This window comes from Thunnus maccoyii, chromosome 14, assembly GCF_910596095.1.
Source record: "Thunnus maccoyii chromosome 14, fThuMac1.1, whole genome shotgun sequence".
NCBI classification, from domain to species: Eukaryota; Metazoa; Chordata; class Actinopteri; order Scombriformes; family Scombridae; genus Thunnus; species Thunnus maccoyii.
Window position 1 is genome coordinate 23,230,069 of NC_056546.1, and position 57,261 is coordinate 23,287,329.

Consider the following 57,261-nt stretch of genomic DNA (forward strand, 5'->3'; position numbering starts at 1 on the left):
TTACAATGGATATGCACATTATCAAAAAATCCCTTGCTCCCTTCTGTGCACTCCAAATGAGTCTGAGGTGTCATTGTGACAAACTCGATAAATCCCAAACATCTTATTTAAAGCACGACTTTGCTGACTCAGTCCATTTGTAAATGAAACGCTCTCCAGAAAAACACATTTTTGTCAGTATAGATTGGCCATTTCAGGAATAAAACACATAAACACACAGAAAAGGTGAGCTATTTGTAGTGTGAGCTGTTCCATTAGCGTTGTGTCAGCATCGAGAATATAAAATCAAAAGCTTTTAAGCAAAACTTAAAAGGGCACTCCATCAATTTTAGACATCGAGATCGCTTACTCGTCATGGGGAGTACCGCTCAGGCTGCTTGTATTCTTGTACCTTCTATGAAGATCTGAAGCTGTGTCTGAAACACCCTGAAATCTCCCTCATTCACCAGACACTCAGTAATTTATATAGCAAGCAGTAAACTGAGATTTTGGACACTGGTGAATCATCATTTTGAATGATCACTGAAGAGGTCAAGGTGTAGAGTTAGGACTGAATATTTGCATCTATAAAGTGTCAGGCATTGCATTGTTGGATTTTTTAATAACATCTCACCCAGTAGGATGGAGCTTATAAAAATCTAATTCTTAAGATGCAGCATGTTTGAAAGATATATAGACTTGCAGTCAGAGAGGATCTAATGAAAGTCACTATCAAAGTGAAAGGAAGTGTAGCATCCAGCGTTTTTATAAGGTGACCCATACTAAGGGCCAAACCTCAGAATAGAACTATATGGATATTGACCTTTTTTCTGTCTCTTGTGAGTCCTTCAACTTAATGGACATGCAACACTAAATTGCTTTATTTACTGTAGTTGTGACTTTCCAACATAACAAACATGTATTGGTCTGTATTTATGACTTCCTCATTTGGCACAATTCCTTTGGTTCAGTGTAATTCTTACAAATATGTTTGAGGATAGAAAATATGTTTTATGTGCACAGATTAGTCACCAAAGATGTAAAACTTAAGCTTTCCTGACCTGAGTACAGTAGATCACCTGATGAACCCAGTTGTGTCCTTTGCTTCTTATTAAAAGTTTGTTCCAGTCCCAGCTGGTTAAGTATCATTTTCATGTGACATTTTGTGTGGACATATTTTTTCTGTCTGCAATTTCAGGTAGTACGGATTAAATGGATTTGTTTTCCCACCATTTCTGGACTTGTGGGCCATGAAATTGGTTAAATGCCTGAGTGTCAGGAATCTTATTTAAATGTTCTATATGTAAGAATTATGAAGCAATTTACATGTATGAATCATTTTTTATTGCCAATGAGTGAATGGGTTGTAACATAACTTAAAAAATGAGAGGTTCCCCGACTTCCTTGGTTGCCTGTAACTGCCTGTGGACTGATTTCTATGTGAAGGACTCGGGCCAATTTTTCTGTGAAAATTCAAAGGATGTGATGTTTTTGAGCACTCTCAAGTGCCTTGCCTCTTTCCCGCTAACGTCAACAAACGACCAGCACCCACCATAACAAAAACTATGCTAACTTTCATTTTTGTCATTTTTATTAACATTATCACTGAATAATATACTATAGTCTTTGTTACTAGCATATCCTATTGTAAGACATACAAAGACAGAATGTGCGATCTGAAACTGGTTTTATGTTTTTCTTTATGATCAGATAAAATCTCAACCAGTCAAACTTTTCAGTTTGTGGTCATTAGATGTGAACTAATATACACAGTTTCATGAATTCTCCATTTAAATGCTCCTTTGAACACATAGAGTATGATGGAGTGTTATGTGCAGCATCTTGAAGGGTATTGCAATGTTAAGTGATATTAGATGCCAGCTGACTCTTGATGCATTAGATCCAGGTTGATTTGGCTGCCATAATGGCACTGCTCATCCAGAGGCAGGGAGCTGCCCTTGACAGGAAAACAATATGGATGTTTTGAAGGACGGCTCACTTGGCTTTGATTGAGCACTCTAATCACTGACATACTGAAAGGAAACCATCTCTTCTATTTCCAAGACAAACAAATGTGTAACTGACTGGCAGCTCTTTGCTGCTATATCAAATGTTATTCATCTGTACGGCTAAACAAGATTGTATTTTGTGCATAATTTACCTCAATAACACATAATCACACAGCACATAGTCTTTGTAAGGATTCAGTGTGAGTTGTTCAGGAGCAACAATGTATGTGGGTGTTTTATTGTGTGAGTGCTCGATGTGCCTTGAAACGACAGTATCTAAGGTACCTAGCAGGAGCAACTCTCATTACATATTATGCCATTTTAACAATTCACTATCAACTCTAAACATAGAAGAAAATTGGTGTTTGCCATATGCAGGAAGACTTTGAGCCAATTATTTGGAAACAGTGAGCAAATTAAGAGACTTTAATTCTAAAAATATTATTATTATATTGTAATTTATTTCTTAGCTCATTCCTTGTATCACCTAATCAGATATTTGGAGCCTTGTAGACACATGTGTGAGGTGAAGCCAGGATCTTTCACATAAGGATCTCTCAGCATACTAACTTTCTCCACTTGTTACAGAACTGGCTGCTGCAGCACTCCTGGGTCTGATTGGATGGATTGTTACCAGACATCACTCAAAAGTTTTCTACTAGCCAAGTGTACATATGAAATAGGGTTTTTCTCCTTCTCTCTTTTCTCTTTTAACCCTGCTACCTTCAGGCCTTGTGCTCTTTACAAATTTTTATCACACCTTAATAAGCTTTGAAAACAATACAATCACGACAGCTTGTCAGCACAGTGAAGAGGGCAGATGTCTGGGATCAACAACAGCCTTATTGATCTGTGGCGTCTTTGTCTTGTTATTCATGGAGCAATACTTTTCATGACTAACAAGGTCATGAGGGTTAAAAGCTTCTATGAAATCATTCAGGGATTTAATTTTTATCCCTTCAGGATAACCAAATTCATTTTAATCTTTATTGCAGTCTTGACAGTAAGTATCAGGGGTGCTTGCTAACATGCTGGTGTGTATCGGGTATAGACACAATGTTTACCATGCTCACCATCTTAGTTAAGTGACTGATGGGAATGTCATTCATTTTGTAGTATTTGAAAATATTAAATTTTGACCTGCTGTTGGCAGAAATTTCACTAAAAAAACAAAAACGTTAACCTCATGGTGGCGCTAGAGGAAAAGTCAGGGGATCAGTCACCAGACTCCATCCTCTGAGGACCATGAATATCCAAATTACATGAACCAAAGTGATATAACCATCATAAAGACCAACATTGCCATGAATCTTTTTTTTTTTTTTTTTTTTTGCTTTAAAAAGAAGTGGTAACATTATAGGTACAATCAGTTTAAAAAGAAACTTTGTCTGGTTAAAGCTTAGGCAGTGGTGGACTAAAGGTTAGAGAAGCGAGCTTGTGACTGGAAGGTCGTCGGTTCAATCCCTGGACCGGCAGGATAAATCCGGCTGGGAAAAGGAAAAGCAGTGTCACCCCTCCCTCATTACCACCATTTAGGTACCCTTGAACAAGCCCATTAACTAGAGCTGTTCAGTGGCCAACAGGTCAAGCTGTTGTTGTACTGGGCAGCTTCCAGGTATGAATGTGATCAGGGCATTTCTGCAAAAGAGAGGCTTCCTCTCAGTGAAACTTCCCTGAATAAATAAAGGTTGAAAAAGTCTTACTGATATGAAAAGTAAGAGACAGTTTTAAGCATACACACCTTTATTGGAAACTCCCTAAACAAGAGTGCAACACAACTGATGCAGAGAAGCACAACACACACTTAGAACAGAGTTCACACTGTCTCAGTAACACTGTGCAATCTGACAGCAGGTCTGTCGAAGCGTAAATTAATTTAACTAAACTTGGGGTTTAGCTCATTCAAATGCCTGCTGCTGCATAATGTGGGATTGCTCATTTGCATATAATAGGGAATAATACATATGTTCTGATTATTGTTTTGATTTTAATATAAACATCCTTAAACCGTGATTACTCTCCAAAGTTGAATTCAAGTGGAGTGGCCCAGAGCTCCAACAATCCCACTATGACAAGACACGTTACTGTAGGCTCCTTTGTTTTCTTCGTGGACAAATTTCACACAGCGGCAGTCTTTCATTGTACATAAAATAGCCTATATAAACAGCAAAACACAGCTCAAAGAGTTCTCACAGCCAGACATGCTTATTCATAGAAAACAGTCTTTTCTCACAAATGGAACTGGCATGCCATGAACAAAGATTCTTAAGTCTTACACTCTTTTTTTTTTCTTCAGACATCTATTCATTATAATCGATAATAATTTCATTATTCTTTAATATTTTTAGTTACTTTTATCCCTTCAGTCCCTGGGATGGTGAAATGACTGAAAAAAAGTATCACAGAGTAACAAGCATATGTTGCCCTTTACAATCTGCTTTGAAAAAAGAAACATGTATTATAATCATTTTTTCTTTCTCTGTAGAAAATTATTGAAGTTTCATCTCAAAGTGACACATCCACTGTTTGAAAAAAGTAACACCTACTGCTACAAAAGTATCTATAGCACCAAATCAAAACAAATCATGGAATGACTTAAAGGTGGAGAACTTAAATCTTAAATGTTGATGACAGAAAAATACTCCCACAGACGTGACTTCTGAACTTTTTTTTTTTTCCAATATACACTGTACCATTGAATAGGAGAAAACTAAATGACAAAGTTCAAACATCAGGCTGTCAAGTCAGGCAAATGCAGGTCTATATAACATAACGCATCTGTGTCACAATCAATTCATCCCAAATCTGCCTCAAGATGTCAAAATCTTCACATTCACAGATCTCCAGGCCTGTGCTGAAAGTCTCAAGCAGGTTACAAGTTTCTCCGTCGACTCTCAGAGTCTCGTCAAGTCCCGTCACAGAGTCTGATGTGCAGAGCCGAGCACCGATTCCTTCTGGTGAAGACGCCAGGAAAGTTTAATTTTGTATTGCATCGGCGTGGGATAGGCCCTGTCAAAACCTGCACACAGACACACACATAGTTTTAAGAAGCTGCCGATGGGCTGCATTAGTGATAGAGGCTTAATTGAAGCTGATTTGAGTGAATGATGTTTAAAAGAATTTTGAACAGAGTGAAGCTTCCCCTGTCTATTACTGTGCCGCGAGCCAAATTGTGCCCAGAATTATGCAAACAGCAGCTGAAGTTACGGCTGTCTCAACTGAGGCTGTCTACAAAAACATGTCGGGTCTGTTGACAGTGGAGACAGACAAATGTAAAAAAATAGGCTTGAATAACATCCTGGTAAGATAATAAAATTACAAAATAACCTTTCTACATTAGGCTTTCTACTCATTTGAAATCAAGTTGTTTTTATGTGAGTCTCCTGTTTTTCGCCCTCGCTTTTCAGTGCAAATGTATATTCTTTGCCCTCCTAGTAGCATGGTGGGTTCGGAGGTAAACTGAGATTCTACCTTCCCATTAATGTCACAGCAATGGCAAAAAAGACACAGTAACCAAGGCAACAAAATGATCCATCATTTTCTAACGAAACTTGTAAGAGGTTACAAATTGCTTTGTCGATGAAAGGGAACCAGTCATCTGGCTATGTGTCATCTCCGTTAATAAAGCATAACAGGGCACATACAACCCAAGCAGAAAAAGCTACAAATCTTTGGTGTCTGCTTCATTTCAACACGCTTTCCCTAAATTAAGGCGCAAAATATTAATAAATAATGGAACATTAATGTATGAATAATACATTAAAACTGTCTCGGGTTCAGGTCTGTCGTCTCCTGAATGCTAGATTGTCTATTTGTGTGGCTACAGTCTACAGACTGAAAGCCATTTGCAATGCTTGGGCAGTCCTTGGGGCACCTCATATAGTCCTAATGTCCTCATGTGCAGCTGTGGCTGACCTCACTTAATGAGGATTAATGCAGGATCAGATTGGAGTTTGTGCCTTCCCAGACACACTTCCACCACGGTATTTCCACCTGCCTGTTATTGATTGCACTCATTGAGCTACAATTTGGCTCTATGTCCCTGTGCAACCTCTGGGAACATGTGTTAAATGGTGGGCTTCTGAAAAATAAAGTTAGATGGTGAAGGGGGGAGGAAGAGGAACAGGGGAGGGGCGATATGTAGGATTGCACTGGAAAACTAAATAAGCCCAAGAGAATGGGAAGGAATGGAATAATAAAAAATGGGGGAATTGAGGAGAGTAAGAGTCAGGTTGGCTTGACATGGACCAGCGCCTCTCTCCAAGTGGGTATTGGTTCTATATTTATCATTATGTTGCCATGGACAACCAAAAATTATTAAAAGCAGAGGATATGTGAATCCAGAGTAGTCCTTGAGTTTAAGACCAAAACGTTGGTGTCCTCAGCCTAAATGTCTAAATTTAAAAAGCAGAATATCACGGTTCTGGCACTGGCTGCTACTGAATCCATTATTTATCTGTGACATATATCATTAATAGCTTAATCGGTATGATTTTACGATTTGATTGCTGTGACATTTCAAGGGATTTCTCTGGGTTTCTGTCAACTTTCTGTCCAAATCATTTAACAACCAAACATTAAAAACACTCCAGCATCAAGCAATCTGCCAACCACATTCCCCATTAAGAAAAAACTGGCAATATTTGAATTTTCCTCCACAGCCATTAGTAAGACCTGTTTCCTCAGGTTTTCAGCATGTTTTTGCCTCTTCCCCTCTCAGTGGTGATGTCCCATATTCATAGGTTCCTCTCATACATCACATCTAAATATAGACTTTCACGGCTGCTGAGCAAGAACCAGATATAAAAACAAAATGAACAAACAAGAAAATGTAGGCGTCACCGAGACAAAATGGAGATGGGTAAGGTGTATTACTGTCCATTGGAATGTATACAAGAGCCAGTCAGTCACTGGGAATGGGGAGGTGAGCTTGGTGGCTTGGTGAGGGTGTTGGGGGGAGTCTCGGTGGTGGCCACTAGTCATACTGGCCCTTCAGTCAAGCCTTCCAGGGGAAGGGTGGTGGCATTGTCAGTGGGCTGCGGGTCGTCCTGGGGATGTGAGGGCGCGTGGGCGGCAGCAGCCAGGCTGGCATAAGGCAGGTGGCAGTCCGTATGCAGAAAGGGTGGGTAGTGCTGGCGGTAGCAGATATACGCAAACAGTAACCCAATCACTCCTCCAACAAAGGCGTCTGTAAAGTCACAAAAACACATATATTTTAGGGTATGCATCTATAGTTAATTTTAGCCTATGTGGAGGAAGCAAATTAACACCTGTTCTTCAGAATGAGTACAAGTAATTAGACATTACTGTTTGTGCTATAGTGTCGCAGTGAGCATTCTTCATCTTCATTCTTCATCTAATTGAGAGGATGATGAAAATAAACATGAAAGGCAAAGCGATGACTCTGTTCTACTGAGCACTGGGCTCACATGTCTTTGGACAGACTGTCTTTGTCACTTTGTCATCTATGTTGAATAGCTTCAGATTATACCTGCCCCCTTTAAACTATAATACATCATATACTATCACACTGCCATAGTGAATATTAAGCCTGTATCGCTGGGTATAGATCAAAATGACATCGCCAGCTGGTATCTGGAGCAATTGAAGTAGACGCTTCCATGATATCAAAAATATATATTTCCATAGATCTCAACACACTCTTTATTTTCTCCTTCTGGATAAAATGAAATATAATATAACATCAATTTCCACCATTCAGAAACTATAAAAGGCATGAGCTTGCTCTGTGAATGTTTCATCGACTCCTGTCAACTGAATTTAATAGACTGTGACTTGATGCAATGTTGGCCTCATTGAGACAGTGATTGGAAGCCCTGCCTTTTCCCCCCCGAGGACAAAGTGCACCTACAAAGTGCAAAGGGATGGTGAGAATATTAGCATCCATCAAACATGGCTCAGCAGCCAGGCTAATGGGGGCTCCCAGCTTGTGTTTACACTGAGTGCAGAGTGGGGCGCCTCAAGTTAAATGGGCTGCACCGTTGCTGCTTACTTACAAAATTTTCTGGGTAGAGGAAGTAGGAAGACTATAACTGAGAAGTACTGATGGGACTCAGAAAGTGGTCAGCTGGCCTATGACTATTGTATGTGTTGTGCTTTTGATATAAATAAATTCTGGTTGTTAAAAGAGTTGTCTGTGATGTAGCTGCCCTGCTCCCCGGGAACATATGGCTCTCTAAAACTAATTAACACCATATGACAGTGCTGTCATCATATTACCATATATTCTCTCCCACACACCACCCACATAGTATGTATTCCCCTCCCTGTATCCCTCAAAGTCTCCCTCCAGTCCTCTTAGAACAGATATGAAAAACAGAAGGTTATAATTGTAATTTTCCTTCCAGGCTGCTGAATTAAAAGCCACTTCACTGTCATTTGAGGCAGTTTTCAGAGAAATCAAAACCAGTCATTATGTTATAGCAGCCTTATAAGACACAATTACTCTGTTGTGCAAGCAAGCAAGCAAGCTCATCCTGATTTACTGTACACTCTTGAGTATTCCTTGATTTGTCAGCCATGCTGATTAAGTTAAAAATGTGTGAGATTACCAGAGTACATCTGTTTGAAATGAGCATCACTCAGGGTTTGCCTTAAATTATCTGTATAATAATTATAAAAGTGTCTTAAGCCGGCAGCAATGCTTCTCAGGCTGACACAAGCAGATTTAACAGTGTGTAAGTTAAGAGGAAACAGCATTTGACAGTAATTTTAATTAATGCAGGAAAATGATATTCAGGCTTGTGTCTGTGCTGTTAGCCTAACCTTGCCAGTGGTGTTTGTAGTCGCAGGTACGGGACAGTGCAATCATCATAGCACTGTAGAGGGGCAGCACCATGGCACAGAGACGCCAGCTACGCCCCCGACCCTGATCCGTAAAACACTGCAGCTTCCCCGCCAGGTAAAAGGAGGTAAAACCAAGACCAGAGAAAGCGACTAGCAGGGAGAGAAGTGGGCAGACAAAGAGAAAAAAAAAGAGACAGGAGGTCAAGCAGCATTCAAATTCAGATTATTAACTCTCATCCTCTCCGTAGCAACCTCTTGTATATCAGCAGTGAAAACTGTGACCAGTGCATTAAATTTGACTGTGCCTCAAGGGACTGCCTTGTAAAAGTCAAGCCTCTTGATTATACTGATGGTGAGGCAATAATATCTCAGTCTGATGGTCAAGTTTGCAACAGGTGTCAATGCAAAAGAATAAAATCAGCAATGACAGGGACAACATTGGTGTGATAACAAATTGTTTAAGACAGAAAAACATAATGAAGAAGGCAGATTTGCAGTTTGTCCACTGCCACCTATTCACAGGTAAGCTCACTGAGGGATGAAATTTCAGTCTGTTAGGCAAATACATCCGTACTAAGTCACTGTGTGCGACAGGTGTCTGAGAGCAGGGTAAGACAAACCACATCTACACAGCTAAACACAGCACACCCCGCACACTGAAGGAGACCTATTTAGAGATGTGCAAAGCGGAGTGTGTATGTGACATTAGTGTGTATCCCTAAGCCAATTTACAGCACAAAATTAGGTTCCTAATGAGTGGCCTCTATGCAAACGCTGTCTAAGTAAGATAACAAAAGAGACTATGTGAGTCCCAAATTACACCTCACTCCAGGATTTGAGAAGTATAAAGTAGATATATGAATAAAAAGCCAATCCATAACATTCAGTTAATCTTGCAGCTCTCCTTTGGAAAAGTCTACCAACACCTGAACGCCTGAGGTCACAGTGAAAACTAAAATAAATGTGACTGAGCTACTGGTCATGCTGTGCTGAAGGGGGTCTGTGTCTTACTTGCTAGGTTAGTGTAAGAGAAACAGTGGCTTCATCAAACAGTCTAATTGTATGAATTAAAGGTAACATGATGGAGCCGTAAAAGGTGGTGCTGAGACAGGGTCATTAGTTTACTGCCGCAGCGGGCCAAACAGCACCCATCAGCACCCATCAGCAGCCCATTTGTCACTCAACCCCGAAACGGACCAAGAATACTAAGGATGTCGAAACACGTGTTTAGCCTGTAGAGAGAGGGGGAGAGAGGAGGGATGGTGGGAAGAGAGGGCAGAGGCAGAAAGTCCAGCTGTCGTCTTGGCTGTTCTGCTGTCGTGGAGCAGGAGTTCGCTCCATTAAGAAGTCTACATTTTCTATTAGACAATTCAGATGAATATATTGGATGGCTGGTATAGGCTGATATTGGGTTATTTATTAAAAACGGTTATACAGTGTCACCCACCTTGGAAATGATGGATATTATGTAGTTTGCTTGATTGCATAATTACTTTAAAATTGATTTCTATAATGAACCCTTTAGCAGGACTGAATCTAATGTGGGATTTTTTGTTATGTATGGTGAACTGCATGTTTTCTTGTTGTTGCTCCCCAGTCAACATGTCCATGTAAGGTCATAAATATGGGCAACATGGCCAACACATAGTCCCATGAATGTGGGAATTATGCTTCTGCAAGGACACATCTGAACATTTCTGGCGCCCATACAGGTTATAGAGGCTCACAGAGGAACCGAAGTGCAAACCTTCTGCCACGGTGTACATTTGCTTACATGCAGACATAGAATGTATGTTCCAGCTAACATGTTCTTAAAACTGGCACATTTGACTTATATAACATAGGTCCCGCCTGGCAAGCTCATGTTGCTGCCTGGGCCCCTTATGGTGGGTGACCTATACAATCTCAGCCACAGAAACCATATGGTGGTTTATGTGGTGTGATGTGATTTTAATAGCTTAAGCTTTAAAGTGGACCAGTAGTTGAATTTATTAATCAAGTTAATAAATTCATCCCATTAAATCATTCCATATGGAGAGCAGGAAAAATATTAAACATGCTAAAATTAATTACCACCCTGTGATATGTAATAGCCTCTCCATAGTCATCACCACCCACAAAGCGTCAATGAACAGACAAATTACTTTTGTGTTTTTCTGCCTCTGTTTCCCACCCAGGCCTTCTGTTCTGGGATCATGAACTAGCTAGCCAAGATCCTCCGCCTCAGCATTCCTCTATGGCCATCCATCTCACTTCTGGGTAACCTCTCTACATTTCAGTCACACAGCAGCTCACACCATTCATTTTAATAGCTGTAACTATAGGTAAGATGATTACATTACTCATTTGGAATGACATAACTAACTTATCCATAAACTACTGGCTCAGTTTGCTGACTGAGCACCCCAAACTAGTTTTACATGAGAAAATCACACATTTCCAAAGTTATTTCCCCGGTTTTGAGGGGGAGATGATCCCTTATCATTGACACATAGAGATAAAAACATTTAATTCATTGTCACAATGTACAATTTCATCTATATTATTTCAATATTAATACATAGTTTATTGTGTTTTACTTTGTTTCTTCTATAGTTCTGTATGGTTTATGAAAACCACCACCAACATTGTATACCCCTGTAAAGACAGCACACAAAACAAAGTTTAGGATCTAGCAGGTACAAGATTTACAGATACTATCTGTTATCATTATTCACTCAGAGTGATAGGGGCTGCAGCTTATCATAGCATGCTCTGAGTGGGGGGCAGGGAAACACCACTGAAAGGGTGAGCATGTATTCACCAGTGGGTGGGCAGTTATGTGTCTTTAGACTAGAACAAACCACAAAACACAATAAAGACTGTAAAGCATTTCAGTGGGCTTATGTAAAGTATATCTCCCAAATACCAGCTAATGTATGTACGTTTCAAATGGAATGCACTTATATATCGCCTTTCTAGTCCTCTGAACACTCAAAACGCTTTACACTACATGCTAACAGTCACCAATTCACATACACACTCATACACTGATGGCAGAGGCTACCATGCAAGGTGCTCATCAGGAAGAGTTTCTCATCATTCACACACACTCACACACCGATGGCACAGTCTTCAGAAGCAATTTAGTGTTCAGCATCTTACCCAAGGATACTTTGACATGCAGACTGGAGGAGCTGGAGACTGAACCGCCGATCTTCTGATTAGTGGATGACTCGCTCTACCTCACCAATTAAAAAATAACGATTAAACGTTGTCAGTTTCAGATTCTAAAAACCTGCTAATTTTCTATTTAAACTATTTATGGCAATGTACTGTAGGTGCTAATCAAGACAGACAAACAGAAGAACTGTAAATGGAGACTGCATACAATATTCTGTTGGCTTTGATGTTGGCCTGGTCACCTGACATAGAATTGTAACACACAGCTGTGTAAAGATGTGCCAGTTAAACAAAGCAAAGCTGCCAACAAACATATCATAAGGCAAAGTGGCACATGATTTATGAAATCCTTTTAGTATATCTGTATATACTGCATACAACCAATATATTTGCAGACACAGAGAGTCAACATCTTGCGGATTACACTAATAGAGATACTTCGGTGAAATGCATAATACATGACACTGGCTGGCTGTGTCTTCACACACAGAGAGACACAAAAACACATTTCTACATGTAAAATTACCATCATCGGCTAAGCCAATATATTTGCAGCAGCAAGGTTAACCGATGAATACTAGATGTACCTAAAAATCACTGAGGGATGCTACTCAAGAGGCAGCAGAAGTCCCCGAAAGGCCAGAGGACAGAGAGCAGGGCAACAAGGGGAAAAACATTATAGTAATGAATCCACTTCATGCATTTTAAAAGACTCAAAGAGTAATTCCCCCGAGACAAAACAAAGATGCCTAATGAGAATGATGAGCACAGTGCGATATCTTTTTTCATCTTCAAACAAGCACAAGGTTTGTTCAGAAGTTCCAAGTGAAGATGAACCCAGCACTGTGAGTCTGATTGCATTTCTCAACAGCAAATGGGGGTGGTGATTTGTGTAAACATGGCAGAAATCAGACGCACTAGAGACAAAAATTTGAAAAGGCAGTGAGAAATAACGAAAGACGGATGTAAATTTTTGTATCAGAACAATGAGTAATAAATATGACACAGTAATTCCACTGTAGGTGTATTTGAAGGCATATCAAATATCATACTGGGTGATTTTGGAGAAAATAACATTATCTATCATCTGTGTAACTTTGTTAACTCTGTATCTGAAATAAGCTGTCATACTGAGTGACAATATAACTAGCTTTGAGTTAGATACTCCGCTCCCTCCAGCTCCAAAACCCTGTATTTTGGAAAATGGTTTAGATTATACTGCTGGAAGAGGTTCATTGCATGAGGGACCGATGTTGTACAGGTGTGGTGACATTTCCAAATATGTTGTTGATATGTTTTGTTTCTTCTTTTAAGTTATTATTACATTAGAATGAAACTGGTTTATAAAAAGCAGTTTTAGGGTTGTATCTGTAGGCATTTGTCATAAATCCCATCAGGAAGTGAAGGCTAATAGAGTAACAGCAGCTTATATTAATACTCATCTGGCAAAAAATGACTCATGAACATGAACATATCCTGGGTGTTACAGTATGAGAAGAGAAATGTAATTGACAACTTATCCACACACAATAAAAAGTGAGTTGCTTCATGACTTCACAATACTGTTACTGACACAAATCTGTTCTGCTCGGATGGACCAAATGATGTTTTTACCTGTTATTCATCTCATAAGTTTATAAGATGTTACAAGGTCATATTTATTGGGATTTACATGTGCCCAGTGTTTATCTACTGTAGATTTATTAAGAGTGATGTAAAAATTTGATGTCACCTATAAGAGGAAAAACTTCAGCTTATGGAGCCAAATATTTTTATTGGTGGGCCAGAATTGGCCCACGGGCCATTATTTGCCTAACACTGGGTTAGACGTTTCAATGAATATATTGATATTTCTTCTCCTCTGTGGAAATGTGTTACCAATTTGTGTCATCACTTACTTGTTTCATCCCATTTTTACCACATTTTAAATATAGTTGGATAAATCTAAAAAAAATTATTCATTTGTTTGTTTTCCTAAAATGATGGAGATGTGGCAGCTACAGGTGGTGGTAGAGGTGGTAGATGATAAATTAAAATGGACATAACTTAGTTGTCACAAGTTAGTCGTTGTCATATTTTTTTAAAACATTTTTTGCAGTTGTTATTCTTCTAATAACAACTACAATTTTCAGCACAGGATTAGGGTTTCTATGAAATGTACTTTGAAGAAAAGTTTGTATTATAAATTTTGATGCAGATAAAGACATTAATTCCTACATATTTTACAAATGTTCTGTAATTAAAATCACATTAAGAGGATTGTTCAGCCTTGGAGGGGATACATTCTCCGAGCGCTTTCTTTTTCTTAGTTGAAATGAAAAAAAAAAGATATATATATGCAGCCGTCGGTAATGTTTTCGTTATCATTATGTGTTACCTTGTGGGACAACAGCATTTTGTTGTTGTTTTGATAAATGTACATACCTGAAAAAGAACCCATTGTACAATTTAATTTTGTGTATGTATGCATAGGGTTGTGGCAAAGCTATCACAAAGGCAGCTCTGAACGAGATGAGTAAAGAAGCATAAAGGGATTGCTGGTAACAGAGTGAAGTACAGCACACTGTATGTCTAAAAAGGAAGCCATGTTTAGTTTATAAAGAGCTGTCTTGTTGAACCTGGTTTTTGACAAGTGAAGCAGTGGAGGAACACTCAAAGAGTGGAGTCATACTCTGGTCAAAGGTTCTGCAGACTAATAATTTGGATAAAAGCAGCCTCTTTTCTTTTCTATCCTGTTGAAATAGCTATCATTGAACTACCTGACCACACACGGACGCAAACTGTCTAACCACACACACTGACAGTAGCGGTTATACCTTCCCCCTCTCTGTCCCTTCTGATTTGACCTCTGACCCTTTATCATCCATTAACATGCAACGGCATCAACAGGAACTCATTATCAGTGCTGTATAATTGCGGCTGCACTCCTGGACAATCTGTTCCTCTACCTCTTCGGACGCTCCAAACTGAAGTGTGCCTGAGTGAGTAACAGTAAACATATGAGAGCACACTTTGCGGAAGGGTAATGTGCTCCAGACACTGAACTAATATGATGTACAATCCAAGCTGTGGTTAATTTAATATAGATGGTTATGTATAAGTGAAAGAAGCAGTGTGGAGATTCAAAAATGTGATTAGGTCTGTCTCACAGGAATCATTTAGGCATAGAGGAGAACGTAGATGGTAGGATGGCAGATGGTTTTTAAAAGTGCATATTAATTGATCATATCTAATGGTTTAATATGCACAGAGGAGGATGGTGAGATGAATATGAATAAGAAGGAGATCATTTGCTTCTACTGCTTTAGGGCTTGCTTGCTTTACCACTGTGTATATTGGTGCAGTGGGTCCGCAGGAGTTTGTATTTATCTCTTTGTTTTTCTTTTCCTGGGACCTGTCTTCTCCAATTTATGTTACTTTGTCACTTTGCTATGAGGTGAGGAAAAGAAATCTAATCACAGAAAACCTGAGCGGCTTTAAAAACTTTGAAATGCAATAATAGTTTGTGTGCTTTTAAAAAAAAAATAGCTGTCATCAAACACTGAAGCCTGCTCTATATTTTTATGTTTGCCCTGGCTGATTCTGATGGATTATTTTGGGTGTTATTCTATAATGTAGACCATGCAGCATCATCAAGGGAAGTTAAGCAGCCTCCAAATGCAAAACAGTTTCTTTTACCTACAGTCAGTGTTTCAGGTTTCAAAGCAGCCTGAAGTGATGTTGTGTTACAGCCAGATGCCACTTTGAATCAGATTGTATTCATTATTGTCATTTGTTTGGCCCTATTCCCTGCCTATGGCCATATTCGTCTGCGTAAAAGCTCTGTTACTTATGCAAGGTCCAACGAGCGTTGTCTCAGTGAAAAGGGACACAGACAGGAAATTGGATTTCTTCTGCTCTCCAGACGGGCTGGCATATGGGTGCTCCCTGTGTCCCCATCACACGGTTCTCTCAATCACTTTCTCACTCACAGCTCAACAACATAAGGCTATTAGAGCTGCCACACAGATGAATGTAATCCATACACAGCGCTGCAGTGAATTACAGAGCAGTGTCCCTCTCTGCCATTTCTTATGGGACACAGCCAGCACTTCAAAGCATTTCTTTCTTAAAGCAGGTGCCTGAGAAGCTGCTTTAATGTTATACTAAAACATCTATTTGAAATCAGTCTGGACCATGAAATTACAGCGTTTTTTAAAGTCAGTGAAACATTTCCAGCACCTACGCCATTTCTCACTCTACATGGCTCACGGAGGCACACAGTCATCCATTACGGTATTTTCCCATGTTACTGTTATGCACAAAGACCATTTAATCCCATGTTTGATTTGTAGCCTTTTATAGAGGTTCAAGACAGTCACACTCACAGTAGCATGGCAATTAAACACATTCACAAAACCATTTGACAAGCACCGTGTTTCTTGCACACAAACAACACCACTCCACCTCTCAACAACTCCTGAACTCGAATATTACCACTTTAATTAGAGTATAATATAAAAAAAATATGAGTTCAAGATGTTCATGGCTCCTAGGATTTTCACTTCTCTACCATGGTTGACAATTAAACGCTTCAGCTAAATGCAACCATTTGCTTATTTACACATTCATGCAATACTTACGAACCCTGCATAATTACTTGTTGAGTGTGAATGTGAATCTAGAGTGGGGATGTAATGAGAATTTTGAACAAAAGCAAACAATATAAATATCAAGCATGCCACGGTTGGGGCACAGCTCACTGGAGGATATAAAATATATTTTTGATTTTGCAGAATAGATAGTAGGAGATTAAGTTAGCATGTTATCATTGGTGGACTTTTCTGAGGCACACAGACGCTAGAGCAAGAGAGAAAAGAAACTTCAAAGCCATGCAGTCACAAGTATGTTTTGTTGCAATGTTTAACAGCAGAAAGGCCACAAAGAAAGAGAAACGACATTGTTCTCACACCTAATACCCCTATATATTCACACCTGTACTTATGTGTATGTATTTGTGTATGTATTTTTATTTTACTTTCGTATCTTTTTTTCTATTCTTTTTTCTTTTTTAAATTTTGTAAAAAGCCTCCTGTGTACAGGTGTTGTAAATTAGAGTTTTGCTATAAACACTAAATACAGTGCATCTGGTGCTTGTGCATAATTGTATGTTGCAGTTCAAATGCTGTTGTGATGTCCATGTCAAATAAAATAAACTGAACTTAAAGTGATGGTTTTGAAAGATATCTCTTTTGAAATACAGTCCTTACATGCCTGCTGCACCGTATAATGTGGAGAATTTATTCAACATTGCTAACATCTGTGTGGCCCACAGCAAACACTCCATGCATACTACTTAGTATTCATATGCTGGACAACAGAAAAACACCTGAATTATTTAACGTGCTGCTGAAGTGAAAACAGCTTGGAAAGCAATATGACTGAAAAGATATCCAGTGTCCCACATTGGTCTGCACAGCTGAACACAGCATGAAGTCAGATGAAGCTGAAACAGTGGGTGTACATACATAAACCAAATGATCATGACTGAATATGCTTGACTCAATCAACCAAACTCATGAGCTACCCGACGAGTCACCACAGGACGTGTAAATTGAATGATAACTCAAAACTACTGTTGATGTCATCGATGATGTAATTACCTTTGAAGAGAGACGGCAACAAGATTATCACTTTGAAATGTGAATTAAACACCTTTTGTAGTCAGCACACACATGGATATTTTTTACTTGGTGAAATGTTGCTCAGAGCATCAAGATCAAACTGAGTGAAGAGTTACAGTTGTGTGCTGTTTTAATGAGTACGTTGTAATATATCTCTTGGCACTGTGTTGCAAGTGCTGGCAATGATCTGCTTGGACTGGTACTCACAGGAGGAATGGCTGCTGGGGAAGCTCTTGCGTCCCTCGGAGACCAGATCTGGCTCTCCAGTGCACAGCATCTTCGCATTCACTTGTCCATCTGGAAAACAACGCTGGAAATAATCGGGCCTGGGTCTGGGAAATCAAACCAACCCAAAAGACGGTTACTGCACTGCTGGTAGAGAGAATTCCATTTACTTTTTCCTGAATATATTCATGATAGTGATCTCAAGTGCATTCTGCAGAGTTTACATCTTAAAGGGGTCCTATTAGGCTAATTTCCAGCTCTATGTTTTTATTGTGGGACTCCACTAGAGTAGTTTTGCATGATTCACAGTTCAAAAAACTCATTTATCTTATACTGGCCCTTTATGCAGCCCCTCAGTTTGGCCTCTGTCTCTTAACAGGCAGTCTTAGCGCCTGTCTCTTTAAGGCCCCACTCCTGATGAGCCCACTCTGTTCTGATTTGCCAGCTTTCCAAAAGCTGCTGAGGGGCAGCACATATCAGAATCATGTTAAGTTGCAGCCGACGAAAACCTAACAATTCCTGCTTTACTGCTTCAAATTAAAAGCTTTTAAATAACTAAATAACAGGAGACTTTTATACAGGAAGTGAAACATGCTCCTCAGTGAATTAGCAGAGCTTCGTTAGCGGCGCTAAAAACCAGTTGAAATAACAAGATATGGAGATATTTGGAGCTCTTCGTTCAGCGGAGCAGTTAGAAATAATGCAGGGAGGAATAGTACAAGCAGAAACAGCCACAGTGATGATGATGTTTGATGAAGAGCTGCAGACAACCAGCACACCTCCAGCAGGTGAACAACTTATTTTACTTTGCAGTGCTGTATAATGGATAGAGATGTTCCAATACCATTTTTTCCTTCCCAATACGTGAACTTGCGTATCAGCCGATACTGAATACTGATCCGATACCATTGGCTTTAAAAAAGAGTTTAACAACTGTATACTACTAACCCTGCATAGATGTGATATGATTGCTATCTTTCACGAGGTGCATCTTCAAATGCTTTTTAAGATTGCTGGTGTTGAAACTGGCAACATTAGTGCCACCCCTTGAAACTAAAGCCTTGCATACTGTACACAATGCCTTTTTATAGGTGGGACTTTCCAGTGTAAAAATGGAAAGTTGCCATATTGCTGATGTTTTGCTAAAGGCTAATGTTACACTATGTACCAGAGATCAGTTCTTTTTCACTGGTCTATACAATAGTTGCCATTGGCTGTACAATGCAGCTTGCTGTGTAGGCTGCTGTTTTGGAGTGGTGAAGAAGAATTGATTTCCGGGAAAACTGCTGTTTTATCTGGGTGTGAAACTACTTTAAAGTTTATCAATAAATTATGTGTTATCGGATGAATGCATAGACTTGTGTACTTGCCGAAACCTGATCCAGCATTTTAGGCGGTATCGGAGGCATTTCCAATACTGGTATTGGTATTGGAACAACTCTAGTAACGGAGTCACGGCTCGGCGTGACAACACCCAAAACAATGGAAAAATGTCATAATGATAGTGGAGGAGAGCAGTGAACTCGCACACTAGCAGTGGATGACCATATAAAGAAATCCAAGTCGACGTCGGCTCGGGCTGAAAGTAGAAAAACTAGTAGTTGGAAATCGAGCGTTCAGAGTAGTCTGAAGCCAGTGCTTTTTGCTAACAGGGATTACTTCACTGAAAGAGCCTGTTTAATGCCTGTGTTTTTTTAGCCTACCTGCCAACAATCAACTTGATAGTATTTGTGAAGACTCCATTCAAGGCGAGAGCCAGGGATACCGCTGCAGAAGGAAGATTGAAACACACAGTCAAATAAGTATCTCACAGAAGTTTATTGTTGAACCGAGGTCGACACAAGATTTGATACATTCTGTTCATAAGTTTCATAGAAACAATGATGCCTGTAGTAAAAGAACTAACTTTACTATCAGTGCAGTCCAGGTGCAGTCTGGAAGGTTGCTTACTTACTCTGACATATTGTACAAATAAAACAGCCAATTAGTTGCATGGAAATTTCCCTTGCAGCTGGGCAGATGGTTGTCTCGTCAGGATTTACAGTATGTGTGAAACAGCCTCTTACAAATTCTAAGCAGCTACAGTAGTAAGCAGGTTTCAAACATATGTACAAGCATCACACACACACACACACACACACAGAAAGACATTCACGCACAGGTTTTCATGCACAAGTTTTTCAGAAAATATTCTTTCAATCACTGTATAGCTGGAACATGTCCTTTATAAAACCTAATGAAAAGGTCGGATTTTTCATTCCATTCAACTCTATTCTTTCCCTGTCATACTCTAAATCCAACTGAATGTACAGATAATAATAATCTTAAAAAAAGTTTGTCACCAAAATGAGAAAAAACCTGTGCTAACTTTATAGTTTAAAACATCTATCAGATATGTAATAGGGAGGGGAAAGTGCAGAAAGTCTCCTTTCAGAAGTGGTGACAAAAATATTGCACCTGCTTATAGCCTAATCTGACTGTGAAGCAATTACTGTTTCAGCTCAACTTTGGTAATGGGAAGCAGGCGGACTGTAGTTGGTTGACAGGTACGCACTGTAACTGTACATGCACTTAATTAGCTATGAAGCAAACCACTGGGGCTAATCATTAGCCAGAGTGCCTGCCCTCGTAGGTTAATCCTGGTAGTCTGCAGGCCAATTGAATTCACCCTACGTTGCCAGCACCCAAATGAATTAGGTTCACGGGCTGCTGAGAGTAGCACAGTGTCAATATTATTTAACAGCTTGTTACTATGGGCAAACTCTGTAAATCAGATGAAAGCCCAAAATGAGACATGTTCCGCTTGACCAGTTCAAATATGGGACATTAAATTGCAATGTGTTCCCTTTGTCAGATCCCTCTCGGTATGATGAGGCCTGGCACTTTCAAGTATTGCTCGAGCTGCTTTCTTTCATATGTAGTCCAGTTTACTGATGGTCATTAAAGTATTAATAAATCTTGTGCTAGCCCAAAGCCAACAGTAGCAATGACACAGTTTTGACAGTCGATTATTTTACACTTACGCCTGGCACCAAACAAGCCAGTTTGGGTCAAAGTAGCTGGAGTTGTTTAGCTGGTCAAATAAATAAAAGGCATGTCATTTTCCCTTGAAGCATATTTGAGATGCTTTATATGAGTATATGGGATACTGTGTATTTGTGCTGACACATTGCGCCACCACTTTAGCCTGGACTCACTCTCTATCTGCTACTTTTACAGGGGGTGGCAGGTGATGTAATTGGCAATTAAGCTCACCACAACTGCACCTGCTGACACTGCATTCTTCCTCCTAATAGTAGTGTGTTCAACCTGCTTCAGTCTCTTTGCCGTGCTGCTAGGATTGAGCTTGTGCCTCTGGCCACCAAAATTGCTCACACCCATGTGCACTTGCAACTCAGAGTTTGCACCAGTGATTGCACTAGTGCAGTTTCAGAAAATTGCAGACCAAATGAGGAAAAACATCACTACTGCCATTTATTTAACAAAATGGATTGATTTTAACAAAATCTCTTAATAGAAAAATAATCTCTCCTGATATAACAAGTTAACGGTGACAGTCCAAATATTTTCATCAGTTTCCCTATTTTTGATATTCAATAACTAAACAGGAGAGCAGTGTGTAGTGTACATTCCTGGAGAGTTAAAGCTTTAACAAACGAAATTGCAAAAACCACACAGACACTTATTATTGATAACTCTCTCATTGTCTCACTTACTGGAAGATTACTCCCTCTTCACACACCAAACAATAACGTCTGTGTGAGCCTCAAACTCTCACATTCAGATGATGAATAATATTCTTCTTGCTTTGCAACCAAAATTAAAAATTATCACTGCGGAATCATCTCTGTGTCGTAAAATATAATCAAACTTCCAAAATGGCCTCATTATATCCTGACTAATAGATAGTCGCGCAATTAAGCTGCAGGAGTTTGGGAATGATAAAAGATTATTAGACAGCTCTACAAAGGGAACATTGTGTTTTCCTCCAAAGAAAAATGGAAGAAAATCAAACAATAAATGCAATATATTAGCAAAACTAAGTCCCATTGGTATTATAAGGGTGAAAATCAAACTCAAAAACCTTAATTTATGCTAGCTCAATTATATCTGTTTGAGAGTTTGTTTCATGCGTTCAGAATTGTAAGACCCTTAGGGACAACTTTGAACTTAATAAATTAGCGGAAATACAGGGAAAGCCACATTTCTGTGATGTGATTTTTAGCTTGGGAAGAAAAAATAAATAGGTCTATAGGTAGTTAAAAATATAACTTTTTTTTTTAAACTGCACGCCCAGTCCAAAAACTGCTTTCATGATCTTTTTCTTTTCATTAAGTAGCTTTGGAGCCATGTTCAAAACGACAGTATGATCATGTACAAACTTGTCAGTATAACAGGCTTCCTTATGTTCTTTGTTCTTCTGAGTGATGTTGTTTTCCTGTTCGCCAATAAAGCTTTGTAGAAGTGCTGCTCTGCAGGCAGTAATGGGCCTGTTAAGTTCTACAGAGCACTGTAATCTTTACACAGATGCACTGAGCTACCCTCTCTCCACCTGATTCATCTCCTTGTGTCTCTTTAATTGGATTTGTGTTAAACTTTCTTAATGCTCTATGATGTGCCAACGCCTCAACAGGCTTCTCGACTCAGGGAAAATGACGAAGGGGAAAAGTGCTGCTGTGTGAGAGAAATGCCTAGATGCTGTTTGAGAGTTGAACAGATAGCATGCATTTTTAAATGTGTGTAAGTACTCACAGCTCCTGTGATTAAGATGAACTTAAATATGCTACCATATTGACTGTAACTGTAGGTCACAGAGTTGAAAAGCACAATAAAGTACTTTTTGGTGGCCAATGTTAGCCCATGCAAAGATATTTAATAGCATGAAAACGAGAGAGAAAAGTCTGGTTGTCATAAAAAAGCTTCAGTAACTTCAGTTTGTGCTGCAACCATGGTGAAAATGCTGCTTTTTGGTCTTTCGAAAGCAAGAGCAATAAATTTGTGACATAACATTTCAAGTAATTGGTTCCACGTACCTAAACATGCCTCTTTGATCTCTGTCTTGTCCGTCCTCTGAATTATCTTCACCACAAATATCACCGCCAGTGGGGTAAGGAATGAAATTGCCTGTGAGGAAATCAAGACAAAAAATGTACAGTTATCACTGTGACATTAGCAATGCGCTGCAGCATTCTACGGGTTCTGTTTTGCTGGTTAATCGTAAAATGATTTCTGCCTCAGGGAATGACATGAACCTACCTATTATTCAGAGTTAATTTAACAAAGTAAACTGAGGGGCCAAAGAAGCTTCTTTATTGTTTATTGAGGTTTCCTCCCTGCACAGAAAAGTATTTTGCACCTCACTTGATAAGAGATTTGGGACACCTCAGAACCTAGGTAAATATTCATGTCTCAGAATGTATTAATTACTCTTTGGCCAAACTCAATATATTTTCTTTGCCTTAGCAACAGAGGTAGTAAAAACAAAGGCTGGGTTTTAGTTCCATTATTATAACACACATATTGAATTTCCCTTGAGTATTGTTCATCAGTTCAGCCACGTGCACATCTGTGTATCTCTGCCAATTATAAACTAATTTTGAACCTCACTGTATCCTTTGAAGTAGCTGGATTCATACTTGCAGTTGGATTCACACGCATAAATACAAACAGTCACTTCTATGGTGTTTAATTAGTCTCAAAACCCGCACACATAAAAACCAGGCGTGTGCACGTGATGGGAGTGCACGTTTCTGCTCTGCGTGCACAAATGCAGTCCCGCGAGCAAGGGGCTGTGACGAGTGAGAGGTCCACCCTCCCTACACGCTCGCAACTGCTCAACACTCACTCACTCATCAAGTTGACTTTTGAGGCTGGAGGCGGGGATGTCTTTTGTTTTTTTAATGGCGGTTGGCAAACAGCTTTTAGGTGCATTACTGCCACCTTCTGGATTGGAGTGTGGATCAGAACAGTTACTATACTATACCTTTAAATTCTCCTATTAATTCCTGTGTTTTCTAAAAAATTTGAAATAGCCCTGTACCCTACATCACCTGAACTCCTCTGCAACATTTCTCTAATACCAAGTGTCATATGATTCCTTTGGAGTGTAATTTTAAGCATCTGTCTCTCTTGTTGATACTTAGGACAGTATAAAAATACCTGCTCCACTGTTTCCTGTAGTTGACAATGTTCACATCCACCTGTAGCATGCGTATTCATGACGTTTAATGTACTGTTCAGACCGGTGTGACCAAACCTCATTCTTGATATAATGTCCTCCTCCTTTCTATTTCTATTGCTTCCTCTCATTTCTCCTACTTTTCTTTGAATGCTGCAGTAGTATCAGCCCTTATTTCCTCTACCCCACTCTTCCTGCCATTTCTTTTTCATTGATTTGATTATACTTTTAACCTTAGCCTTGCTATATTTTACGACCATACTTATTTCTCTTTTTCTTGTTGCTCCCTTTGCATAATTATCATTCCCATCCACACAGACATGTGCACGGATCCACATGAATTTAATTTCTATTCCTGCCTTCTTTATTCTGAATTCTGTTTGAGCTGTGTCAAGTACTATGTCTTGCCTTGTATCTCACTGCATGTATTTAATACTTCAGTGCACTACTTCCCTTCCTTTGACTTCCTCTATCCAACTGAGAGCTAAAATGGTTGTTGTCTCAGGCCAATTGAACCAATTAAAGGTGATGGTCAGTATTCAAAGTGAACAAATCGAGAGAAGAGAGTGAGTGTTGAGCAGTTGCACATGTAGCCTCCCTACGCGTTCGTACTCGTCACAGGTCTGTGCTCGGGGGACCACATTTGGGCATACAGAGCAGAAATGTGCCCTCACAAGGATTCTTTTCTGCTCACCAATATTGTGTTTGTATCACCTGCACGTGCCTGGTTTTTATGTGCATGGGTTTTGAGACTAATTAAACACCATACTGTAGCTACAGTGAGAACAATATAGTGCAAAATCTAGGCCTTACACAGTGCAAAGAAATTTTCAAGTAGAAATAGACACCTTTTTTGCTTTAACTTATCATTATGAAGTAAATGTGGATTGCACAGTGTAATGGCTATAGAATAATGACACCATCGGCGTAAAGATTGGTTCCCTATAAGCGTTGCTTTCACTAAGCAATTCCGTCTGCCACTGGGTACAGTCTCCCTGGAAAATGAAGGCTCAATTTATGGCACAAAGGAATTCCTTCAACCATTGCGCAACCAAAAGAAGAAAAGGACAGCACTTTTATTTTCCCCGAAAGCTATATCTCACAATGACTTGTCAGGTGGCAAACCTCTTTCTATTGTCTTATTACTATATGATAAATGTAGAATATTGCACAGACAAATCCTGCGCATGCTATGTTTTAGTTGCATAGAGTATATTACAAGAATAACCAGTAGAGGACTGTCTTCCAATTAGCTGTGGTAGCTAACAGGAAGAAACCCCTCTAGAAATCACTTAGCCAAGCTACCAGCCCTACAGCTGGATCATTATTCACTGGATCATTATTCAGCATGGATGTATAAGAGCTGAATAGGGCTCCACCACTCAGCCTTGCAGCCAATTTTTCCCTGTGGCCGCTTGCGGTATTGCAGTGAAAAATAAGCCTGCGGCCCAAAAAACATTTTCCCCATAGACCACCATTGTAAGAGACATCTGTAAAACTGTTGACAGGACACCCCGAACTGCAAACAAGGTCAATTATGACCCTTTTTTTTATGAATTTTTGATCGATGGAGGTTTTATGTTTGTAAAACTTTTCTCAAATTCCCTGATGACATTACAATGTGAAGTCTATTGGCCGAGTGGGAACTTGCAGGCAGGGCCAGCGGGGGAAACACCACTGTGCATATTAAGTGGGCCGCACAACACGGAAGCAAATCCAGAGGCTAGAAACTTTTTTTTGGCGTATGTGCCAGCTGAGCAATTCTTATTGGACTGAATGGGTGCCATTTTCGATCCGGTATCCAGCTCTTATAATACATCCATGATATTCAATCAGGCTGATCTGTTTGTTCATATGAAAATCAACGGACAGAAAATATGTGTTTACCATCTTCATTGTGCAGTTTCTTTCATTTTGTAAAAACATGATTCTACCAAACCAGTTTGCTTACACATACTAAAGAATTTATATCTGCCTTCATTATTAGACTAAATGAACAAACTCACGGTTTTTCTCCTGTTTTCTTCTAACGTTACTCCCTCCCCCACCACACCGCCAACCCCTGCTGTAGTTACTTGTTTGTGTGAAGCAGAAACATTACTCAAATTATGTTATTTCTATGCAATGCACATCATTACAATAACTTTTGTAATGATGTTACAATAACTTTTGTAATGATGTTCCCAAATTCGATATAAAATTGTGACAATTTCAATTTCAGTCAGTCACAGCAGCACCCAGTTTATTAGTGAGATTGTGAGGGAATCCAGTGAAAAAAATATCTCTTTCTCTGTCAAATTGAGACATCTGCTCACAGTCTTTAGGTTGACACAACTATAACAGTACAAAGGTCAGCCTCACTTTGGAGGGTGATTTGGTGGTTTACACACACTTTCATTTACAACTCCTGACCGTATTTAACTTATTTATTTCTCTTCATATGCTAAAATTATACATTGGTAATCATAAGAGCATAAAACAGTTGTCCAAAAACATTTTACAGGTTTGACTATATTGATGATATATCTTACAATATTTTAAAGAAGATTTTAAAGATACTTACAGTGGAGCAATCCTATCTGTTTACTTACATATCTCTTGTATGATTGTTTAACACATCCCTATGAAGATTTAATACTATGCGTGTGCTTCATGTTTAAAAATCATTCCTTTAAATAGCTATACTGTATTACTGGAACCCTCTCTTCAAAGGTTGTGTGTCTCTTGATATGTGAGTGTACAATATGTGAGTAACTGTAATGAAAGTCTTTTTTTCATGGGTGAAAGATCTAAGTACACATCTTTACTTGTGTAAATCTCATTAAACAATTCATCTGTACCTTTCACCAAGTGCCTGCCAAGAGGGTGGACTATACTCATATCTGTGGCTCTCAGATTCAATAATAATAACTCTCAGTAATAATATGACTCAATGTACAGTAGTTGAGTAAAAATGATGGTAACCTAGTTTCAGTTATTTTCTGTATTTTATTTCCTGCATTTCTTCTATAGAGAATATCTGTTTTACCTAACTAACCTTAATATTTTACCTTAATTACATTAAGTTTTGCAGAATATGGGATCAACAAGGTTTTGCTCCAGGATGCAGTGTAATAATCAGGCACTGATTTGTGAGCTGCATGCTAATAGCCTGTGTTTACTCATGCAACGGGACAGAAATGTGACCTTTAGCTACACTGGTCTGGAGGTTTGTACTGTAAAACCACTGGGCCCATTAATAAATAGCAAGCACTGAGAATATTCCTGCTACTCCCATAATGAGTTAATCAAAGATTGCCTCTTGAGGCCGCGTTCAGACTAATACAGTATATCTTTAAGAAGGTCGTGTTGAGTCATAATGTAGCTTCATATAAATCCTCTCCATGTACTATTTTTAATAGCCAGATAAATTCTCCACACCTTCAGGGCCACTGTCAGAGCAATGACATTGAAGAAGCCTGACTGCTGGGTGTCAGCGCTGGGAGCATTTTCCCTAAGAGGCGTCTGGGGGGAGGGCCTTTCTCTTCCACTCATTATTTAGTGGCTTGTCATCAGCAAAGATCCATGGACATTGAAGTTAATTTAAACTGTCATCATTTTTCATAAAGCATGTGGAAAAAGTATATAGTAATAATAGAGTACAGATAAGCTGTAGACAAGCTCAAGGGCTTATCTATGGCTTTTTCAGGATGTTCAGCACCAAAGACAAATGGAATAGGATGTTTAATTGTAGGTGTTTTGTCTATGCTTGTGTGTGCTTACTTCTTGATTCTTTGAAGCCTTCTATTATGCACTTCTAAGTGCTTATAACAAATACCCAGCAAATTGTTTGTTGATGAGGAATCTAAAGCTCTTTTTAATCTACCTGATGATATGAAGAACTGTAGTTCTATCAATGCATTCAAGACCAGACTGAAACATGTACTAAAGACCAATCAGCTGTGTGACCATTGAGTCACACTGAGTTTAGTTTACATTATTTCTAATTGACATTGTCGGGGGTGAGGGGGGTTTGCTTTTTACTATTTGTTGTTGTGCTGTTGTATGTTTTTTGTCGGGGACTACAGACGCAAATTAGCTTCAAGCTAACTCTAGTGCAGTGCATCTTTAATGTTTCAAACTGCACACTGTCCCATTCAATAAATAAATTCAATAAATTTCTTTTTTAACCCTATTATGTTAATCATTGGATGAAGTGGTCTGGCACACGGGCTTCAAAACATCATTAAGTGGAGCTAAGCTGAGCCTTGAAATATAGTATACTGTCCATATTGAATTTATTGGAAAAAATATTCCATACACTAAAGTTTAGACGGCATTATTTATAACGTGAAATGACTGACAGTTTGTGCTTACCACCTTCTCTGCAGCTGTTTCTGAACATAATGAGATGACTGATGTGTGTGGAGGAGCATTGGATGGAGTTGAGCACCAGTCAATCAAACCCTGTCAGTTTGCTAAGGAGTGTGCAAAACAAGCAATGGGCAGGCAAGTCTTTGCTTGTTAAGTTGGTTTCATATTTTGCTTGAACAGTGAATACCTACTAGGTCCTTTGAAAAGTTGGTACACCTGCTGTACGGAGTTTCAACCTATCTGAGAAATTATTAAATGAAACTGTGGGCTGTCCAGCTAATTCACAATACAGATATTTCTGGTATAATAACGAGAAATGAGTTTTTAATGTTCTGTTGGTTTTTTAAAAAGCCATAATGAAGTTACATTTGTACAAAAAGCTGTCATTGCTGCCACATAACAGTGCAAGGCCTTACAGTGCACTGATAATACCCCACATAACAACTTGGTATTAAACCTTGGAAAGATGGCTTGATCACTGTTTATGTGATAGGAGAAAATAAGTTTATTATATATAGTATAGGGTACATAATGCAATCATCATCATCAGGGCTCAATTTCCACTAGAATGGAAAATATATTTAGATGGTATTTCTATTATAACAACTTTAAAAAGCAGTTCTGCTTCATATGGAGCGCATTCTGCTGAAAGTGCCTGGATGTTCAGTTTTAGACAGCCGTGTTTTTTGTTTAAAGTTACCATTGCAACTCTCCAACATATATATGCCCAGGCTTATATTTTTTTTTACCAGATGCTGTGAGCTCCTATGGGGCCCCACTAGTTGCCAAGCAACCAGTGGGGCCTGGCTGCTGTTCACCCAGAAGTGACAGTATACGACCCCGTAACTCTCTGTAAAATCACAACTTGCTGTTTTTACATTTCCATTCGTATATGGATCAAACAAACAAGATATAACATGTTAATTAGTGAGATATAAACTTGCTGCTATAAGTATATTTGGAACTTTAAGCAGAGCCAGACAAGCTGTATCCCCCTGCTTCCTGCTGTTATGCTAAGCAAGGCTAATTGCCCTCTTATTGCAACATATTTATTGCACAGACATGAGAACTGTGTAAATCTACTCTTCTAACTTCTGGCAGGAAAGAGAACAAGCATGTTAACCATCATGATCTTTAAAAACCCATAAAGTATCCTATTACAACTGTTTCCCAAAAATTGCACATCATTAGAAGGTCTAGATGTTGGTGGCAGATGGAAATAATTGAAAGATTGGTTTTGTTTTTACAACAGCTGGTTTTGTTTGGGCATCCATGTTGTTGTTCTATTTAACCATAATCACTCTTTGAAAATAGGACCATCTAGTGTTCACCATCTGAGTGTGAAAGCAATGTATGACTCACAGCAATATTAGAATGAGCTCTGCAATGCCCAGAAGGCTGTATTTTAAGTGTATTGAAGCCAGTGGTGGTTGCTGAGGACAGACGCTTGAATATGTGCTGGGTAGAAGTGTTTGCCAAGAGATTCTTTACTGTAGGTTATTTGCTCAGTGTTTACAGCATGAGCCAGAGGAAAAATATTTCCAGTCAGTGTTGTATTGGTTAGAAATTCATCTTAACCCTGTACTGCCCACCTCTGTCTAAGAAGAGATGATATTTACATTAGAAGTGCTAATCACCACAGCTCTGTAAAGCCCCACTTATATCTATCAAGGCAGTTCAGGCCTCACCTCAACAGGGGAGAGAAGAGGCTTCATAGTATTGATTGCCTTAAATGAAGGATTTATGCGCCACACAGATTACTAAGAATTAAGCAGAGGATACGGTTCATGGAAAAAAACAACAATAATTTAGTGGCAATCAAGTTTGTAATAAGAGGATAGCATAATTAGACAGCAGGTACTTACGAACATGACCCTCTTGGGAATGTGGTCTGACTCAACTAGAGGATTCTTATAGAGCCAAAGCTCCTCCGGTTGAATCACTCTCTCAAAGGGCTCCAGGAATTCTGTAAATCTGTGGCAAAGAACAAACGGATCAGTTAATCGTTTTAAATTTATATTAAGACATTTATCAGATGCATTTGCATACAGTGCAGGATACAATGTACAGTATAAGATATCACATGACTTTTTAGTGTGAACCTGTTGGTTCTTCCACAAGCAGGGTGACTTCACTTGAGATCACCTGCACTGAAGAGCCCTAATGTCTCACACTCTTGTGGGAGCATATTAGCATGCTCCTGCCTCCTCTAGCCTCTCCCTGGCCACCCAGTGATCTGTCAGACGCGACCTTGTTTTCTGTCGTCTCAGCAAAGGCTTTTTGTCACCGCACTCTAAAACAATTCAATAGGCTGCTCTGTTCTACAGTTGGGCTTTGAGTTACCACCTCGGGGCATAACGTCCAAAACTTACAGCATAAATATTGTTAAAAGCTACAGTGTTGCTGAGATATTATTTTCTAGTAACAAGCAGCAAACATGATTAGCAAAATTTTGTGTTTTGGGGATATATTATGTTGAAATAGGGGACGGAGGAAGGCAAGACTAGTCTTAGGTTAGTCTCTCTCTCTCTCTCTGTATGTGTGCCTGACAGTGACTGACTGACTAAATAGCTCACATAAGCTCAAAAATAAATGAAAAGTTCAGTCACACCCACAAAATGACTGCAAAAAAATCAGACAACCCTGAAAACAGCAAACAGCAAAAAACAAACAAACAGTAAAATAAAAGTAGTGAATACACAATTTAAATAGTCGTAGCTAAAAGTGATGGATAAATATAGTAGATAGCTAAAAGTAATTAATAAATGGTTGAAACAGATAGCTAAAGATAACTAAAAGTATTAGATAAGTTGAACTAGATGTAATGGATAAATGGTTGCTAAAGGTAATGGACAAGGTTGAAACGTCCACCAAGTGGTAGTACTGAATGCCAACTTGACCAAACCAACCTAAATAGTTAGTTAGAGGCACTGAATAGTTAGTTAGCTAAAACTATAATGGACCAACAGTTTAAATAGTAATGGTTGATGTAGCTAAAGCAAAGTAAATCTAGCCTATAACATTCTTACTTTATGCTTAAACCAAAAAACAAATATATTCTAAATTACTACAACATGTCTTACAATCATGAAAAAAAATTGGAAAAGACCTAAATAAATGATAGCAGGTGAGGCTATTGCCTAAAGGAAGAATCCTCAGGTCCAGCAGTTTACTCTCCAGATGAACTGCTTCAATCTAGGTGGAAATAATGACTGAGTAATGTTCTCCCAAAAACCCACATGCCCTTCAGCAAGGCATTTATCACACATCTGCTCCAGTGGAGCTGCTCGCTGGCCGGCCGCGGAAGTGTGCTGGATATCTTGGATGATGTGCAGCTTCTCAGTGTGAATCTAACTGTGGAGATTTGAAGGCGGCCATTAGCTGAAAGGCACATAAATCTTCTGTAAACCTTTCCTACGTAAAATGGATGAATATTCAGCTTTTTTTTTTTCTTATTTTCCCTCTCTTCAAACGACTGGAAAATCAATTACAATTTCTTAATCTCCCGAAAAGACATGCAGTGTATTACACACTCTGGAAAGTCTATTTATTGTTGATAATGTGTCATGATGTTTTCGCAAGAGAGCAGCCTAATCAGTGCTAGCTCATTTTACACCTTGCTGAGTCTGTGTTTGAGATTCACCTCGGCAACATTTATGGTATATGGTGCATAAATTAAACCATGCTAATGACACACAATATGCTTCACGAATTACTCCAGCTTGTCCTCTCTTCAGCTCCTTTGTTCAGATAGTCAGTGACAAGGAATGTTATTTAAGTCCCGAGGGATTAAAAGCAGAGAGATAGAGCATAGCCAGATAGAGTCAGTCAAGGCAGACCCCCTCCTTAACCAACACACATGGAACTCCCAGGTCATTAAATACTGCAGTGGTCTACCTGTCACTCTGCAAGGCTTATCTTGCATCCAACCCTAACATCTTAATGAGTTTGAGACACACACTCCCCAAGGTAACAACACAGATAAAAATTAATCTGCACAATATTTGCTTTCATGGGTTCATGTCAGAATGCACTAAATTCCTGCAGTAGGAAAAGAAATATGTCGATCATTATCAAAAAATTGGCACTTCTATCAGCTTTTGATGTCCAACATCTCATACGAGTACAAACGTTAGAAAAGACAGCATGTTATTACTGTTCATCATGGTAAAAACATTTTTTTCCAAACAGCTTAGGAAAATAATTTGAGCTGATATGAAAAATTTAATGAGATGTAGCTTAAGTTGACAACGAAAACCTCAAATTTCAAAATTAGCACTGTATTAACAGGCACATTCACCATAATATTGTTTGCTGTGGATGATTACTTTCATAAGCTCAAAATTAAAATGCCTTTTGGACATGTAATAATATTCCCCCTTCTTTTGGAGAACTTGTATCAAATCTCCTCCAACAAATCAATACCGCTCTCCAAGGATTCCCCTTGGCTGAAGAAGATTGAGATTTTTTGCCTCATCTTCTCTTTTCCAACTATAAACTTTATTAAAAGAAAGACTCCAATAGGGTTTAGACATACTTTAAGGACTTCAGGCTCCAAACGCCAAACACAGTTGGAATTAATCATACCTTCATTCTTGAGTCCGACCACATGGATAAATGTGCCTGGCCTTTGTGGAAATTAATTTTACTTTTATTGTAATTTAGAGGCTGAGATGAAAGCAGTAGGAAGTTTATCATTTGCAGCTGGTGGCAGAGGCAACATTTCCTGTGTGAAGTAGGAAGGACAATGTGGATTACAGTCACATCAGTAGAGCTAATGATAGAGCTAATGATAGAGCTTGAAGAGATAATGACATACACAGCATGTGCCCCTATTTATCCTGCTGTGGAATAATTGTAATCACATTGATTCAAAAAAAGACACAAAATTTGTGGAGGGTGGTAACGTGGATGTATGATAGTAGAAACTAACTCAGAATTGACATAATCAGTGTAACAACCACATCAGTGTCCTTTCTGGTTATTGTTTGTGGCTTATGCTCAAGTCCCGGCTTAATGTCCTGTGATAAGATTTTGACACTTTCTGTAAATGACTGTGTAAGCAGGTGCTATAGAGGCATTGAGAAGAGACAAGAGATAAGGAGACAGAGAGATATTAACAAAGACAAACCATGTAGATAATATTCCCAGAATGCACCTAAACAAGCGTAAATAAAAGATCTAAACTGTCTAAACGAAGCCAGACTCCTATCGGTGCCCCAAAGAGATCAGAGCCCTTCTGACACGAACTCCAGCCAGAGCAGATGAGCTCTCCAAGTGCCCATAAACAGAAGGCACACAAAAGGCCCTGAACTCAGCACCTCCTGCTGGCTGCCTGGGAAGTGCCTCATTCTGTTTTATTATCTACTGTTTGCTCTGTTTACAGACATTATTGAGCAAAAGCATACTAGTTTCTATAGAGGCCAAAACATTATACATTAACTGACAACCAAAGTATTAAAGGTAAATATGTGAAGTTCTTAAGATAACCCATGTTGACATTAAACTTTTTTAAAAACATTAGAGATTCATAGCGATGGGTAGCTTCGTTTTTCTGCAAATAATTTAATTGTGAGAGTCATTTATGCTCAGTGGACAAAAGGAATGCCACATACATCCACATTAATTCCCATAGCGAGCAGACTATAACAAGCCTTTATCTTGGCTTTAAATCTTTACATTTGACCTTTTCTAACTCGAGAACTTTTTTGCATTTTTCCTCTTCCCTGTTCCTCTTCATTAAGCTCTGCAATTGGGTCAATTTATCATCACCAATTCCTATCCATCTCTGTTTGACGCATATTCTAAATCTGACGAGCACAGCCGCAGCCGAGGAAATAAAACTGAATTATTTCTCAAGATCTCCTCTCTCTCATCGTCCCTGCCGAAACACTTTGGAGATTTAGCACACAACAGCATCAAGAACAATACGAGCAGCTAATTTGAAAGCCCTTGATTTACAATGCACTGTGGGAAGAAACTGCGACTGTGGCCTCGGGAATACATATCTTCAGCTGTGCCACTGTGACAGAAAGTTAAAAAAAAAAAAAAGTCGAGGAATTCCTTCTTAGTTAGTTAGATATGCTGCGAAGCAATTAGGCATACAGAAAAGTGGAATAGCTTAGTTGGATTAACTTCAGGCAAGCTCCCATTTTCACAAAACTAAGTCTGAAAGTAATCTTTTGGCTGAATGTCTGTGTGTCTCTGCGTGTGCATGTGTTGGTGTGAATGTATTCGTGCACCAGCCTATCATAGATATATCCAAACAGAAGCTGAGAGTTTTGATCAGTATTGATCGCATTACATCTGCTAGCAGGGGTTGGCCGAGCCGGAGCCAAACGCCCAAAGCTATTATTAAACTACAGTCACACAGCATTTATCTACAGGTGCAGGAGGCCACAGTGCAGCTCTTACACTGCATCGCTCACTTAGCAGACAGAGCGTATGACCTTCACCCCTCAAGGGGAATGGAAAATATCAGGGAGCTTTACAATGTTCTCGACACACAGGCGCAAAGCACAGAGCAAGAGGTCTGCTCAAATGTCTTACAGCTAGCCCAGGGCAAGTGTCGCCCTTCCTAAGTGGGAAGGGTTAGAACGTTTAGCTCACTGTGTCACACTTTGCACCAGCATTTCACAAGTACGACTGCTACAATACCTGCTGTAACACATGAACACATTCAAAAAGATGAGATTGCCAGGCACTGTGTCCATTTGATTGCATTTGCACCCATCAGCTGGGTTAAAACCGCAGGAGTGAGCTGAAGGGATTCGGGGACTTAAAACTGGAGCTGACCATCTGCCACATCAGAGTCTGAAATCACTTTTCCCACCAGATCAGAGGTGGGCAATCATCACTGCCTTTCTCTCAGTCTGATGGCGCCGACATGTCACCCCTTACTTATTACTTCAGTCATTTAATCATACAGCAAGGAGCTATTGAAAAGTGACTTATGAGATTTATAAGTGATTAGGATCAGAGGTTGTATTGAGCCAGAGGGAAATTCCCATCTTTTTCTGTTCGGTGCACCTTCTGGTTCATTTACCATTGGTGAATTCCCATTCCTCCTCTTACATGGCATCAAATGCAACTGGAGAATTGGGGCTGTTCAATAAAGCAAAATAATGGTGGATGATGAAAGCTTGGGCCTCAATATGTTTTATAACTAAAAATATGATAAAAAAAAAAAAATAGTATAAATATAGGTAGAAATGAAAATATGGAGAAGTTCTGGGAGAAATGTTAAGAGATATGAAGCAAGAGAGCAGACACTGTTGGAGCAGACTCTTCGCTGGCTGATTCCTGGCCAGTTTTTGTCCCAGAGGAGGCTGGCACACAGACGGGTTGTTCTGGAGAGGCCAAATCAGCAACGTACTGCTTTGACAGCCACTCAACACCTCTAAGCTCTAAATTCTCTGAGCATTGGCCTTTGGTTGTTGCACAGTCCAGTTTCAAATTAAAAGGGTGGTCAGGCTCAGACTGTAAAACTAGCCCTTCAAAAATATGAAAATGCTGACATTTTAAAAAAACATTTAAAGATCCGCTTTTAATTCTATGTAATTGATGCGCTTGATCAAAGTGTTTGATCTCAGTCTGCTAGGTTTCACTTTCCTTTTCTATTTATGGATTTTTGAAGAATTCTCATAAAGCTGATTCGACCTCACTTCACACACATTGCACATATTAATGCTTTAATTTGCATGAAGGACCAGACAGGCAGGATACACAGGATTTTGAAAATGAGCAAGATAGGTTGCCATTAATATAAAGTTAAAAGTAGAATAGAGTAATGTAATATTAGTAAAAAGTGCACATTTTATGCACTTTCTGGCATGTACTGTGTTGAACAATTTTGGCAAACCCCACACTATCATTACAAAGGCAATATTAGCTGCCGGGTTACTGTGAATTGGGTTCCATAAGATTGCACAGCTGTACCTAAAAAATACCTAAAATGCACCATGAACCCAGTTTTAAACAGATTTTTCAGGTCTTAAAGGAATACAGTAAATGCACATGCGTTCATAGCGTTACTTCTTCCCATCAGCCTTCTAGAGTTGTGCACCTGTGAAATGTGCTGCTACAATGTTTTAACCTACAAGAGAGAAATTTGTAATGAGTGATGGATGACAGCCACAGCAGGTGAGCCTCGGTCTGTCACAAATCCACAACTTATACACTCAACACTGCAGGAAGTTGCACAGCACAGGGTTTCACTTAAATTACTTTCTTACTACGCACAGGAAAAAAAAAATCATGCTTTTGCTATTCCAGCAAAATCAAATCTTACTCTTCTGGCACAACTGGATTAAAATAAAGACAACCGGGTATCTGTGATTTAATAAAGCGCTTCTGCTGCTGCAATTCGATTAGGTGTGGGTCATAGTGGAGAAAGAGGGGAGAGCACTGACAGACTGAGGATACGTTCTTGATTTAACTGTGCTGCTTTATTTCCTTCATTATTGGATCCATAAACCAGAGCACACTGCTGCATTGACAACTAATGCTTGTGTACAAGTGGTGTTGATTATCAAGGGGCTGAGGCATAACTGCGCATTTTAGGATCAGAAGTTTCAATCAGGCAAGTAACAATCAACCTTGTGGATTCCATTTGGATTTGAGAAACCTAAAATTATGAAATGAGACTGTATTTTTTTGCTAAAAAGAATAAACTGCAGGGAAATGTGCAGAAACATTAGGTAATAAAGCTGGAAGAGAGGCTGTTTATGGCAATAGATTTAAAGGCTATAAAGGCTATTAGAGACAGAACGAAAGTGCAAACAACATTCATACGCCTGCTCTGGGGAAAAATACACTCATAATATTAATATCCTCATCGGATTTTCCCATACAGCAAACTGCAAAGCTAATATGATCACATTGAATCAAGGTAATTACTGAGATCCTAGTGTCTTCTTTATACTTACTCTGCTATGCAAGTAAGAATTGTGCGTGTGCAATAAATGTCACATCCCCTCTCTCTCCATCTGTGTGTGTATTAGTGGTTACTGTCAGGGCCTTGACCAAACGTGTCAGGAATGCACAGCACCGATCCTGTCACAGGCAGGGGAGACTTGAGGGGAGCAGGATAGATGCTGAGTGACACTCAGCTTGCTCTGGCTTCCCTGGAGATATCCCCTCTGAAGTTGGCTAAAGGGGAGAGGAAAAAAAAGAAAACGCCATCCTTTGCTTGTCACGCAAACTGCTGGTGGGGGATATGGAGGACAGGCTTCATTTTTAAATTTTTTATTTAATTAGCCATTCACACTGGCTAATTCAATAAGGCGTATTAAAGAAGCCACAGTTTAATGAGAAGCAAAATGAGGGATGGCTTGGTCTGACTACAGGTGTCTGGTCACGATAAACGCCCTGGAGACACTTTCAGAAAGGTCAGAAACCTGTAGGCAGGTATTAGGAAATGCACTGGTCTGAAGCTGTTAGGACATGGCCAGGGGACACAGGGGGATTGAGGAATCAAGGAAGCATGGTGGGGGGGCATGGAGAGATAAGTTTCCCACCCACAGCAGGAAAGCAAGGAGCCAAGCTGCTACGCGCAGATGATTTGCCAGCAGGCTTTGCAAATGCTCCACAGGTCCAAGGCTTATGTTCATTGAGCTTGCTGAGTAAATGCATCAACTTTAACGGCCCATTGGTGTCGGCTCATCAGATCTATTGAGCTGTCTCTTTCTCTGTTGCGCTGTATAGAGCAAAATGTCACCCTTGGATGCTCTTATATTGCAGTGACTTAAATGTGTTGAGATGAAGTGTTGCAGTTAACTTTTTTGATACCCACTTTTCTACGACTTGACTGACTCATTTTCTCACAATGACTTTTGGCAATACCCAAACTACTGCATTTAAAGAAATAGCTCAACATTTTGGGAAAAACACTTTCTGAGAGTTAGATGAGAGGATCAATATCAATCTCATGTCTGTGCATTAAGTGCATGTTAAGCTCTCTAATTAAAATTATGTATCTTGTTAGTTTAATTTGTACATAAAGAAACATGTGAAAAATGTCAATTTGTGGATTTAGGGATAGTTAATGTGCTGTATCTGTTTTTTGACAATTAAAAGTTTAAACACCCTCCCAGTACTTCTGTATAGCCAGAGCATCTCTGGCTATATTCCCCCTGCTTCCAGTTTTTAATGCTAAGCTAGGGTAATCGCCTCCTGGCTCCAGCTCCGTACTTAAAACAGAGATGGCCGGACTGGGAAAATCATTCAGGCCGGGAAATATAGCGCGAATATAGCCCCAGTCAGGCCACTTTATAAATGGGGGTCTGGGGATAGCCCGCTAGGAAAATTTTAGTTACAAAGACTTGATGTCCTGCATTCTGGTGAATTTTAGTGCATATGAATAACAAACTAGTGAGCCAACAACTGCTTAGTACAATGTACTGTTATGGGCTCAAATAAAACCAAAGGTACATATCATTAAGGAGGGAGACGACATTACTACTACTGCTGTGGCACAAATGCTACTCTCTCCACCTTCAAAAAGAAAAAAAGCAAGAGCGCGCCATTTCTTTTAATGTACCAATATAATACAGTTAACCACTCTCTCTATTTATTCAAAGAAAAGAGCAAGAGCACAATACCCTATTCTGTTTACTGATATACACCCATCAGAAGTTTGAATACACCTGTTTAAAACAATTTTTTTGGCAGAAGATGTTGTGTTGTCTCAATAATTTCAAATTATGAGCTCAAAGTATGAACTCACTGACTGAAATTTTCTCCAAAACAAATGAGTTTTCAAATAATATTGACCACATTAACTAGGCTAGATATGCCAATTATGCCATCAATGTTTTTGAGGAAATTATAAATAGAACTACCACTTTTACTATTGATTGTCCAGTTTCTTGGCAGCTTTAATATTGACAATGGATGATGATGACACATCAGTAACATTAGCTTCGTTAGCTAGGTAGCAAACGTTAGCTAGCTAGCTTTATCTTTCTTTTTTTCCCTCTCTCCCTCTCTGCTGCCAAGTCATTTAGCCGTACTAAATGCACTACTGCCAAAGGAAACGTGTAACAACAACTCTCTCTCTCTCTCCACTCGCTCTCTACTTTTATAGCGCCTGGTTGGCACTGCACGCAGGGCAGTGTTGCGTTCAGGGTCAAAAAAAAAAAAATCTGTGGCCTGCGGCAGGCTTTTTGTGCCATTTAGCAGGCCAGGCCACTGGACAAAAGTCCCAGTGCTCCCGATTGCCAGTCTGGGCCTGGACATGAGAGTGGTATTGATCCTGTCATCTAACTCTTGGAAAGTAAGTAAATAGGCATATTTCTCAAAATGTAGAATAATTTTGTAAACAGCCTGTCCTCAGAATAAAAACAACAGTATAGGTAGAAAATTCCACTAGAAAAAACGACCTATAGTTACGTTTGAGTGACAGACGCCATCTAGCAGCCGTAGTAATTATGACCCAGAGAAGTGACGCAGTTCAGATGTCATCTACATTAGGTGACAAATTTCCATATTATGAGGAGGCAGGTTGGGTGGATGGCTAGATAGATAGATAGCAAAAAGTGGACTTAACTGCAGGAGACCACTGTTCGCCTCCTGTTTCCAACCACAAGTGTCACATTTCCAACTGCGAGTCAGGACACTTTTTTTAAAAACCGTAACTATGATTGTCATGGTGTTTACTGTTGCCATGACAACTTAGGTTGCCCGACTTTAAGGAAGTAGTCATTTTAACCTACAATATGATCTTTCCCTAACCTTAACAAAGAGGTTTATGTGCCTAAACCTAAACAGAACCTAACCACAGCGTTGTCCCACCATAAAACATCTTTATTTTTTTACAGTAATTTGTAATGGTTTTGGAAAGCACTAGTAGAGGCGACGCATTAGACAACACTGCTATGGGTCATTTGAGAGTACATGGTACAATTGACCCATGTGGTCATTTAATTATGAGGATGTGTTGTTGTACATGCAGTAAATTCATGCCTATTGTTTGGGTATTGTCCATTTAACTGTGGATTGCAGTGTTGGTAAGAAAAAATAATTTGCACTCAAACTCAACTCAAAATGCCTAATTTGGGTAAAATTTCACCCTATTGAGGCTATTATTTGAGATAAGAGATCTCTCTCTTCAACAATATCTCAAAATGACAAATCTCTAAAAAAAAATAATAATTTGCTCCACAATTCTGAGCAATTGGAAGCAAAACCTGATTATAATCATCAATGTTTTAGAGAGACACTCTTGCTTTCAAACTCCACTGTTGCCCACATTTGCCAGATACAACAACAACTTTATTAACAGTGTTGAAGTGATTTATGGTGGATTGTTCCTTTAATAACTACATACATATATATATTTAGGACAAGAGTTTATTCCAGCTACATTCACTTCAGTGTTATGTAATTATCCTGCGACCTTTAGCTACACCATAGTTGCTGAAGGGTGAATACCCATGGAAATTACTGTACGTCTTTATCAGTTAACCTTGAAAATGTTTTTATCTACAAAGGTCAAATCTGAGTTCTGATGATTATCAAAAAATAAAAACAGGCCTGCTCAGGCAGAGATAATTAATTCTGCACGCAGAATAAGTGACATCAACGGTCATCTCAGAGGTTAGGGAATCTTTGTTTAGCTCAAGGCAGAAGCTTTAAAATAGGTGTATAAAGAAACTCTGAGGTGTGTGTGTGTGTGTGTGTGTGCTTTTGGTTGTGTGTAGGGGTTATTAAGCTAGGCATGTTTTGAGTGTCAGAGAGAAAGACAGAAGAAGGGAGGATGGAACATATAGACAGAGACACCCTGATTACCCACACTGTGGGCTATGATGTTGGACACAGACACGGGAATGACACCAGGCTGACATTTATCAGTGTTGTCATGGTCATTGCTCATCCTGGCAAATGTCAAAGTCGACAGCAATAGGAGAGAAATTCCAGATTTGCGCTCTTTGTTCTTTCAAAGGAAGGTGGAGCACACATGTCCCCACAGAGCGTTAAAGCTGGCCATTAACAGCAACAGAAGCCAAGGTACGCTAATAGCTGCACACACACACACATACACACACTAACTATGAAGGCAGATGCACATACTCTAACTGTGCATGACCTCCCACACTCAGGGGAGGTCATACTCACTCACAATACATCTGCTGATCTGTTAAGAGTGTATATATTGAATGTTTTCTCATTGCACATTCACATATCCTGCCTCAGGCTGTTCAAGTTTCATGGCTGTTTGATTTCATTTTATTTCCCTTCCTGGTTATTCTTTTGTCTTCTGCCTACCACTCTTCCCTGTAATGAGTTTTCATATCACTTAGATTTTTTCCCAGAAAATAATCCTTTGTCATCTTGTTTTTTTCCTCATTTTCTTGAGGAGGGTGATATTGCCTTAGCAGGGATTTGTTTGTCTCATTTGCAAGAAAATTATATTACTTTTTTTGTTAAATCTGCATGTGCAAATAAACAAAATCTGTGGGTAGTAGGAAGAACGCAAATATTCCCACTGAACATACAATTAACATACACACAGGGGATGCACTGTTAGGATGAATCCACCTTGAGTTAAAGACCCTGCATGTTCACACAGGTGTTTTCATTTCATCTCTTTGATTAACCTCATTTTGAGGTGTGGAGGATGCTTGCAAAAGTGGAGTGACACCCAGCCCCCAGAAATCTGTTCAACCAACCCAGGTGCCCCCTGTTTTAATTGCCTCTGATGTCAATCAAATGCAGAATATAGTCTCCAAAACAAACATGCAACAGACACATGTGTGGGGGAAATGATTGATGGCTAAACAGAAAAAAAGGAGTTTAAACCAATCCGCTCCTTTTTAAAGAATCTGTCATTAAACTATGAATAAAACTATGAATGAACTATGAATGCTTCTATCTGACCGGTCATCATATTTACTTTCTTAATGATTTTTCTCAAAATGGCTTGGGAGTAGAAATCATATCATAATATTAGAGGTATTTGTGTGTAACATAAATTATAGGTCTGTTTCATTTAGGTGTTTAAGTTCCAGTGCATATTTGCTCAATGACATGGATTGTTAAAATGGCAAAATATAAATATAATGACAATTACATTAAAATAGAATACAAATAAAAAATATAAATAATAACAAAAACAAAAACAATAAAACAAAAGTAGTCATAAAACAGGTGACATGCTGGAAATAAAACATTGTCACATAAATTAAATAAAGGCCTTTTTAAAAAGATTAAAAAAGTTTTGAAAAGTGATTTAAAAGATGTCTATGTTTCTGCAAGCCTCAGATCTTCAGGCAGGGGGTCCAGAGCTGAGGGGCCTTGACTACGAAAGCCCAGTTACCTTTAGTCTGACCTAGACACAGCCAAAAGGGCCTTGTCTGAAGACCTGAGGCTGTGTTGCAGGGAAGTAATAACTCAGCAGTGTAGCTGAAAGGTACAAGGTAAGCAATAAAATCTTAAAATCGATTCTAAAACTGACTGGTAACAAGTGTAGAGAGGCTAAAACAGGAGTGATATGATCTTGTCTTTTGGTATTTGTTAAAAGCTCCGCAGCTGTGTTTTGTACCAGCTGAAGGTGTGAGACCATTTTTGGCTTAACCCTGAATACAATGAATTACAAAAACCCAACTGAGATGATAATAAAAGCGTGAATGACCTTCTCAAGATCAGGTTGAGAGGGAAAAGACTTGACTTCTGAGATGCTCTTCAGTTGATAAAAACATGACTGTACTACTTTTGTAACTTGTTTTTCAAACGTGAGGTCACTGTCAAATATTACACCTGTGGTTTCTGGCTGCAGATTTGACATTTGTAAAAAGAGAGCTAAGATGTTTTTATAAAATCTTTGTTGACTTTGGAGGATCAAAAAGAATTATTTCTGAATGGTTTTCCCTGGAGAAACTTTTCCGACACCCATCACTTTTATGGAACACAAGATAGGTAACAAGGTAATAGTGCTGTTTCAACTTCTGGGGATCACAAACTCCATAAAGACTCTGGAAGAACTCGGGTTTTGCTCACATTACAGGCCTTGGTGCTCAATTCTGATCTTTCAGTCAAATCTTTATGTGTTGATGGTTCACATTCACATTTCTTTTGTGTGAACACCACTGAGGCCCTAAACAGCCATGCATGCACAGATTTAACTGAAATGTGAGCAACATGTGTACAAGAACAATAACGTAATTTGTGCAACAGTCAAATCACAAACATGGATGACATGGCTGTGCTTGCATACATGTCTAGAATTATTTTTCGTGGAGGTCAGGAGACAATACAGATGGTGAGAGCGAGAAGGCAACATGTTTATTTTTAGTGAGCTGTGAGGTGTTGACACTGAATGATGATGACAGGCGATATGCGAATGTGCAGAGAAGTGAGATGTTAAAAAAAAAAAAAAACATGAATTCCAATCTGACAGCTGTCACATAGCCAGAGATTGGTTATGAATCAGATCTAAGACCATATTTGCAAGTGGCCCAGATCTGATATAAAAAACTTTGATTTGGTTTGTTCACACTTCTGTGAAAAAATCAGACATGAGTCACTTGGAGGCAAAAAAAATGGATTTGGGCCACTGTAGCATGTAATGTGAGCATAACCCCACCCTTGCAGGTGCCACACAACTAATAGGAGTCACAGGCAATTCAATCAAGAAGTCTTTACCCACACCGTCCTGACACAAGTCAAGTGAAAACACCTGTGTGTGTGTACCATTGAAGTGTGCAGGGGCTTGATGTCATACTTGAATTTGAAGAATAAAAAGTGAAGTTTGACTGAGTCTGTTCTAGTCTGGGCCAATGTTAGCTGGCAGTCATGAAGTGTGAAGTTCTGATCTAGTCCTCGCTCTGTTTGGTTAAGATGATTTGAGTTAGTTAGATTTTTACAACTGAAATTTGGACAACCTGCACAATAGGTGTAAGTTGGAAAAATAATTATTATTTTATAATCCATCCATCCATAGGAGGAAAGATATTTGTTTTTGAACAGTACTCACTTTCATTTTGGTAAAGTGATACACAAGAATTCTTCTTGCGTGATTTTATCTATTGACACAACTCTAGTCATATTCATTCAGTGTGGTGTCCACTGTTCAATACGTGCTTCTTCCAGACTGTCAAAACTAAAAATACCTGTATGTTGTCTGTTGGAGTTATAATAAATACATTTGATATGGGTCGCAGAATTTTTTCTTCTTTGACAGAACTTTTTGCTTTGATAAAACAACGGTTGTTTACCTTAAAGTTAGAAAGTCAGAAAAGTTGTCAGATGTGCCTCTTCCCCTTACTTCCTTTTGACTATGACACACTGTATGTGTTTCACCTTGCTGAAGCAAAGAGCTATCGCTCCACTGTCTGAAGGAAAACCACAGAGGAGTCATCAAGGAAAGAGTCTGGTCTGACAGTAAAACCCAGGGGGCTGAGGGACACACACACACACTCATAGACGTGAAGAAGGCTGCTCCAGAAGGCGAGGGGCTTGCTTGTTATATATTTTTGAGATTTGGGCCAGGAGACTGCTTAAATGGAGGCAGGCTCTTTCATCTCCTCAACCCCTCATCTGTCTTTGTACAGATAAGAGTATGTGGCTGGAAATGACAGTAATGGAGCATATCTAAGAAAATACCTGAGAAAGGCGCAATGGAGAGATGAAGTGACAGAAAGAGAAGGTGAGAGAGAGGGTGAGGGGGTGTTGGGGGTAAGAATAGAATTATCATGATGGCAGGAAGTGTAAAGCAGTGCAGGGATCTTCATCTCTGCTCCGACAGGAACTGTCACTTCTTCACCCCATCCACACCTCCGAGGTCTACAGAATTTCCTCAGTCTGCCTGAGCACCAGTCATGGTTCAAATACTTCATTATATATAGGCTTATAGGAAAATCACCATTTTTACAGAACATTTCTAGACAAATGGAATGACTATGGCATGTATCCTACATGTAACAGCATACAATATATCTCTATAAATTATTGCCCTCATCAATATTTGATACAAGTTCTTCTGTTTGAAAATCTGATCACCACCAGACACTGAATGTTGAACAACTATTTAACAGTATACTATGCTGCAGCAAGAAATTCCTCCAAAGGGTCAGAGTATGTAAAATGTAATTATATGACAGAAGAAGTTGAACTCCAGCATATGATTATCCGTATGAAATTGTCATTTATAAAATACCTACCAGCATAATAACAATCCTTTCTGTGACTGCAGTGTTAATGACTGAACTTGATTGATTAAATACCTCTGTAAACATGGTGGCTTCTGATTAATTGTCTTAATCTCATTTTGTAATGAGAGCTATAGCAATGGGCTGGGAATTAATTCAGATTTAGGAGGAAGACTACAGCTCTAAAAGTCATTAATTGTAGATTAGAAGTTTTTAAATACATGTCACTATAACTCCACACTTTCAGACACCAAAAGGGAGGTTTTTATATTTTAAATTCTTTGATTTCATGATTATGATTTTACATTATTTCAATGAAAATATCATTCTGCTTATTAGTGACTGGAGTTTGATACAACAAATCAAATCTTGAATAAAGCAATAACTTGATATTAGATCATAGGCAGAACTGACAGTCACACTGAGCCTGATAGCATCCTGCTACACAACATAAGAGCCACAGACTCTGAACAACAACCCACATTAGCTTTCCTGCTAAAGTATCCTTCTTATCAAACTCACGAACATGAACACACGTCTTGTACTGCACCTTAGCTTGTTGAACACCAAATAAACATTCACTGGGGAAAAGTGCACCGCTAACATCAGTTAGCAGGCTACATAGCTAATTAGCGGCAGCACATTACCGCATGTTAATGTATCTGAAAATGTCACTTCGGTCCAGTTAGATTCTGGTTTGGTCATTACTCTTCAAAATCCCTGTTGCTGTCTGTCCATGCCTTGTAACTACAGCAATTTGTCCCCTTACCCTATGGTGTATCACTGGTAGCCTAGCAGCTAATGTCAATCAAACAAACCTCCACAACGCCCAAGACCTTTTTTCTTCATTCTGATAACAATACATTTCAAAAACATGTTGCAAGGAGGGATGAAATGTAATTTCAGTTGGACTTTAAATTGGAAAATGGTTATGATTTCTCCCAAAACTCCTTGTTATGTAAGTGCAGACTGGATGTAGGCTAACAGAAGTGAAGCCACCTAAATATAGAGAAATGATGTAATAAATTCAAGGCAAAATTATGCATAGATGTCTGTCTTGATTAAATATCATGCTGACCTGAATCTGTCTTCAAACAAGCAGAAGCAAGAGAACAGCTATTTTATGGTTATTTTCTATGCTTAAAGTCACTATACTCAATATGTGTATATTAATGGATGACATGATTTGTGGGTATTGTTAAAGGAGTTATAGTGACAAACCTACAGAGAAATATCACCCAACGAGTCAGCACATTTTTGGTTAGCTGGCCCACAACTTGACAGTTTTGGTTCTTGCTTATTACTCCACAGCAGTCAGTTGTTGTCTGCGAAAAAGCTCTAAAAACCTCAAGTGTGAGCTACCTGCCGAGTACCAAATGGCTTGTTTCTGCTGCCCCCTGCTGCTGTAGTTGCACCAGAATCTTGTGTTCGTGTCAGAACGCAATGCCAGTAATGACTGTTGGGTATTGTAGGAACAAATTGATAACAGTTGGAAAACGACTATAATTATCTCAGCCAGTATGAGAGGCATTTTAAAAAAAAATAGCATCTCCTGTTCCATGATATGCTATCCTATGATTTTGGTCCTTTCAGTAAATTTTCATTATCTAATGGATAAGGGAAATTTCAACAAAAACCTCACTGTATTCCTTTAAGGAGAAATGGTGACGAGGACACACGGAGTGATCTGATGCCCATGGAGGGATAAAGAGATGAGGTTGGATAAATGACAGCAGGGACAGCGAGACATAATGAGCTGATCAAACGATTGTGGAGAATGAAATGCCAGAGTAGCTTAGAGCGGTGACAGTCTGAGCTGTCAGGGAATCCCTGGTCTTCATTTGATAGTCAGCTGCTTCTGCTCTCATTGGAATCACATTTATTTCTGCCACAGCACCTGCAGAGTTTGCTGATCCACGCTGTTCTCCCTTTTGTCTGTGTCCCCTGCCCTATCTGTCTGCTAAACATAAACAACTATATTCTTTTTCATTCTCTGCCTGTTAAGTTGTTTTTCATTTTCATATAAATCTTTGGACCTTGGCCTTTTCTGTTTGTCCGTTTTTGCATCCATCCATATTTTTTTCCACAGACCTCTCAGATACAAAATTCACCACGGTCACAAGGCATACAACACATTTAAAAGCCTCACATCTGGCATTGATTCCCCATCCTGATATTTTCACTGATGCTTTCAACTGTACTTGTCAAATTGTCTTTCTTTTGTTTGGTTTAATTGAGTGTCCCTGCATAGACTGCCACTTTTCAACAGCTACTCATTTAAGAACCAAGTAATTAATCACGTTGATTTTGCATAATCAAGTACAACAATGGGTGTTCTCACGGTGCTATTTCAGACAAAGATCAATAACCGACCGTTCCTCGAGGTCACAATGTTTTTGGTAATTGTTTTCTCTGATCAATTTGTGTCAGCAGCATCCTGTCTATGTTTTCCTTGTCATTCCAGCCTCAGTCACTTGTCAAGCTTACAATCTCAGTTTTCTGTCATCTCTAAAATAATGAGGGTTACAAATTGGATGACCTGTGATTCAGTGCCTTAGATGTTAGCTGACAAAATTAAGGAACATACAGACAGAATACACAGCAATAATCATACAGGCAGTGAGAGGTAAACAAACGGCAGATTACTCTAGGTAGAGATGTGTCACATTCTTCAGAAGTGATTTCCAGCCACTAGAAAAACAGAAAGACTTCAAAACAAACTCACAAGCAAAAAAGGCATTTAAGTAGACAAGCAATTGTCTATATATTGTACATATGCCAGAAACAAAACACAAGATGAATATAACTCTGGTATTCACTTGCCTTTTTTTGGTCAACCAGCTTCTGAGAAAAATACTTGGTTTCAAATGGTAGATGTTTGAGTTTGAGTGAACTCAACACAGGGAGAGTCATCTGGGCTAAAACACATAGACTGGTGAAACAGAACAAAAGCTGAAAGAGCCTATTTTCAGTGGGATTGGCAGTATCAGCAGCCTTTTCACATTTCAGCAATTAATATTAAACACCATTTAACAAAAATTTAAAGTGATGCTCACATCTGCGGCCTGCGGCAGCACATTCTTTATCAGCAAATCTCTTACATACATCCAGTATCTGTGAGTTTGGGATAGTGAATGAGAATGTTGTTGCACCTTAGTGCCTTAAACAATGATTGTGTAAGTTTATTGCATGTCACATTGTGCTAGACAACTATTGATAGAATCTTGGTCACAATCTGCGTCAGATTGCATCATATCGATTTTCAGGCATTTCATCAGCTCACGTCATCTGTCTGCGGTGCTCCTATGTTTTGAAAATACACACAAAAGTCACACTTTTTCGTTTCCCCTCCATAGTTTTGTTTTTTGTGTACCATGGACGTATTAAGGAGAATGAGTGTGTTTTCCCCCTAAACTTTATTCAAAAACTGCAGTTATGAAATGTCATGCTCGCAAGTGTATTCCGTGTCATTTTATGTTGAATTCTGATTGGATTGTTTGTAGATGAGGGTTGTAGCAGCAGTCATATTGTGAAAATTTGGTCCTAAATTTCTGACACTGTCAGATTTTTGCCTCAGGCTGTCTTTTGTCGCCAAAGCTCCTAATTGGTTGTCGGTGGATATGTCTCACAGTGTAATGTAGGACCGCCGTTTTGGTTTGATGAACCAAAGATTACCATGTTTTTCTCACAGCTGTCAACTTTCATCTCCAACAGCCTGAAATTGCACAATATAAAGGGGCCTTTAGTGGCAACACATTGCCACAAAACTGTCTCTAAGTTTTTCATCATTAATCCAATAGCCACAACATAAATAACCGTAACCAATCCTCTACAACGGGATTTTCTCCTCAAAACCGAAGCACAAGAGCCCCCATCCTTAACATGCAAGCTAAACAATCCGCTTATTCTTAAACAGTCTAAAGGCCTGACATTCTCCTCTTCCCCAACATCTCACAAGGCTTTCTGAGACTTGCCAAGGCTCTGGGCTGTATCCCAGGGCTGTTCCTAAAGCCCTCCTCTGAGAGGAGAGGATGACACGCAGTGAGCAGAACACTGTTTTGAGGGATGAATGGTGTTTTAGAGCACACACAATCAACCTCATTTGACAACACCTACTATATATCTAAATCCTTAAAATTCTGAGATCATATCAACATGAGAGGGTGAAAACCCCTGCTCTCACACCAATAAAAGAGTCAATTCTGCTTCGGCTCAAATTGTTACCCGTGGCGACAACAAATCTACTCTATTTTGTTGTTTACATCAGCGATGGACAATCGCTCAAGCAGCTTTCAGATTGCACTGATAGGAGTTCTCAGAGTGGTTTTGGTGGCTCTTTATTTGCTGCTGTCGTGCCTCAGGTCTTAATCTGCAAAATCTAAAAACAATCTAAATCTCCCTAACTCCATGTACTCCATTTTTATCTTGCTCCTCTGTCTCCTTCCTTTTGTTTTGATGTCCTTCTTTCTTTCTCTTCTGTTCTCCATTGAGCCAAATGATATTTATTGGCATCTACATGCATTTTCTTGTGTTTGATCATCTACCGTGAGCTGAGGAACAAATGCAGGGAAACTTAAATACTGAGTTTGTTGATTGATTGAGGACATGAGCTCTGCCTCACAACTACTCGAGGAAGAAATGACTTCTTGGTATTTGTCTAAGCTCTTGCTTGTTTTGCTGCAGATTACAAGGAAAGTAATCCTATATTGAGTAGCTAACCGCGCACAAAAATAGCTTTATCTTTTTCTAATTCAGTTTTCAGCTTTTGTTTTTGACACTTTGTTAAATGTCAAATACCCATTTCCATTTAGATTGAACTTTTGCTTCACTCTCTGGAGATGTGTGACTCCTGGTATGCTCACCAAGCTATGATGACTGCGTGGCATTAGCGGTTTGATAGCACAGGGTCGACCTAACGTCACACACTTGGCCCGTCGCTAAGGTCAGTACACCTCCTGAGGCCTAGAACAGACAGTCAGCTTGGCAAGAAAGGGCAAAAAAATTGAAATATTCCCTTAAAGGCAGGTCATCTTTTACAAAATTTGAATGTGAATAATGTAGGGAATTCTCAATCCTCAGAGAATAAAGTGTGGTAGAGAAGGAAAAAAACAGTCGAGTATTGTATGTGTACAACAGAAAATAAGCTCTATGTATTTTGGTGTTACAGTTTATATTATTTTAGAACTTGCGTGTGTGATCTCCGATTAAAGACATTTCTCTGATGCATTCATATCTGCTTAAGAGACCAAACTAAAAGATTAATTGAGTCATTTTCAGCATCCCTCGGTACATGTTCACAATTATGAAGTAATATGCACAGCAAAATTAGAAAAATCAGTTCTATTCAGCCAAATTTAATACTGAAATAGGATTCTAAATGGAGTAGTAAGATATTAAGAAATGAATCAAGAATCACTGCTGGAAAATCTTACTGGTAAACAAACATAAACCTATATGGCTGCCATTTTCTTCCCCAGATAAAACGACAGTAAATTACACCTGCAATGAACAGCAGACACAAAAGACGACAGCTAAAAACTGTCCTTTACACCTCCAGTGGAGAAAGAAAAACAGACTAGTTGACCCCAATTATCCTGCATTCACCTTAGGCTTCAAAGTGAGACAAGAACAGGGAACTGCTGGCCTTCAGGGTCAGAGGGCAAGTCTCTGATCTGATGGATGAAAAGCTTGTTCAGTACAGCAATTACCGTTACTGTAGTCCCAAAGATATGTATCAGACCAAATGCTCCCTCTGTCACCATATATGACTGAAACTCTTTTTCTGTCAAAAATAATGTCTCTGAATCACTGTTTCTTCTACATAGCATAGTCAGTTGTTATTTGTGTTGTTGTAGTATATGATGTCTGCTATACTTATATTTCAAACTAAATAAAAACAGAACTACATTATAAATCATCCAGTGTCCATTGCCCTAATATTACATCAGTATATCAGTGGGCCAAGATGCCAAGATGTCACAGCTCAAATATAAAGATGACGTGTCTATTTTTAAGCATGTGTGTTGTTGTGTGGACTGTTGCATCTGACACTGGGCATCCCTGTGTTTGTGTATGGCAAAATTAAATTAATTTTATGTGTTGTGCTCAGTTTAGGGACACTGCTGCACAAAGCAGATCATGTTTACTGATGGGGCTCCATAATAAACACAGTTTATTAGCCTTAGCTTGCTTTCTGTGTACTGAGGAGGGAATATGGGGACTAAAACCCAATTCATTACAGTCATCAAGGACTTTGTGACTGGGACGTCTCTGGCAGATCACAGCAGTTAGTTGTTTCTGATGATGATGATATTGTGGCATATCGTTTTTTATGTGGCCTTGAGCCCTGACACACAGCAACAAATCAGACAAAAATGTGTATCTCACAGACTCACACGCACACATAAACACACCAATGGGCTACATCAGGATGCTTCAGTGTGGAAGCGAAATGACTCTTCTCTGACATGTTTCATTCTTTCCCTTAACAGTGAATGTGCAGCATCAGGCTCTTCTTGGCTGTATAATCCGTTTAGGGTGACAGCACACATAGCTACACCACTTAGCCCAAGGACAGATATTAATGATAATCTACACAAGCTATGCAAGCAGTGCATGCAGCTACACACTCCAAATCAGAGGGGCTGATTTTTGATTTTTCTTTTTTTTTTTCCATGGATGGAATGAAAGCTGCGGCAAGGTCAGTCATTTCAGATAACAGGACCTAGGGCTTTTTTTCAGATATCAAGCAGAAAATCAATAAGTGACACAATCATGATGCAAACAAAGCTTACTACCTTCAGGACAGGCAAATAATTAATAATTCATATTTATGTTAGTTTTGAGGGCTGCGCCTGTGAGGCACAACCTTCTCACAAAGTGTCATGCTGCGAAAAAAAAGTGCTCATCATTGTATCACTGTGTCAGCTGGGCAGTCAGGGCTCCCTTGTATCACTGTCTATTTTGGGGGGAGTGAAGTGGTCAAAGAAAGCGTCTGTCTCTCTATCTAACCATCTCTTGTCATCTCTACTCAGAAAAAAATGGTACTAGGATATATCCCAAGAATCGTGACGCACAGATTCATGAAATAAAGTAAAATGCTGCCGAACATACAACTTGTTTTTGCAACCTGTTAACGCGGCGTCTGTCTACTGTCTTATTCGTTCAGCAGTGATCTGTCCATGGTGCTGAACTGCGGCTCGGCACAAACCTGTCCGTCCAGTACCCCGCCGCGGCAAATGAACCTGAATACGGCAGTTCGGTGTCTAAAGCGTGTAGTGGGCACACGGATAACACTCGGTCATGACACTGGATGAGCCCGCTGTGATCGCCAGGGCAGATAATGTCAGAACAGATTTTTCAAAGAGCAGAAAACTCAGCTAGTCGAGGCTTTACTTACACAAAAACTCCGAAAAGCAGAACTCGGATGCCAATCTCCAGAGCCAGTTCTCGCATGTTTTTCCTGCGTTCTGGGGGCGACACATTCATGGTTCTGAGATAATCCGTCAAGTGAAATGAGCGAAGGCGGACCCGGTCAGTTCTGAAGGATGTTCACTTTTTGTAATCCACCTTAACAAAGCGAGCGCTTCCAGAAGCGGTGCTCCCTAATCACACATGCCGCGCGCTTCCATCGGGACACGGTCACCTGAAACAGCCTTTGCTTTTCTTCGCCCTTCTCCGCCTGTCTCCTTCTGTTTCAATCCCCACGGGCGATTTTCTTTATTGCAACTCTGTTGCTGACAGCTGCTCCTTTATCGGGTGCAAGTCCCCTTCCTCCACTCCATCAATTACTTAAACTGGGTTGGAGTTTGGGGAGCAGAGGGGATATAGGCTACATCGGCAAACATGGAAGAACATTAGAGGTGTGTGATAGTGCTGAGAGGGAAAGTGAGAAGGAGACAGCAAAGTAAAGAGGGAGCCTCTGAGCGCCACCGAGTGTGTATGGAGGCTCTCTCTCTCTCTCTCTCTCTCTCTCTCTCTCTCTCTCTCTCTCTCTCTCTCTCTTTCTCTCTCTCTCCCCTCCTCTCTCTCTCTCTCTCTCTCTCATGCCTTGGCTCCTCTTTGGGGGATCAGATCTGTAGAAGTTACTGGAACACCACACAGGACCTCACAGGATGAATACATTCAGTGCCAATGTCCAGTAACGCAATGCTGTGATCAACTGATTTTCCCCTTGTCTAGTCTGAGGAAGATATTGCTCCTGAACAAACATCTCCTCATAAATAATGAAGCACTCACAGTAAATGTGATATAGACAAAGCAGTGTACCACTCTGGTGGTGCAGTCTGGGTGTGTGTTCATGACTGGTACATTGCCACAACGGTCGAACAGCTGGTAGAACTAATCCATCAACACAGGTATTAGGCTGAACACTCAGCCTGACACATGATATTACATTAGCTCACTGTGCCAAAAGAAGACTGGTTCAGGGGAGCCCTGCTCTCTGATGGCTCTTCCCCATACTGTCCAATCATACCCCTGTGAAGAATCTAGCACCTCAGGGCCTGTGCAGCCAGACAGTGATAAAGGAGCACAGGATACATGCATACCTGCAGGCCAGAAAACCTGGCCCGCACTTCATAGTCACGAATGAATATTTGATATCCTCTAAAACTGGCCCTCCTGCATTACCTGCCAGTCCAAGATGTGCATCTGTGTGCATGACAGAGAGGGAGGGACCATAGTGGAAAAAAAGCCCCTGACCCAAAAACGTTTCTGCTGCCTTTCTAGGTCACAGGCTTCACAAGCTGGAAACTGACTCTGTAGATGCAATTTAGAAAAATGTGCATCTTGCTGGATAAGAAGATGCCCTATTAACTACATATGACTAAGATAAATGCATTTATACATGCACATCCACAAAAACACACACACACAGACACTAAGTCAAGGTTTTGATCTATTTCTTTGTTTGATACAGTAGACTTCTAGGTGATGTGCCCAGAGACTTTGCCAGCTCCCTAATAAGAACAAAACAAAACAAGCAGAGATGTGAAATGGTGGTAGGTTAGGAGGTGAGATCTAACTTCAAAGCTTTCTGGCAGTCATCAGACTTTTCAGCTTTTAGAGAGTGTGGCATGTTTATCACAAGCTATCAACATTATTTTACCTCCCAGCATCATCATTCAGATGATTCACTCTGGTCAGGGACGCTTTCCAGACCTTTCCGAGCTTCCGCACAGGACTATATAAACACTTAATTATAGAGCAGAAAGAGCATTCAAAATATTACTTAGCTCTCTCCAGGTAATACCAGCCTGACTTTTTCTTTGTTGTAGAGAGTAAACATGCAGGATCTATATTAAAAGGCACATCTTTCCTTTTCATCCCTATTCTTTTATTTGATTTTCTCGGAATAAACATTTGAATAATTCTCTTTCCTTGACCCACCTCTGGAGTTCTTCTTCCTTGTAGTGTGCAGCGTGGACTGTGAGTCATGTTTCCTGAGGTTGTACTTACACTGCAAGGTCAGAAATATGGTACATTCTAAAAAAGGTTGTATTTCGATAAATTAAAGTTGAATGCATCGTTACAAAGTGCTCTTAATCACCTCCATGAGAACGGGCACGTGTACTAATCAGTGTTGAGGGTATTCTCTGCGACAGAGTGACTCATCAGGCTACAGAAGGATTGGTCCATTGCTCCCTGAGTTCTGGGCTTTATCGGACATCTCTCCCCCTTACACTTTTTTTTATAATCGGAAAACATCTCTCATTTGTGTTTTATATGCAGTTTTATCAGTATGTGGGCAGAATTTTACATGGTGATAAACATAGGGGGGTGTAAAGTTTGATACTGCTGTATAAACCTACTACATGATAACATACTCATTCACTGAACACCGTATCTGTGGCTAAGTAAGATGTGTATCGGAAAAAGTGACGTGTTAGAACATGGGAAATGAAGTTGTGGTATTTTTTAAAACAATCGAGGTTAACCTAAAGGGGAGTGCCACCCATTTTTGATGGTTTATTCTTAGAATTCTATAATTAGTGCGTCAAAATTTGAATCAGTTCTAGAGTCAGAAGTGCCAACTGTTTTAGTTCAAGTACTCCCCCAAAGGGGAGAGAGGCATATTTCACCGCTCCTTCCTCCATCAGATAAAATGTGGCACCAACAAAGGCATTAGTCATCCAAAAATGAGTGTTGCCATGATCTAATTACCTTCATGTCAGTACACAGCAGTGAACTTTGTGTTTTGTGTAAAAAGATAATGAGAACTGGTTCTGGCATAAACTTGCCATAAAATTACTTCAAAAAGTTGAATGATCCAAGTATTTTTAAGGCGAACAAATGCTACTTTTTAAGAGTCACGGTGTATATTTATGCACATCACATATTGAATCGCATGTTGAGTCTCTTGATATAATTTGTATACATATCCACATGTTCATAAATTTAACTTCAAATAAATAAGATTAGGCAAATAATGGAACATTTAAAAATACTTTAATACTACTATTACCATGTGACATAGGCCTTACAGTAAGTAACACAAGCACTAAAAACACTCATAGTAAAATGTACCACTAAATATGGATATGAAGGACAACTGTTTGGCTTCAGTAAATGTCAATTATCCTCATGTTCTGTGGTTAATTAATGAATAGCTTTACTTCCTAAGACATCTAAAAACTATTCAAATGAAGTGGTCTATGTTTAGTTGAACTGTTCATAACTCATCATCCAACCTGTGATCAAAAGTAGACATTGCTTTATATTAAGGGCTCAGATGCAAAACCAGTTGGGAATCACTGCTCTAAAGGAATAATACTCAGCCACTATAGTTGTTTTGAAGAAGGCTGACTTAGAGCTGCACCAGCTGATTACAGCCAGGCAACTAGAGTATGTTATATACAATTTATTTTGGCATCAGGCTCTGTTTAAATCATTGCCTGTGAGTGGATTTTTTTAAAACTTATTTTTACTTACTTAAGCTTACTTATTGTGAACTGTTGACATTAATGCACCTGATTTATTAATTTGACAGGGGAAAAAAATATAATTTTGTTGGTGGAATAGTCCTTTAAGATTATGGTTAACGCAATATAAATAAAGAGTCCAGTAAAATAATGTGAAACATTGGATCAATTATAACTGAAATTGATTATTTTTAAGATGCAGAAATAAGTGTGATTTAAAGCGGATTTTGATAATGCTTTCAAATTCTCATATATTTTGTATTTGTGACATTTGTAAATGAGAATATAAGCAGCAACCTGTTCTGCTAAATCAAAATTTATATTTATTTTATTTTTTTATTTCAGAAATTTAATAGAGGATAAGCCTCTTAAGATCCACAAGCTCAAACCCCACCAGCTACATCTGTTATCTGTACAAAAGATGAATGAATGAATAGATCAAATAACATTATGTTAAAGTATAAAGTCTACTTATGAACAAAATTTAAGGTACATACAATCAAAAACAAGAACAAGTAGATTTAAGGTGGAGATGCAACAAAGTCTTGAAGTCGTGGAAAGAAGTAATCAACCTGAGTGAGTTAGGCAAATTATCTGATGGTGTTTTAAACTTAAACTTTTAAACTCCCAATTTCTTTAAAGATCTAGGCACAAAAAGGTTTTTGAGTGTGTCTGAGTAAATGTGATGAACTGAATGGAACAAAAGCTGTTTAAAGAATAAAGAATAGTTAAAGTAAAAACATTTGAAAACAAAGAGCAACCAATGAAAATGTCTCCTAGAGTGAAGTGGTAGATATTATTGTAAACTACATTTAA

The 57,261-nt window shown here is 39.2% G+C and overlaps 1 protein-coding gene across 1 annotated transcript; it reads right to left on the minus strand.

Moving 5' to 3' along the window:
- Positions 1 to 3,756: 3,756 nt before the first annotated feature.
- Positions 3,757 to 53,112, minus strand: plpp4 (phospholipid phosphatase 4). Its single transcript, XM_042433698.1, has 7 exons — positions 52,923 to 53,112; positions 30,242 to 30,350; positions 22,879 to 22,969; positions 19,549 to 19,612; positions 17,828 to 17,952; positions 8,775 to 8,945; positions 3,757 to 7,176 (listed from the first exon to the last, which is right to left on the minus strand). Exons 1-7 carry the CDS (start codon positions 53,009 to 53,011, stop codon positions 6,968 to 6,970), a joined length of 858 nt encoding a protein of 285 aa, XP_042289632.1. The 5' UTR covers positions 53,012 to 53,112; the 3' UTR covers positions 3,757 to 6,967.
- Positions 53,113 to 57,261: the final 4,149 nt, after the last annotated feature.

Bases quoted from the DNA above. Each gene is read 5' to 3' on its own strand.
- plpp4 (XM_042433698.1), bottom strand. From the start codon at position 53,011: ATGAATGTGTCGCCCCCAGAACGCAGGAAAAACATGCGAGAACTGGCT. The intron at 22,970-30,241 runs GTAAGTACCTGC...ATTTCCTCACAG, and splicing joins TTCCCAAGAGGGTCATGTTC to GCAATTTCATTCCTTACCCC. The intron at 7,177-8,774 runs GTTAGGCTAACA...GTGACTTTACAG, and splicing joins CTACAAACACCACTGGCAAG to ACGCCTTTGTTGGAGGAGTG.